At 45.6% G+C, this 72,089-nt stretch overlaps 1 protein-coding gene across 1 annotated transcript; it reads left to right on the forward strand.

Moving 5' to 3' along the window:
• The first annotated feature begins 11,187 nt into the window (after positions 1–11,187).
• TGIF1 (TGFB induced factor homeobox 1) lies at positions 11,188–39,197 on the forward strand. The gene is made up of 3 exons (XM_086965590.1): positions 11,188–11,643; positions 33,027–33,247; positions 38,159–39,197. The coding sequence occupies exons 1-3, from the start codon at positions 11,586–11,588 to the stop codon at positions 38,738–38,740; spliced, it is 861 nt and encodes a 286-aa protein (XP_086821716.1). The 5' UTR covers positions 11,188–11,585; the 3' UTR covers positions 38,741–39,197.
• Positions 39,198–72,089: the final 32,892 nt, after the last annotated feature.

The raw sequence follows: 72,089 nt of genomic DNA on the forward strand, positions 1-72,089 counted from the left end.
GCCAGGACCCCTGGCCCACGAGGACCCCGGCCGACCCGCCTGACGTACACAGCCGCCACCCTCATCGCACTCAACACCGGCCGATCCCCAGGATGCTACCAAGCCACACCACGACGCACCCACGGACCCCTCAGCTGCCACGCCTGCAAGTTCACCTGCATCCGGACCTGCCTCGCACCAGCACCCGCCAAGTCGAACACCAGCAGCACCCACCTCAAGTGCATCCTGCTCAACACCCGCTCCATCCACAGACACGCCATCGAACTCTGGAACCTCCTCGACACCACAGCCCCTGACGTTGCCTTCCTCACGGAGACCTGGATGAACGCCTCTTCAGCTCCCGACATCGCCATCGCCATCGCCATCCCAGAGGGCTACAAGATCACCCGGAGGGATCGCACCGCCAACCAGATGGGAGGAGGCATCGCCATCATCCACAGGAACACCATCCGTATCACGACCAGCACCGACAACACCCTGACCACCGCCGAACACCTGCATTTCCAGATCCACTCCAACCCGAAGACCACCCTCAGAGGCACCCTGATCTACCGACCTCCGGGACCACGCACCCAATTCAGCGAGGACATCGCCGACTTCGTCAGCCCGCATGCCCTCCCCTCCGCTGACTACATCCTCCTGGGGGACCTCAACTTCCACCTGGAGAACAACAACGACTGAAACACCAGCACCCTGCTCGACAACCTCGCCAATCTCAGACTCAAGCAGCTGGTGTCCACCCCCACCCACCTCGCCGGACACACACTCGACGCAATCTTCTCATCCAGCACAGACATCGCCTTCAGCCACGCCACAGAGCTTCAATGGACGGACCACAGCTGCGTCCACTTCACCTTCAAAAGAACGACGACCCACCACCACCAGCAACAGGCTGCCCGCAGAAGCTGGAACAAGATCACAGCCGACCAGCTCGCCACCTCCCTGAGCCAGCACCCTCCTGCCAGCTCAGCGAACCCCAGCCAGGCCGCCGACAACCTCACGAAGTGGATCAGCAACTGCGCGGACGAGCTCGCCCCGCTGAGGACCCCGCCCAGCAGACCCGGCAGCAAGAAAGCCCCATGGTTCACCGACGAACTCAAGAGCTCCAAGAAGAACTGCCGAGCCCTCGAGAAAGTCTGGAGAAGGGAACCAACACCGGACAACATGACCACCTTCAAGCTTGCCACCCGGAAGCACCACCAGCTGATCCGCGCCGCCAAGAAAACTGCATTCAAGGACCGGCTGGACAACAACGCACACAACTGCAAGGAACTCTTCAACATCGTGAAAGAGCTATCCAACCCCAGCGCAGGAAACAACGACATCACCCCATCGCAAGACCTCTGCAACTCCCTCGCCTCATACTTCCACAACAAATTCGCGGACATACACAACAGCTTCAACAACCAACCAACGCACACCACGACCGAACCACCACCCCCCACCACCACCCTCCGCGCCTGGACTCCGATCAGCACCGAAGACACTGTCCGCAAGATGAACTCCATCCACTCCGGATCTCCAACCGACCCCTGCCCCCACCATGTCTTCAACAAGGCCGACGCTGTCATCGCACCCCACCTACGAGACATCATCAACACATCCTTCGACACCGCCACCTTCCCTGAGAGCTGGAAACACGCCGAACTCAGCGCTCTACTCAAGAAACCCACAGCGGACCCCACCGAACTCAAGAATTACCGCCCCATCTCGCTCCTCCCGTTTCCAGCCACAGTCATCGAGAAGACCGTCAACAAGCAGCTGGCCGCCTTCCTTGAGACGAATGGATCCCTCGACCCCTCACAGTCTGGCTTCCGAGCCAACCACAGCACCGAGACCGCCCTCATCGCCGCCACCGATGACATCCGAGCCCTGATGGACAACGGAGAAACAGCGGCCCTCATCCTCCTAGACCTCTCCGCGGCATTCGACACTGTCTGCCACCGCACCCTAGTACAGCGCCTCAGCAACGTCGGAATCCAGGAGAAGGCTCTGGAATGGATCATCTCCTTCCTCAACGGAAGAACACAGAGAGTCCGCCTACCACCGTTCAAGTCAGAGGCCACCGAAGTCATCTGCGGCGTCCCTCAAGGATCCTCACTGAGCCCCACCCTCTTCAACGTCTACATGAGCCCCCTCGCGGCCATCGCACGCCAACACAACCTCAGCATAATCTCCTACGCCGACGACACCCAGCTGATCCTCTCCCTGACCAACGACCCCGCCGCCGCCAGAGCCAACCTGCACGAAGGGATGAAAGAGGTAGCCGATTGGATGACGACCAGCCGCCTGAAACTGAACTCAGACAAGACGGAGGTCCTCATCCTGGGCTCTTCGCCCTCCGCCTGGGACGACTCCTGGTGGCCTCCCGCCCTGGGCACCGCACCCAAACCGGCAGACCACGCACGCAACCTGGGCTTCATCCTGGACTCCTCCCTCTCCATGACCAGGCAAGTCAACAACGTCTCCTCGGCGTGCTTCAACATCCTACGCATGCTACGAAAGATCTTCTGGTGGATCCCCACCGAGACCAGGAAGACCGTCACCCAGGCCCTCGTCACCAGTCGACTGGACTACGGCAACGCCCTCTACGCCGGTACCACCGCCAAGCTCCAGAAGAGACTCCAGCGGATCCAGAACGCCTCAGCCAGACTCATCCTCGACATCCCACGAACCAGCCACATCTCCGGACATCTGAGAGACCTGCATTGGGTCCCCGTCAACAAAAGAATCACCTTCCGCCTCCTCACCCACGCACACAAAGCCCTACACGACCAAGGCCCGAGCTACCTCAACAACCGAATCAACTTCTACGCTCCCCAACGCCACCTCCGATCAGCCAACCACGCCCTCGCCGCCGTCCCCCGCATCCGAAGAGCGACTACAGGAGGAAGGTCCTTCTCCTACCTGGCCGCCAAGACCTGGAACTCCCTCCCGACCGACCTGCGCCTGACCCAAGACCACCTCTCCTTCAGGAAGAAGCTGAAGACCTGGCTGTTCGAGCAGTAGCGGCACCCCCCAGCGCCTTGAGACCCTACGGGTAAGTAGTGCGCTCTATAAATGTCTTTGATTGATTGATTGATTGATTGACTGGTATCCGAGTTGAAGTTGTGGGCCACTTTTTGGGCAGCGTGAAGGCCGATTTGGATTGTGACTGTGCTGTTACAGATGCCACCAGCAGCACAGTGGGGGCCTGAGCTGACTTTTCCAGAAGCAGATGGGTCTCTATTATCTCTGTTTTATCAACGGGGTGGAGGTGTTATTCCCAATCTCTTGCTGGCCAGCCCATTAAAGTATGCAGATTGAGCAGGGGTAGGGGGCATGAGCAGAGGTGGCCTCACTTATATTCAGGGGTGGTTCACCACTGTGAGCTAATCCATGCACAAAGAGTCCTGGCAACATATGCATATTTTTTTTATATCAGTGAACTTAAGAAAATATGCCTTTTTTAGAGAATGCCCCCTCCTCCTTTTCATAATACTTAAAACACTGAAGCAGTGGTTTGGAAAAGGAGCAATCCGCAAATGTAGGCAACTTTTTTAGGTCTCGACCTACAGCATTGCTTCAGCAATGCTTGTTTGTCGAGATTACAGTAAGGCTCTCAAAAGTCTACCCAAACTGCTGCGGATCGGGTACAGTTCATGTGAGCCAGGCGCGTGCACATCGCACACCCAAAGCCTCGGCATCAGACTTCAAAGGAAGCCGCTCCCCTGCCCTCGCCGCCCAATACCCGAGAGATTATTTTTTTTATTAGCTAGCACTCCGTGTTTTCCTAAGCCATCTGAAACCAAGACATGAAGTACAGTGGACTGTACCACAATATTCAGAAAAGCAAGGGATGTTCCTTTTATCAAGTGAAGATAGCTTTTACTCTGTAACAGAGGCTGCTACTTCCATTCCCCCCAAAAATCATGACGGACAATTGTCGTTTAGTACACATCCGCAGCGCTGCTCATCCCACTTCCCTGGTTTCTACTGGTTATTGTTGTGTGTCCATAACACAAGCAAGCCTCTGTTCCCACTCCTCAGGCTGCATCTGATGCTGCCTCCTCCTGCGTGTTGGGCTTTTTTCTCCCCTCTAGTCCAGCCCTTGTGGCGCTGCTGATCCCCTCCCTTTGTTTACACTTATTTTGTGACTCTAACACAAGAGACCGACCTCTGAGAAAAGCTGCTTGAATGCATGTTTTAATTTCTGTTTCTTTGGCTTGCTGGTAGAAATGCCCTATGCAACTGATGCGGTCAGTTCAGTATGCTTCTGCTCCCTCAAAACTTACCCTGCTACTGCCAACCATGCCCACTCCATCGCTCATGCTCGCCACAGCCTTGAATAAACGTGTTTTGGTGTTGCGGATTCATGTTCCCATCAAGGGCGGAGTCTGAGCGCACGTTTCTGTCCTTTATTGAACAAAAACAGCTGTAGTTATTTTTCTTCTCTTTCGCATGTATCTGCACTCTGCTGATTGCCAGTACCAGCGGGTGGGTTAACACAATGTTCAAAGTATAGATAAAGGGGAATCGGTGGGCATCTCAAAGCTCTACTGATCACAATACATGCATTTTTCGTTTACTAGGCTGACTCATGGTTATAGCATTAGTTAAATAAAAAATTGTATTTGAATAAAAATCCCATCTGAAGCTTTAGTAAGATTCCTCATCTACGCGTCTCTAAATTCATCAGTCCCACAGTGGATCAAAGGTCGAGTACGGATAGGAGATTCGGACGCTATACTGTGTCGCTCCTTCGCTCTCTGCAAACATCACTTTAAACCAGCGAGCACTCTCCCGTTTCATCTTGACTCAAAGGACATGCGAGTTCCCACAACTTAATTCTGTATAAAACAATTGTTATTCAAAGAAACACATTAATTTACATGATTTAATCTTTTTGAAGTGATCTCTGTGATAAAAACACCATTGGTGGGTCTCTTGGCACTTATTCAATTGGCGCAGTTATCAAGTATGTTTATTTTATTGCTCTACAATGGATACAAAGCTGGTTCAATTGCACACAAAGTAAAACCTAATTGAGAAAGCAGAGATGAAAGGGGAGGATGCTCGCTGGTTTCTCTTGCCCCACCCATTCTTCAGTTCCATTCCACCATTGGACCTCCTTTCCCTTTGTTTTTTTCTTCTTTTCTGCCCCCCTGCCACCGCACAAGCTGGGACCTTCCAGGCTCTTAATACTATTGTGTTTTGCATGCTACGCACTGGGTAATAGTGAACTTTGGTGCAGTGTGCATGTTCAAATAGCCTGTGGCCATACACCTCGGTAAAAAGCACTGAACAACAAACTTTCTGGCCCTTCTCTAATAACTCTGGTACAAGTTATCCGCGCCAAATTGCTGCCAACAATTACCTACGGGAGCGAGGTGCAGCGAGGCAGAGACGCAACAACACTTGATAGCACGATCACCGTCAACGTCACCTCCTGGCAAGACAGGGGGCCTACATTTGCGCCTGGGATAAAGTGAGGTAATCCGCACAAGGAACACTGAACGACTATCTATGGAAGGAGTTAGAGCAGCATCCAACCTCACCTGCAGCCAAGTATTTGGCAAACAGTCTTGCAAACACTGGGTTGGAACAGCTCTGGGCCACCTCCACAAATCACACAACGCTTAAAAATTTGGTCAAGAAGTCAATCAAACAACTGTCATGGGTTCAAGACAAAGTTGACTTCTCATAAAGAACGCACGCCTGGATGATTCTAAACTCGTATTCGGCAAAAGCTCCTCAGAACTATCTTGGCCTGGGCTATGCCAAAACTACCAAAATGTGCTTCCTAAGGTACCGGTTAGGTCTGCTAACCTGCATTCAGCATTTTCCACACTGGTTAAAAGAGAAAGCAGGCTCGCTATGCCAGCTATGTGGCGTCATGCAAGAGGACATGCTACACTTGCTATGCTCCTGCGAGAAACTGCTAGATGAGCGGAAACTCCTGCTGAATCGCCATTTCATTCGATACGGGACACACACACGGAGTGCAGTTCTCACCTGTTTTTCATCTCAGGATCCCCAGCTGAGCTGCAGCCTGGTAAAATTTTAAAAGGCAGTGGAAAAAATGCCCAGAACCGATTTTTAACCGGTTTTAAAACAAAAACTAATTCCACTGCCAAAGTACTTTTTGCGTGAAAAATGAAAGGACAATACACCTTATTACCAGCACGAATAGAACAGCAATGTCTATGTTATGTCGGTTTTAAAATACATGTCATTTCATATTCTTGTTTTTATATATTCTACTTTTGTATTCCATTGGTTTTAATTAACTGTGCTAATAAAATACTTACTTACTTACTTACACACACCTCCGTAATTTTCTTTCATGCCCCCTGATTAGTTAATTAAATACTAATAGTTTTGTGTTTTCCCTCATTACAGCAAATTATAATAAACACCTGGCTACAGTATGAATGCAGCTCATTATAAAGAGAGCCTGGGTGCTTAATTTTGTGACACCGCGTTTATCATGATTATATTGTACACTACTCCGGTGTGGTGGGACTGGCTGACTCACTCCATTGTGGTCTATGAAGATGAGCAACCAGACGCCCTGTGCATAGGAACAGCTAAAAAGAAGGAGAGAACTCTGGGTAGCTCTCAAGTTTAGGTGGAAAGCAGCTCCTGTTAGAGCACTCTCAACACCAGCGACACTCTAGATCTGCTCACCTCAAATGTCTGTTTTTCTATCAAAGTTTTTAAGCATAGGATTAGCACAGTACTATCCACGCAGAGTTACAAAAATGACAAAGTCTTTTGCCATTAATACAGCAAAGTCTTTAAGCATAGGACTAGTACAGTGCTGTATTTGCCATGCTGCAAAATGACAAAAGCCATTGATCACTCCAAGCACAATATTACAGCTTTGAATTGGTAAAATACCAACTCAAGCCAACCTGAAATGAGTAAAAGCAACCCCTGACACAGTGTTTCGCTCTAATTAGAGCTCTTAGAGAGGTATAGCTTTGTCCAGACACAAGGGAGCACCCAGTATTAAGTCAAAACAAAACCCTTTCAGGCATAGAGTGATGCATAAATTATGCAAAAAAGAAGGAGAGAACTCTGGGTAGCTTTCACTACACCCTGGCACTGGCTAACTCTCTCTCTACCCCCTCCCACCTCCCTCTTTTCCCCTTTCATCGTTATTGTATCCCTTCAACTCCGATCTTAGCACCTACACATTCCAAAAAGTAGAGGAGAGTGCTTACATACACATAAAAGGCATATAATATTTATAGTTTAATATCTACAAAGTTGCTAACAGGACAGTAAGCATACAATATTCAGGTAAGTGCTCTCCCGTGTGTGCTCTTCCTATTGGCTCGTGCAGTGGTGTAATTGCGGCGCTGGGGGGCACTTTACATGTGCACAAATTTCATCTTTCCTCTTTCTTTTAAAAGCACTACTCCTACCACCCCTGTTTTCCACTGTTTTCTCTCCATCCCCTTTCCTTCCTTTCTATCTATAGCCCTCACGCTATCTATAGCCCTCACTATATCTATCGCCCTCACTCTAGCCCCTCACTCTATCTATCGCACTCACTCCATCTATTGCCATCAATCTATCTATCAATCGCCCTCACTATCTGTCTATCTATCGCCCTCACTCTATCTATCTATCTATCGTCTTCACTCTATCTATTGCCCCCTCTATCTATCTATCTATCTATCTATCTATCTATCTATCGCCCTTCCTCTATCTATCTATCGCCCTCACTCTATCTATCTATTGCATCACCACAGCATCCCTCAGCACCACCACATCACTCAGGGGCACCACAACATCACTATGCGCTAACACAGCATCACTGAACGCCACAGCATCACTCGTCGCCACCGCAACATCACTCAGCGCCACCACAGAATCAATCTGTGCAACCATTCAACAACAACTGGTTCAAATATGTTCTCTCGATGTTTCAACCTTTAATACAAATGTCACAAAAAGATGTTAATATTTCACTTCTGTTCTTGGATTTTCGTCAAAATAAAATACACTGAACATAATCTTCACAAAAGTTATTTACAAAAGTTAAAGCTATTGCCATTATAAATTACAATATCTTTTATTTAAGTATTAATTATTTAAAAAATTAAAAGCCATTGTTATTTGTAATATCAATACATCTAAGTTACGTAAATACAACACATATTGCATTACAAACGCTATAGGTGTCACATTTGCGAAAGTTAAAACTATTGGCATTGTAAATGACAAAGCTATTAATTTTGCTATTTTCAAAACCAACACATAAATAAAATATTTGTCATTTACAATACCGATAGCTCAAACTTTCCTAACGCGAGACCTATTGCATTGCAAATGCTTGTTTTTAGGGTGCCCCGACCTATTCTGCATCCTAGTCCAACCTAAACTACAAAAACTCCTAATCAGGCCCATATATAGATCTGGGGACGTGTTTCACGTGAATTTGTAGATATAACATGGTTTGCTTAAAAATGCCTGGAAGCAATCTTAACCATTTAATCGTAAAAACTATAAAACCCTAGCAGGCAGGAAACTACAAATCCTGGCATTCACTGCTTAGCAGTTGGAATGTTTCCATGGTTTTGTTTGTAAAAGCCATGCTGGCCGCAACTGTGTAATAATAATAAAATACACGCTTGCTCTAAATGTCTGGGTATAACTTTAAGGAGGGCGGCTTGGTGAGAGCTGGATGCTTGTCTCCCTGGCAGTGGCGTTGCTGTCCTCTGTGTGTGGGGGAATGATTTGCCATACAGTTCAACAAGAAGCTTTTACAGCCCGACATGAAAGGGCACCGACGTGACGACGAACAAAAGCCTCCACCCCCCTCCTCCTTGCTGGGGGCAGGCCGAGCCAAGCAAACTTCACAGAAAGCTGCTGCAGCTGAAGTGAGTCACCGAGACACGATGCAAATGCAGAGTAAAACGGTCTTAGGTTTTTTGACACTCATCCATTGACAATACAACTGATTTCCTGTAAAGGGTGATTCACATGAGGGACAGATGCGCGTGAGTCTCAGCGTTTAAAATGTGGTTTGATTGAGGGGCGCAGAGACACGACAATGTTAAATAGAAAACAGAAAAAACGTATCAAACAACAAGTTTGTAAAGCTGGGCTATATTTGGGTGGAAGATATATACTAAAATCACCATTGTGCGTTCAGTACTTTATCTAAACCCCCCCCAAACCCTCTTGAATGAACTTTAAAAAAAATGACGATTATAAAGTTGCAAATAGGAAATACTACGAGGACTTTTTTTTACCGTTTTAATTAGAGCAAACTCAACCCGAAGATATTAGAGGGCTTTTATATAAGCACCAGTTGCGTTATAGACGAAAACATAAATTTTTAGTCACGGAGTGATTTGCCCAGATTCACAAAATGCATAAGCCTCCCTCCAGGCTCGAACCCGGATCACTCTGCTTCAACGTCGGGGGTGCGTGGAAATCCCACCCAACATATTATATAAACGCGTCAGCGCGCCCTGCTCCACTTCGTCCAGAAATTACACTAAGTAGTATCGCGCTGTTGGGCTGTGTTATTGTTTCCCCGATAGTTTGATTTATTTTAGGCAACGGTGCGGTTTTCAAGAGTGCGCTTCCCGCCATGTGCTCGTGCAGGGCGCTCTAGGCGGGCTGTGCCTGTGTGCGCGAGAGAAACATGCCATTCTTCGGGCGGCGGGAGGGGGGTGGGAGCCCGCGAGCCCTCCCTGTCTCCCTTCAGACGGTTGGCTTGTTGTGTGCTCAGCGACAGCCAGCCAGTGACTCAGAGGGGTTTAAGTGCACCGGATATGAGCCACCCAAGCTACCCCCGGGCTACAGGAAGCGTGAGGGGGAAACCAGCAGCAGCTGAGCCACGTTACCGAGCCGTGAGTGCAGCGCGCAGCTGCAGCCATGTGGAGGGGCGTGCAACGGACGCCGATGTTGATTTTTAAAGTTTAAATGGCCCACCCCTCCCCCCCTCAGCCTACTTTGCATAACGTGGCAGCTCCCAGCTGAATGTCAGATTTTTGGGGGGGAAATAGGAAGAGCTGCCTGGGTTTCTGTCAACAGCAGTTTGAGATTTTGACAGTGCCCCCCTTCTCAAACAACTGTGCAGGTTCCGTCCGGAGATTTCTTAACCTTTTACTGCCAGGAGAACTACAAGTCCCAGAACGCAAATTCATGTTGGCTAAAAAAAAGAAAAGGTGGTTTAAAAGAGTACTAGTTAGTGACGCTCAGTCACCTGGGGACGGGGGTTACACACCCAAGAGGTGCAGATAAATATTGCCTAATCTTAAAGTGGTCGATATGTCAGAAGGAATAGAGTAAAAAATAAGGAACAGTAATATTTTGGAGGAAAAAAAGCGGGATTAGCTCCGAAATGCTAATGCTCTGGTATGTCCTATTAAATGTAAATAAACGCCCCTAAACACACGCACTGTCAAAATCATCTCTTGATGCCAAAATACAGTGCTTATACATGTATATGTTAAACGTAATAAAGATTTGTGAGTTGCATTCGAGAGTGTGGCAGCTAATCGATTTCTATTTTCGAGGACCATGAACGGCTTTTTTTCTAAGCATGTGCTTGAGCAATGGTAGTAAACAGTCTTATTTACGTTGGGCTCTGTTTTTTACAACTTTTGCTAATATAGCCTCGGGGTCTGCCCTCTAGCGACATGTGGCGATCCATAACAACAAAACTCGAGGCAAAGCACGTGTAAGTGCGGACTGTAGCATAAAAAATAAATGGTGCCTGAAACCCAAAAATAAGATGTTAAATTGTGGTGATCTATTTGGTAAATATGACTCCACCGATTTGAGCATAAAACAGGATGAAAACTAGCACCCTTAACTTCTGTAAATTGTGACCAGTCACTCTGCGAGTTTAAGGGAAGCATGCGGGGAAAAAGTGACAGCCGAGCTTTCTCTGTCACTGCGATTTCGCAAACAAGTCATAAACTACCCAACCACTCCCCGTGACAAAGAATGAATCAAAATAATAAGAAGGGACGCGGAGGGGGGCGCCAGCGCCTCCTTTGTGACCTGGCTTTTTAATGGCATGGTAATCTCCGAAGAGTTTTTTTCTTCTCCTTTGCATTTCTGGCCGAAACATCCTCCGCTTTCTTGTCTGCGCTCTCCCCTCCTCCCGGGGGTGGGCGCACTCATCCGGTTTCACCGCGCCAGGGAAAGGAGGCGAAGTAGAGGGCAGCTGTCAAACAAGAGGGAAACAAAAAAAAAGCAGCCCAGGAGTCTGGAGCTGCCCCTCCTCGCCGCAGTTTAATGATCAAACGGTTGTCTGGGAAGGAAGAAAGGAAACACAGGAAGCGGCCCAGGCAGCGAGGCTCTGTGGCGAGCAGTCGTCTGCGGCATCTCTCCGTGGCTGGTGTGTGCGCTGCGTGTCCCTGTGCCTCCCTCTGACAGCCGGGGGGACAGTGGCACGGATTCTGGCTGAGACCGAGGGGTGCTGCTGGCAACACGTGCCTGCCTTGAGAGTGGAGGAACCGACAGGAGGGCACCCCAGACCCCTGGCAGAGGGCACCTGCCACACGCCTGCACCGAAACCCCTCCAAAGCCAGGCGGATTCCAGCGCCTCAAACTTTGTCCCTGCTGCTTCTATGTTCTTCCCGACCGGGGAAAGTTTTGAAGTGCGGAGCAGGATGAAAGCGAAGAGAGGTAAGTTGTGTTTGAGTGCCAGTGAGTGGGTTCGAGGCTTGTTGCTATGCCACGGTGCGCTAAGAAAACATATGGGGGGTCGGTGACAAGTTTCGTGAACTTTTAAGGTGCGCAAGCTGAGGTAATACAAAAAAGTGTACTGAACCGTGGCAAGAGGCTTTTGGTTTCAGCCGGTGGAAAAAGCTACACAAAGAGCTGCTGTGTGCGAGTTTCGGGCTCAGACAAAACATCCACAGTCGTCCTGTTGTGTGCCCCTGCACGTTTCCATGTTGCTTGGCGCGCTGTCAAAAACAACGTGTTCAACTGCCTACCTCCAAACTGTCTTTTCGTTTTCTTACTTCATGCACCTTACCCCTGTTCGTCTACTGAATCCCACCTTTTAGTATCGCGACTTGGCGCTCCTTTTACCTTATTTCAACTTGTTGAATGCTCTCTTTTGTTTAAAGTCCTGTACTAACTCAACAGCCCGGTGCAGGGTTCTTTGTCTGCAGCGCTGGCATTCCTGGCTGGGAAGGCGTCATGTGTTTTCCAACTGCTGTCTGGGGCTCGGCCTCGCCTTCAACTTTTTTTTATTTTTTATAACTGAACGTAGTATTCTTTTTATGCATAGTTTCGCGTGCTGAGAGTTGACACGTGGGTGGGAGCGAGAAACGGAACATTTGCTCCATTCTCGGAATGAAAGTTAAAGAAAGTAAGGTAACTGTCTGTTTCATTTACTGCCTCTGTGGTTCGCGCACCAGTCATTGACGCACAGTTTCCCCCTACAAACAAAACGGAGATTTGCTAAGAATAAGTGAATTTTGGCGGATGTGTTAGAACCCACGCGCAGTCATGTTTATTTTGCGGTTTTTATTTAGTGCCGAGTCGCCCCTAAGGCATCAGTAAGTTTACAAGAGAGCAAGAAGTACTTTAACAAACCATAAAACAACCTATTAGCAACCGGGAAAAAATGAACAAATACTGAACACCAGCAAGGACGTTTGCAGCAAGTAAACAATATGCCCAACCAGCACCAACTCGACATTTCTTTGCGGATTTAAGTGGCAGCTACTGTCGAGAAAGTGGCCACGTGTCAAATTTGCCCTCGAAAGTGAATACCAACCGACCCTATTTATTAAAAAGTAGTATGCCTGGTCTCTGTTTTTTTTTAATATAACTTTTTCCGCTGTCTCTTAAAAACAGCGCGGTGGCTGAGTAAATTATAAGCCCCATCCGTTTACGAACAGACGCACATGTGCTCGGGCATTGTGCCTCGTCGTGGTGTTCCAGAGGTTGGCATGTGTGCACGCGGCTCATTGTGTGCTGCCAGCCATGTGCTCTGTTGTTCCTGCGCTCGGCTCTGACAGGAGGGGGCAGTGCTGCTGCAGCTGCTGCTGCTGCAGCCGCCGACCGAACACACGAGGCGAGAAAACACGCAGATGCCAAAAACTTTTCCTCCCCTCCTCCAGCTCGCTGGGACAAAGGCTTGCGTTTCTCCCCTTGGCTCCGGGCGTGAGACCGGATCTTTTTGTTCTGGTTTGTCAGCCACTGGTGCTTGACAAAGGTGGTGGGAGTCACCCACCCACAAGGTGGTGGAAGGTAGATAAAGAGGCTCTTTTCAAAATCAGTCCTGTTTTGTGTAATCTGAAACCCCTTTGATTCTTTTTCCAAGGCAGCGGCAAATGTCTGTTTTTCTGCGGGAACTTAAGATGCTGAGTTCACGCAGGGGAAGAGACAAGAAAGGAAACTGGTTCAGCTGCTTTTTTTGAAGCTCGAGGTGAGAAAAGGCGAAAAGTCCCTGGCACCCCCAGGCGTTCTCATACCAATCCCTCACCAGCCTGCAAGGGGCACAAGTAACTCCCGCGTAACTGGCCATTCTGAGGCGTTTCGGCTGCAGTTTGACAGGCAAAGTCCTTCATTTGGAGGGCTCCACCCACATTCTCGAGCAGCAGGATCAAGCGTCCAGCTGTGCCCCCAGCTTGGAGCCGCATTTACAAGTGAATGTCCAAGTTCGACCAGCCATTTCATGTCGGAATCCCCCACCCCATTTCAACATTAAACGTTTTGGATATACAGTTCCGAGCACTCAAATTATATGTACAATAGTATCTTATAGGTAGTCCATTTTAATACAAGTTCTTCAGTTCAGGCCCAAATAGTTGTCCAAATCTTAACATTAAGTTTGTAGTGATTATCATTTCCACTTGTGTTCAGAAAGCAGACAATCCAGTACAGTTGTTCAGAGCGACGAGCAGTTGGGTACACAGCTTAGAGACAAAAAGCCAACACGTGCTTCGTCGTTGGGTCATTAAGACCTCGACCTTCATGGCTGATCAAAACGGTGTCTGTAGATGCATCCACAATTTTGGACTACCAATAAGATACTATTGTACATATAAATATTTGAGTGCTCGGATTTGTATATCTAAGATTTCTGCTCTTCTTTGGGAGGGCATGTAGGATTGTGTATAGTAACCAATCCTTTCCTTGGAGCACCATTTATACACTTATTTTGCTATATTCTTTCCCCAAATAAGAGTGCAGTGCGCCCACGTTTTGCTTTATACTTGGTTACCATATCTCTTCACATAATTAAACGTTTTGGCCTATGTGCCTGGTCTACAAGGAGACCCCACCCCTGCTTTTGAAATCAACTTACCTCATACTTAAAACGCTTCGATCAAAATCTTTAAGTTTACCTGAATTTAATATTGTTGCCAAAACGGCTGGCTATGTTTGCTAGCGTCTGCATGTCTCCTGACCTCCTAAAGGTATAACAGGCTTGCACTGACATTATTAAAACGCTGGTCCAAATGTACCTTTGGTTACAATTCCATGGCTAGAGAAATTATTTGGAGGGAAAGGTACTCATTTTTTTTGGGGGGGGGGGGGTGAGATGAGAATGAAACGTTGGGTGGACAGTTCAAACCCGCCTCATCGGGAGTTGCGCATGGAGGGGAAGTAGCCTGGTTGCAACCACTGCTGATTAATCTTAATATTGATATGGTATCAGCAGGGCATAGGAGACGTTGCAGTCATTCACCTGGACAAGCTTTTGTGGTGCAGAGAAGTACAGCTGAGGCCTACTAACCAAGAACCATGAAGGGTGGCGAATTCTATCAACTAGCGTCATTGTTTGCTCGCCAGCTCAGGAGGGATGTCACTCTAATTTGCATGCTTCTTCACAAGTTCTTACAGGACATTAAAAATACGGAATTCGCCTGGGAGGATGGCAAAATCTGTCTTTCAGCAAGCATTGGCAATGCTAAAAGGTCAGAACTGGCTGCCACTTTGTCAGTGCCTTGGTTCCTCATGGTGTTTGTAAAACATTTTAGTTGAGTGAACTGCTGGGCCTTTATAGCCTCAAAAGAAAAATCACCATAGTACTCCTTGGCATTGGAGGGACTTTTTGTGCAGCTGTTCTTCAGAATGCTGTCTGTCACTGAGAAGGAAGCCAGTGGCGGAGTCGGCACTGAATGCTATAGTGGGCAGAAGAAAAATGTGAATGACACAACAGACCAAAGGATGAAGAAGGCTTCTGTAAATAACTATTTTGTACATTGTTACTAAAATCAAAAGGTCTTGGCTAGCACCAGACCTATAAAGCCCCCTCTCCACTGTTAGGTAGAACCGTGACCACTATCAGCAGAGTCTTAGCTGACAACCCTAACAGGGAAGCACTTTCAGCACAGCCCTGCTGGCCCCCAGCAGGAGAGAAGAGGGGTCTTCAGAAGCCTGGTGAGTGCATCCAAGCACTAGGAATCCAGATCAAAATACATCATCATTCGGACCCAGATTATCTCAGTCATGTTGCTGATTGTCATTGCATACCTGATCTGGCAAGGTGTTGCGTAATTATACCACTTCCAACAACCAAAGAAGGTGACCAGGCCACTTCCGCTCGATGAGAGCGCGGGGTACCGACGGACAGAGCGGGGCCTCAGATTCCCCGAGCGGTAGCCGGGCGAGGAGAGGCCGTCACCCACACAATGCTGGGGAGAAGAACTCATACTGTCTCCAGCGGACATTAGAGCTCCAAGTTCCTGGTAGATATAACAGTATCCAGAAAGCAACTTCATGTTTATTTGCAGTAGCGTATTGTTTAATGAGGTCCTGACGAAAGCCGGAGCAATGCTCCTCTGGGCTGAAACATGTTGACCATTTCACATCGCCATAATGTTGTCCCATGTACTGATGACTAGGCGGGTTCTTACTCTTGACACCTAGACATTTCTCACTAAACATTTTCTTTGATCTAGGTAGCCAATTTTATCTACACATTATTATTTGAGCACTGCACTTTATCAGCAATAGTTTTTTGAGCACTATTATGGCTAATGTATCGACAATTACCTCTGCACCGTTACCTGCTGGAATGGACGGTGCGTAAGTCGATTCATAATTCCCACATGATGAAATTCCGCCACGAGGGTGGTCAGATGGGAATTTTAATAGCCATTGGCGACTCATTCTATGTTTCCACGCATACTACCCTGTGATTCTCAGTCATCATCATGATAACACACCTCCCCTGACCTGGTCACCTTCTTTGGTTGTTGGAAGCTTGCTACTAGGGGCACAAGGTGACAGGTCAATAAATAACACCCCTTGACCCTCCACACACCAGTTTTGATTAGTAATTATACCACTAACAGGAAAAGGGGGCAATTTCCAAGGATATGTTAGATAAGCTCCCGTTGAGGTGTACCAGTCAGGTTCTAAGCAGTAAAACTAAGACAAATCTGGACATTTTAAAGCCTTTTGTTCGTGATGTCAATACCATACGAGTCGGTTATCTATTTTGGAGTCAATAACGGTTCTTGCCAAAGGTGCACAATGGTCTTCTAAAAGAAGGCGTCAAATGCAGCAATTGATTTTTAAGTATTACTGGAGAAGTAACTTGATTCATTTGAAGGGTGCATTCAAACAGGTTTCCCAACGTTTGGGGATTATTGTAAATCACCATATTGGCATCAAGTGATATACAGTGACTAAGTTTCCTTTTTATTTTAATGGCCTGATTGTGGAAAGTATGGGGAAAAACCTGTCTCTGCTTAAGTGAAGCTCAGCCGATAAGTCTCACAGCAGGGATATTTCTGGAAAGTGAAATGTACTTGGAGTTTGTCATACGAAAGCCCCATTGACGACTCTGGTGGCTTACTGTACTCATTAATATGTTCACTGTAGGGGGTCTGTGTTTGATCTCATGGTCACGGGTTCTAATCCCAGTGTGTCCACTCAGCCTTTCATCCTTCCAAGGGCAATGATTGATTACTATTGAGATGGGTAACAAAAAACATCTGTTATTCAGCGCCAAGATACCCTTCTGGGTGAACGTGCGCTTTACCAGTACACGTTATGTTATATGATCTAAGAAAACTAGTGATGAATTCCATCATTTGTTGGATTATAAAGGCAAATTCCTGATTCTGAGTATCTGTTAAAGATACTGGGCAATAAATAGCGATGGGCAAAGGCCGAGCCCTGAGGGACTCCATACGTGAACCAAGGGCCAGATTTACAAAACTCTTGCTTTGTCATTGCGTCACACAAGGTAAAGCAGGGCAACCCAAGGGCTTAAGTCAGATTTACTCTGCCACGCAGAGCCACCTTGTGTGGCATAGTAAATCTGGAGTAATGTGAGGCAGCACACGTTGCTGCATTGTGATACTCTGCCTTGGGAAGGCATTCCCTGGGTGGAGTGGGGGCGTCCCACAGATCCACCCATGGTTTTTGTCACATTCCTATATTTACTAACGACAGTAATCCTGTGCATGAGTCAAAATGCTATGCCTTCCCAGGTGAGGCGTAACAAGGAGAAATAGCTTTATTTCTCCAGTTGTTTTTCTTCTTTTTACATGTACACACATAGGAGTGTTTATATGCAAGAAGGTGTCCCTTCCTGCAAAAAAACAATCCTGGCTGTAACACAGGCGCACTCGCACCATGGATCAAGGGTGCCTGCGTTGGCGCTAGGATGCACTCAGTGTGCCAGCGCAGGGAGAGAGCAGAAATGCAGCGTATCTTAGTAGATATGGAGCATTCCTGCAATCTCCCTGTCACTCAAAGCAGCACTGTAGGTGGTCATGCTGTGTGGTAAATCTGCCCCCATAATGCCTTAGATTTTATTTCTAAATTACATATTTTTGTAAGAAAGCCAGAAAGAAACCTGTTGCTTGCTGCCCAGTTTTGCAGTTTATGTGCCCATACTGAGGCTTTAAGGAGGGAAGAGATCCACCCAACACATCTTTGGGCCATTGAATGACCGTCAATACAAATCATAATCCTCCAGTCATTCTTTTTTTCAGTGTCATTTCTGTAACAGTTTCCCAACTTTAACACTTGAAAGATAACAGTTGACAGCTGCTCTCTTTCACTCTTGTATTTCTATGTCAAATTTCAAGTAGAATTCAGATGCTACTTTGAGAAAAAGTATGTACTTGAAATGTGTGAGTGCAGAACATGGAGGGAGAACAATTATGGCTGTCAAGTGTTACTTTTCAGCTGTTAAATTTAAAATGACAAGATACATTGGGGAACTAAAATGACTGGATGGTTCTGAGCTTTTTGTAGTGCAGGGCTTTTGATGCTCCAAAACATGTGGATAGACCTTCCCCTTCAAGCCATACGTTGCCACATTTTCAAGGACGTAAGTAGGAGGGGGAGAGTAGAGTCAGGTAAGTAGTTACAGCAGAGCGCCGGGCCCGTGAGCACCGCCCTGAATGCCAGCAGCGTCATGGCGAGATGTCACTGTCAGCAGGGGGTGATACTACGGAATCCGCTGCGGCGCCTTCCTCTTCCTGTTGTCAGAATTTAACCAGAGACTTCATGTTTCAACATTGGTACAGCTGGCCAGCATGCAGAGGGCCAAATGTCATGCACGAAAAATATATATGTATATGCATGACATGCCAGTGAAAATAAACGTGGGTCAATTAAACATGTCATTTCGTTCAGGTGTACTGATAAATCGCTTGCATACATTTGTAACTACGGTGCAAAGGCCAAATCTCATTATGATCCCCCTGGAAATAGAATCTAACTTGATAAAAAGATAGACAAGCTCTGTTTTCTACGTCAAATTCCGCGCTACAAGCCCTTTATAGAGCGAAGATAACTCGCCCCATAACAGCAATACCTGTTTATTTAAATAAGATCCCACTGCACGGTATGACCTCGTGTGCTGGTCATTTTAAATACTTTTGTTTAACAATATGAAAAGACAGCATGAGATCGATGTACCACTATGCAGATGCGTCAAGATGGCATACATATTTTAGCTGAAAACTATCTGCAGTAAATAGGGACCTAAGTCTAACAATATTCACGTAAGGTAGAGGTGGTTAATGTAAAAATGCTGTTTTTATATTTAAAATATCTAACGTTACTTTAATGACTTTTTAACTTAAAGCTGACTTTTTTTGCTCATTAAGTTACTGCCATTCCCCTCCAACATACACAAACCACGACATCCGCGTTGCAAATAAAGCATGATTCATGAGATACAACCCGTTTACCTTTCCCTTTGATCACGTGGCTTCTGCTAGATTACCTCATGGTTGGCAGAATGTGTGCGTTTTCATGGCAAAATGTTCCCCTTTGGAATTCCCCAGGCTGTGCATCAGCAGACCTGAGCTCGCCCGGCCACGAATGGGAGGTGTGTGCTGAGGGGGGCCGAAACTGCAGTGATTACAGAACGACCGCGGGTCTGTATTAGACACCCAGACTGGTGCTCTCGCCCGGCTCTGTCACTTGGAGACACAGAAAGTAGCCTCCACGGCAGCTTACCGGTTGCTTTTGGCCTTTGTTCCCAATTTGTTGTTTAGTACATAAAACTCAGCACGCGTGCAAAGCAAGTGCCCCGCTGAGGTGTGCAGGCGCCGAGAGACGTCACGCGCAGCGTCGGCGCCTGAAGAAGCACATGTTTTTCTTTTGTCATGTTAAGTTAACAGTATTTGTATAGCGTACTTCTACCATTTCCATGGTCACGTGGTGGCTACAGTTTCGGGAGCGGTCTGGAGGATTCTGAGATCATAACTGACCCCAGACAGTGTTTTTAGTGTCTCAGATATCAACCCTCCCTAAAGTTGAACTCCTTTCTCCACATTCAGGAACACTACGTGAGCGTGTATCCCGCCGTATGTAGGTATCTCTTCAGAGGCCATGTTATCTTCTTTATTTTGTTTTATCCTTCGCTTACTAGTCAGTCGCCCCCATTTTGAGAATGTAAACATGCTGCTCGCTCGTAATCCAAGGGGGATCGGCATCCATCTCTGCTTCGTGTGGTGGAGGCAACCTTCTGTGGCCATATGTGAAAGGTTTGAATCTGCTACACGTCGACCGCCATCCCTTGTTAAGGAAGTCCGGCACCCTACCCCTGCTGCCACACTGGTTATACCCACTCTCAATATATCATTTTAATGTGGAGTGTTTCCCAGTGAACTTGATGTAATTGACTCCTACATGTGTAAGCGCAGACCAGTGCCCTCATGGCTGGGGGATTTGAAAGAGGGGCTGTTTCAGTTTTACGGCGTTCATCGAGCTCGATCACCCTTTTAACCTATTTCCCAGATGTGACTTGTTAGAACAGCCCCTCTAAGATGACAAGACAAAAATGGAGCAGGCACATATATCCTGCTGGACGTGTCCACAGCCATTTACAGCATAAGTTATTTCGCCCTCCATCCAGCTTTCCTGCTACCAAACCATCTCCATTACCTTTTTAAATTCTCCCCGGTTCTTTCTGTAGTCCACCGTAGCACTTCAGCAGCCCTGGTACTGTTCAACTTTTATGCCAGTCCTCTTAGCAACCATGTCTAGTGCTGTTGGACATCCTTGTTCAAATAGAGACGATTAGGGTGAAGTCCTGAACCAGAGTGACAGGCCTGAGCCACAGGCGAAGGCCCATAATGAGGGAGAGGACCTTTAACATGTATATCCCGAGACTGAAGGGCTATAAAACTATTGTATGTGCCACCCACGAAGGGCAGAATGTTTTAAGTTAAAAAGGGAGAAACAGAAAGACAAACATTGGACTGTTCTGGTAGAAGGTCTATACTAGCCATTATTAGCCCATAGCAACTCCACTGTCTTCAGCGGAGCGCTCAACATTTCATTGCTTTAATTTTACAAACAACACCAATATCACTTTGGGAGAAAGTTTGTAAGGCATCTAGTAACTGTTTCCATCACTGACAAGGCAACTTCAACCATCTAAAACTAAATGCCAACAAGATTAAAGTTGTGGCATGCAATTAGCCCTCCATTGGCCAACATAGCTATACCTGCCGCACATCCCTTCCACCTACGGGGCACCTCAAAGTCATTTTTAGACTCCTATCTCTCTTGGCACCCCAGATCAACTGAGTCGTCAAGTCTTCCTTGCACTTCAGGCATCTTAGGTGACTGTTTCCTTTGATTCATGTTCAGAGAGTAAGCCACTACAACGTTTGTACTCTCTTCTGCAGTAAACATTGCAATTGAATATCTTCTAAACAGGCTCGAAGGCTTCAGAGCTCAGGTGCAAGTTTATTCTATACCCCTGACAGTGGGACCACACTTTCTGCAGTGTTAGCAATCCACTGGCTGACTACCATCCAGAAAACTGCTTTCAAGGCCCTGTGCTTTACATGCCGAACTTTTCGATGAGTCAGTCCATTGTTCCTACAAGGGAAGCTGCATTGACATTGGTCTAGATGTAGTCTCGCGCAAATCTAACCATTATGATTTCCGATTATGTGTACACAACTTAAGGAGCCTACCTTGTTCTCGATCCAGACCTCCAAACTGTGGAATTCTTTACTATTTCACTTCAAACCGTGGCAGACTGTCTCTATTCTGGAGAGCTGTAAAAGTTTGACCGCCCTGAAATTTTTGATTTAACACCACCCACCTTCACCCTTCCAGTAGTATCTCCATGCCCACTCTATGACGCGCCTTCTGGTTTTGCTGTTAATTACTTGGACCTAAAATTGACCTTGCATATAGTTGATTGAGGTACGTGTGAAACATGACTTACCTAGAATACCTGATACATGTTTCTGACACCTGCACACTGAATAGCCATCCAAGGTTACACGATTGGAGCACATCCCTTGTGTTCACCTACTTTCTCAAATTCTTCTACATTGTAAAACATTCACTTGGACAACTCACGCTCGCTCTTGCTTACAATCCACCTGACAAGGTGCAAGCGTCAATTAGCCACGTCATGTGCTATACAAACACCAAGGGTCCTCTTATTCAGAATGCCTCGGGGGTGCAACAGATGTGTGCATGCATTTTTTTGTGCCCCCAGGGCACTTTGGTATCACAGTGCTGGTGTACATGTAGCACTAGCGCTATTATGAGAAGGTGTTACCTCGGTTCCATGCAATTGAGGGAATCCCTTTGCCTCATTGTCCTATTAGGAATGTGGGCGCAGAGGCAAACAGACCCTTCCAGGCGCACTGACAGTGTGCCACAAAAAGGTGGTGCACCAAGGTGCACTGTTGGTGTCCCCCTTATGCGCGACCCTTTGGACTGGGGAAATGAGATACCAGTGACCTTCCATACATCACCCTACAGTCACTCTCTGCGCTCTTCTGCAGGAGGATTTCTGTCTTTAAAGCATGGGCAGCTGCCACCTGTACTGTGAAACACGGAGTGGCTTGCCAGCCGCCACTCCATATTTCACTAAATACGATACCCCCAGGGCAGCATGAGTTTGCAGCTGCCCTGGGTGCAGCTCAGTCATCATAATGGGGTGCACAATCCCTGTCTGAGCCAGGCACACCTTTGGAAAGGTGAGCCATGACACGGACTGGGCACCCCATGTGTAATGTGACCCCTGAGCCCATTATTATAGGCAAGGCGCACCTTTAAACAGGTCCAAGCGTAAACAGGGACAGTGTGCCTTATTACAATTAATGCGCTGCGCTCATGGCTGCCATGAAACCCCCCTTGCCCGGGGGCAGCACATAGAGTAAAAGATGGAGCTGCTGCTTATTAGCCTCTCTGCGTTTCATAGTGCAGGTGGCAGTCCACCCGCACTTTAAAGAGTTTACAGAGATCCCCCTGGAGGCAGGTGCAATGAGTGACTGCACCCGCCTGCAGGAGAATGTCTGTGGGTGTCCATGGGACCCTGTTTGCCACCACCAAGGGGGTGCATTAGGAAAACACACAATCAGTGGCACACAATCCAAGGCAATCAGGCCAGTTTGCCTCTCCCTAAACCGTTGCAGGCGCAGAGGCAAAGTTATTTATTTATTTATTTATTTATTTATTTATTAGAAAGTTTTGTATAGCGCGAACAAGACCCGTGGGTATCAGAGCGCTTAACATATAGGCGTATGCGACATACATTATATATCACTCAGTTAAATGGGCAACGAGACAAATTGCATATGAGGCGTGGACAAAGACATATATATCAAACAGTTCAACAGACAACAAATATGAAGTAGAAGATAGGAGGTAGGTAATAAATATAGAACAGTGTAGGTTATATTTCACTCACGAGAAGATGTGTAAGCAACTATGAGGTAGATGATAGGAGGTAGATGATAGATAAAGTCATAGGTGGATATATATATATCATAAGTAGAGTGTGTAAACAGGTATGATATTTAGTTCAATGTCATTTTGAGACTGATTGGATCTAGATGGTGTATTTTTTCATCAGATAGCTCTTTAGCTCTCGCTTGAATGCTTCTACATTATGGATCTTCCTGATGGTAGGAGGAATAGAGTTCCATATTCTGGGGGCAGCTCCTGAGAACGCTCTGTCATAAGTTTTTTTTTTGTGGAAAAAGGCTGGCCGTAGTAGAAATTCTTCAGTACTCCTCGCTGGCCGATTCCCTCCCGACAGCTGTAGTTTCTTCGCTAGGTATCCCGGGGTGTTGTGGTGTAGTGCTTTATGAGTGATACAAGCTATCTTCATTTGGATTCTGGCTTCATAGGGTAGCCAGCTTAAAGCTTTCAGGTGTGGCGATATGTGGTCGTATTTCCTGGATCCGGTGATAATTCTTGCTGCAGCGTTTAGGCAAGCTTTCAGTGGAGCTGTGGACATTTTTGGTAAGCCCGCTAAGGTGGAGCAGCCATATTCAATCCTAGAGATAACTAAGGATTGGATGGCCAGTTTGAGATCAGCCTCTGAGATGAAAGGTTTCAGTTTTTTTAAGTAGTTCAGGTGGAATCGAGCATTCTTGGCCATTGCGTTGATGTGGGCTTTCATGTCTAAGTTCTCATCCAGAGTGATTCCTAGAGATTTCGCTGACTTGATTAGTGTTGGGGTGCAGTTTAGCGCAGTCATCACTTTCGTCCATTCCTTTATTTTCGTACAGCTCCTTGCTGGTGAGATTAGTAGGAACTCCGTTTTGGTGGCGTTAAGCTTCAGTTGGTTGGTAGTTAACCATTGCATAGCCATTTTTAAAGCCTTGTTTCCTCGTTCCAAGTCTTGTAGGGACGAGATCTTTAGATAAATTTGCGTGTCATCTGCATACATGTGATACGATATCCCTGCTTTTTGGAAAATTTCTGTAAGCGGCTCAACATAAAGGTTGAACAGATCTGGGGATAACGTAGACCCTTGAGGGACTCCGATTGAGATAGGACAGGGAGGTGAGATTGACTGGTTGACCAAGAATCGTTGTGATCTGTTATGTAGAAAAGAGATGAACCACTTCAGCACCATTCCTGATAGACCCATCCTATCCCGTAGCCTGGACAATAATGCTTCATGATTTACGGTGTCGAAGGCCGACGACAAATCGAGGAGAATCAATAGGCACGCTTTGTTTTGGTCGAGTGCCTGTAGCGCATCGTCAACAATATGGAGGATCGCAGTTTCAGTGCTATGGCCTGTTCTGAATCCTGATTGGCATTCATCAAGCAATGAAAACTTGGTGATGTGTCGGCTTAGTTGGATCTGTACGCATTTTTCAATTAGTTTGGCCAATAGTGGGATGTTGGTCACTGGGCGATAATTGTTTGGGTCTGATCTATCTGCTGTAGGTTTTTTGATTAGGGGGGCAACTTGACCTGTTTTTAGGCAGTCAGGGAGGATCCCTTGTGACAGTGAAGCATTTATAATTTCGGTCCATATCGGAATCAGGACGTGATTGTTTTCTTTTACACATTTTGCAGGAAGGGGATCTTGATAGTGATTGTTTGGTTTCATTTTAGAAAGCGTTTTGGCGATACTGTGCTGATCATACAATTCGAACGTGTCCCAGCTTGCCTCATTTTTTGTTCTGGTAATCTCCATTGTTGCGGCGATATCCAACGTAAGCATTGGTTCAGTGGGATTGTTTGCCACAGCGTCTTTGAGCTCAACTTCAAGAGATTTCGCCTTCTCAGTGAAAAATGTAGCAAATTCTCCGCAATTTAGGGGTGTTTTTGAGTTCTCAAGGGCAGATTTGGCTAATTTGTTTGATTGTTGCTTTAGGATTTCAAAGAGTTTTCGTGGTCTGTTTTTAGCCCTCTCCAGTTCTGACCGTATGAATTCCTGTTTTGATTTGATGATCATTTTATAAACCTGTGTTTTCTGAGAAATCCAGTTTCAAAAGTTGGACTGCCCCCTGACAGAATTCTCTGCCTAGCAGCAAGTGCCTCATGTTGACTCAGATTTCCTCACACATGAGCGCATACCACTAAGATTGCTGGTCTGGATTCACTAGGCAGCTGAAACCCTCAACTATTTAATTACTGTTTCTGAAAGTGCTCGCTACAGCTAGAAGGTGCATGCTGGGCCGGCAGAATTGGAATGCTCCTGGAAGATAAATGCTCTTTAATTACATTTTACTTCGTTTCCTAGACTCTCTTTTCTCTCCTGGTTCAAAACTTTCTGGATTTGAGAAAAAAAATGGATGGGAAAATTCTTTTGAAAGGCCCTTTTCTAAAGGGCCGATGAACTGTGGTAATTGAAGCCTCATGGGGCCGGTGGTGGCTATAGAATGCGTGCATGGCTCACAAGATTCCAGGCATTTCTGGAAGGATTAAATGATGGTTAAATGGGAGGTGCTTCTGGGAGGATAACGCCGTGGACAGATGTGCACGGCTCTGTGACAGCATAGCTTCTTTAGAACAGAGGTCTGTGCTTCCTGTTAACTGTAAAGGCGGACATAAAGTTGTGAATTACCAAGTGGCCCCGCTGGGAAGTTTCAGGTTTGTTTTTTCTGTCACAGGTGTGGCCTTGAAGTCGCAGCATGGACAGCGTTGGCCAAAAGGCAAGGACAAGATGAAGGTGTTGCGGCACTAAGGTGCATTATTGGCACATTTCTGCGCTGAATTTGTACACTTTATGTGATAAGTACTTAGAACTGAATGTCCATTTGGGAGCTATGTATGAGGCGTCAGTGCATGGTGATAATTTTCTCTTAAAGTAGGTCCTGGGTCCTACACATACAGACATGGCACCTATGTAACCCAAGGGCTAACTTCAAGACTAATTGTCCTGCCTGCCCTGAAAAGCTTGTGAACGGTTACTTTGGTGGGGAGAGGAGAGTGTTCTGGGGCAGGGCTGTAATTTGGTGGGGAGTAGACAGTACAGAAATCCCGTATTTCGCCCATGCTAGATGTGAAAAGTTTGTCTGCAAATGGTACTTTTCATTTTTACCCATTACAACGTGAAGTTGCATGCATCTAAATGCAAAAAAACAAGAATATGGTAGTTGTACCTGCTCTTAACCATAGGTGCTGGAAGTATAAGTGCTGCCGCACCCTTAAAATAACCGTGCTTTAGTTATGAAGATGAATGAGCAATAACACTTTCTTTAGATTTCAGTTTTTCTCATGTCATATTTGCAGTGCCTTCAAAAGTCATATGTCAAATGTCAGGCTGTGTCTTCTTTTTTTTTTTTGCTTTATAAAAGTAAGAGTACATTTATTAAACGCACACACCACTCAATACTATACACCAATTTACAAATATAAATAAGCTAATGGAATTACCTTGTGACATTGCATAACATCTCCACCCCTCCCGCAGGGGGGATGGGGTCTAGTATCACCACTCCCATGTGTGCACATCCTCTTGCCCCCAATGCAGTGAATTGGTCTTAACCTGGAGCGAGGGCCCTATGCACTGGCACCATCCCAGTGGCGACCCCCCCCCCATTACCTCCACAAATTAAACAGGCTACACCTGCCTTGGTGACGCATGATCCTGACTGAGCATCTCCTGCTGACCATACAGTAGGCACCTCTACATCTTAAGGGCTAATAGTCTGGGGTCTTCACCTAAGCGCAGCAGCAAGAATACATGTTTTGCACACTTTAGAATGATAGTACTCAACACGTGGATATCATTAAAAATGCATTGCAATTACAGACCCTAAAAGCATCACAGATGATCGCAGGATTAAGTAAATACAGTCAGACACCCAAGCAGGATTGTCTAGCCACTTAAATCCACTTTGCTTATAACATCGCCTTAAACATCAGTCCCTTCTAATAAATTGATGCTTTTTCCTTTAACATAGAAATTGAAGCTCACTGGTTGATCTCTGACTGCAGAGTGAGAGCATTTGGTAAAATTAACTGTGTGACAATCTTGCTGGTGAGAAAGGAAAGGATGCAGGGTGTAATTTTTTCTGACACAGCAAACCTTAAATACCTATAAATAAACCGTACACATTTCACAATATGTCGGCAGTTAAAGGAAAACAAAGCACTTTTTGTTTTAACCTGAAGTTTGATGGAAACAAAGGTTTAATAGGATCATAACAAATCAAGACACTTTACTTGGTGATGCGCAAATGACATTGCTCGCTGAAACCTGATTTCCCATATTATTGTGTGGGCTCTACATTAGTTTATCAGTAAAACTGGATGTCTTTTCGAACTTAATGGCCATTTCAGCGGAGAATTTGCTGTCCGTAAATACTGCACCAGGCTTTAGTAACACTTGCGTGACTGTGTGCTCCAAAATGCACCACCAGCTACATTTCACACCCTGACCATGAATGGGCATGGATAATTTACTACACTTGTTCTTTGTGGGACACTTGTATTTTTTACAATCCCTATGAACTTAGTGATGTAATATTTACATCACCCCCCACTCTGAAAATTGTTCCAGCACCACTGCTCAAAACCGAGATAGGACAAGTTGTGATTACTACAACAACATTCAGAAGACGTGGCATACAGATTTGTTGACATATTTAAGCCACCTTATGCTGCACAGCATGTTGTCGTCAAGCTATCCCTTGGCACGCAGCACGATTATGGTGTCTAACCATAAGTTAAGCTCTTTGTTTGAGCTGTGATGGTGATAAAACCTTCTTGGCAATTTGACCTTACTATGCGTGTCCCCTCTCTCCCAGGTTTGGCAATTCTTGTCCGGTTTTACAAGCCGCCATGACACAACAATGCCTTTAGGACATGCTAGGTATTGCCATTAATACAAATGCGCGAAGGTTGGTTGAGAGACATGTTGTGGAGAACCTGGAGAGAGAACGCAGGAGAGCTTCATTTGAGGTGCACTCGTCCAGCGAGGTGCACATTGGGTTAGTTATTCCTGTGAAGCTCTTATCAGTGACTGGAACAGTACTTTGGGATGAGAGTTGGGGGATCCTGTGAGGAGGTCTCTAGGCGCAGTCTGAGTCTCTGGATTGGGCTCCCTTGGGACAAGCTGGCTCCCTAGTGCTCCTCTGGCAGGTACAGAGTGGCCATGGATGCAATGGCAGGGTCCATGAGGAGGGCAGTAGGGGGCCTGCAAGCTGGGCCACCTCCTGGTTAGGTGATGCGTCGGCAACCTGAACATGTAGAAGAAGGAATTGAGGCTTCTTCCTAATCCCACTGCTTGAGCCTCTTACTATGTATATAGATGCCAGTACAGCCGGATTGGAGGTAATGTCTTCAAATGTATTGAGAGTGCATTTTGTGCCCCAGACTAGGCCTGAAAGGTGTCAGTGGCATCATCTCCTTCCTTCATTAACCAATCTTTCAGTGTATTTGCCCTCTTGTGCAAGCGTTGGAACACCTACATATCTTTCACCCTTATAAATAAATCTGCTACAGTCTGTGTATGGCCTTGCTTGGAGGGTTATGAGCGATGTCTTGTAGTTTTGGTTTTTATAAGCACCAAGTTACTGGGGAGGATGGGTGGCAGGACACGTGACATTGCACCACACACACTCAGTGCTGATAAAGCCACTCTGGTTTACTACTCTGGTTATGCCCTCTCAGCTGAGCCTAGAAAATGGGATCCGCAGAGCCACGTGGCCCTCATTCTACAGAGGGTGCGGGAAAACAAGGGGATATGCCCATACTGCCTTTTTGTCATTGTATTCAGAGGCCCGCACCGATCTTTTGCATTGTAGAGTTTTAACAGGTTTGCCCGTTCAGAAATGTTTTCAGGAGAACTGACTACAGCGAGACATAGAGGGCATAGGGTTTATTCTGTTTACCCGATAGCCATCATCAGTTCTCTATGCGCAGCAAATAACCTGGTCAGTCAGTCAAACAGCATTTGTAGAGCGCAACACTGTCACCCCTGGGGGTATCAGGGCGCGGTGTCTCTGTCAAAGAGCCAGGTCTTGAGTCTCTTTCTGCAGTCTGCCAGCGAGGGGATTGCAAGGAGCTAGAGGGGGAGGTAATTCCAGATCTTGACAGAGATGTAGGAGAAGGAGTGGCCACGGCTGCAACAGATGTGGGGGGTTGTGTGTGAGGGCGAGTGAAGAGGAGCGCATGTGTCCACAGGGTTGGTGGAAGTTGAGTTGATGGTTAGTGTAGGCAGGTCCTAGGTCGTGGAGGGCTTTATATCTGTGTGTGAGGACCTTGAATTGGCTTCTCTTCTGGATGGGGAGCAACTGGAGGTCCCTCGGGTGGGGGGCAATGTGGGTTTGGCCGGGGAAGTCCAGGATGAGTCCACTCATAATTTAATTTTAGGCGCACATTTATTCTCGCAGGGTTCCTTCCTCTGAGCTGATATGAAGTGAAATGAATGTCGAACACTTTTACATCAGGTGGCTGTTCTCCCTTTTGTGTGTCAGTTTTTCATAACACATTTATCCTTGTTTTCTACCACAACCCCCTAACTTTAGAAAGATCCACTAGCCAGGCGCTGGCAGAAAATGTAAGTCGTGAGCGCAGTTCGTGAGACAACCAATTGACCCAGGCGATGTAAAATAGAAGACTTTATAAACCAGCATTGGTAAACATGCAATCCCATTTGCAAGAAAGGGTTCCTGTCACCCCCGTAGCACCCATCACTGTATAAACTCTGATACGTGCCTCTTCTCGTTGAAATAGATAAATATCCCGCCCCTGCACCGAGCCGGGAATGTTGCACTGCAGTTTATGGGGAGGCAACAGTTGCTGAAAAGGCTGGCTTCATTTGGAGAGCGACCCATCTCTATGTCTGCGCAGTCCACTGCGTCTGAGGTGGATAACTCGGACATGTCGTTGGCTGGTGCAGGCTGTGCATGAATCGCTTCAGTTTTCTTGAACCGGGGCTTTTAATATTGACTCTTTCAGGCTGCAGTTATTCACATTCTCTGTCTGGCAGAACACCCGCATGGCTGCCCTCCTAAAGTCCTGGCTTGCTACTGAAGTGCCTTCTGTCACTTTGGACATTGGGGTGCATCTGCAACCTTGTGGGTCATCGGGTTTATTGGCACAAGCTTCCCCAGCCGCCTGCTACATTGGTACATGCAGTAACTGCCTGACCCACAGCAGGAATCGTCACATAGATAAGAACCCGTTTCGACTTAAGAAGTGTAAAAACAAAAAAGCTAAAACGCCATATTGAATACGTTTGCCTTCAGTGGTCTTGGAGGACGTATGAGAATTAATTTGCGTTCCAGCATTTATCTGTAAGACTCGGTTCAATGAGAATTTTTCTTTTGTAGGAAGTTGTTTTGCAAGACGGAAGCCTCGGGCCTCTCCCATTCAGTGAAGGTTTGAAAAGCAAACAGACAGCACATCCCAGTGTTGTGTCTGAATGAGCCCATGAAGTATGCGTGTAGTAAAGTTGTAGCGCGCCGGACATGTTGCATCAGGAACCACTCAGCACAACCTACGGCATTTTGTTCTTCCCAGTCATGTTTGTGTCATAATGGCGCCCCTCCCTCTCTGCCTCACCACCTGAAAGCCCTGGGCGCTTCATTGTCCGTTTGAAGGAAGCCTTGCTCCACGTTCGCAACGCACTTTATTTATTGCCATGTGATACATATTTCACTTATGTCCCTACAAACTTGCACCTTTTTTATCTGTCACTTCCGGTCACCACAGGAAAAGGTCAGTCGAGAGTAGCAGAGGGTTAGCCAGACGTGCTGCTTTCCACTGACATGCGTGTGAGGTGATGTCATTTGGGAGTGATCGTGCACGAGAAGGTACCTGCAGGATTGCTCACCAGAGCCATGGCTGAATATGTGAGCTTATGAGCTGAACAGATTTATTGACATCTTTTAGGTTTCCGCAAACGGAAAAGGACCACTGTAGGGGCGCGATTGCTCAACTTTGGTTGATATAGATGTGAACCAGTTGGATGCCGGTTGAGAGTGAGGCCAATTGGTTAAGAGGGTGATCTCATTAAAGTAAATGAAGTAAATATATTTTTGGGGGAGTGATGCAGGTTTGAAAAGAGGGTGACCTAATGGAAGTCACTGGAGACATGTTTCCTTTTAGAAGGGTGAATATTACAGAACAGATGGTGACACCCATCAAATGAGGGTGAGTTCACGGGTATGGTTGCAGTTTCCAGATAGGGTTCAAAGCGGGACAAACACAGATGACCATTATCAGCGTGTTGGGAATCTGGGTGTCTTAGACCTTTAAATCATTGCTACAGGAGATCTAATCGAGTGACCCTGGCCTGAACGCTTTATTATATGGCTCTAGTTTAAAATGCGCGGGCAATTGGTTAGTGACAGATTAAGAAAACTGCCATCATACCCCCCTCTGATCTCAAACCAGCCTCCTGGCTCAGCATTTCTGGAAGGCGCAGAGAGGCTTCTAGTTTCACACACAGTGCCTGGAAAAAGCTCACTATCCTTGACCTCCCGTGCCATAATTAGGACTTGCATTAAAAATATAGACCAGCATGCCCAAATATATCTGATTAGAACCTTTGAGAAGAGATTGAAGAACCACCTCCCCCACAAACACTCTGACAGATGAGTCTTAACTTTAGGTGTCTTGAGGAATGAACAAGCTGTCCTGTCACATATGCAGGGTTCTTCTGTCTGCTTCCACTCTGCCATATGGAATAATGACCCATTCTTCTTTCCCAGACTTAACTTTTCCAATCTTCTCTTGACACTTGTTAGTTTTTGCTCCTGAACATGTTTTAGTAATGCACATTGCACTGTAGGGCTCCTTACTTGAACTCTGAATCCTGGAATCTCTAGGACAATGTGATATCTCTAATATTTACTCCTTTGTAGTTTCCATAGGCAAGCCAATTATTCTACTTGCATTAGCAACTATCCTTTTTAGTGCAAGCCTGGGCAGCGCATGTGCTGCCTGCGAGGCATTCTGGATTCAGGTAGGGACTTGAAGCTCCATCCACTCTCTGCCCATATTTTTCATTGGCTTGTGCATTGTCCACAGTAAACTGTGGCTGTTATTTAGTCAATAGGCTTAGTAGTCCCTCCTTATCTCGTTTTGTAACCTCCCATGGAGACCACCCGTGTTAGGTGTGTTGTTACTTGGTAGGCAGTAATCACAGTCTCCAAGCACTATTTTCCGTATTTGCAATGCAATAGGTCTAGCATTTGCAAGAGTTTAAGCTTTGGCATAGTAAATGACAATGCCTTTTATGTATCTGTTTTAAAAGCAACACTTAAATAAAAGGCATTGTCATTTACAATGCCAATGGCTCAAATTCGTGTAAATGCAAGACCTATTGCATTGCAACGGCTTGTTCAATACCTGGAGGAAGATTGTGCTACTACTAAAACCATCTTGTTTGATATGCATACCTCGATGTCTTTATGGATTTTTACACGCTTTATTGCTTCAGGAACTGTTTAATAATCTACCCGGGCTAAGTAAAGCGCTCTGGTGTTCATCACTATGTTCCCTCTATTGAAAAAGTAAACTAAAGAATACACATCTGTTTATGAAGATTGTAGGACCTATGTTTCCTGTTTCTTGAACCTATCTGTGGGGTTGGAATTTGCTAGGCCCTTGCTCCTTTTCCAGTTTTCATACAGATGCAACAATGAAAGCAACGTGTTAGTTAGTCTAGATAAAACAGTGTGCTGGAGTTCCAATTTAAAATGCTGGTGGAAGAAGTTCATAAGTCCATTCATAAGTAGCACTCTTTGTGAGGTAGAACTTTTAATGTACCTGCTTCAATGGTCTGTCTTTTTAAATCGCTGAAGTAGCTTAAGCTTTGTAAATAAAATGTGGTTTTGGGAAATTTGCTTGAACTAGCCACTGTTTGATGCCTTCCTTTTCTACTTCACATGTAGTGACTTTATCGGGCAGTGATACAGACGATGATGATGGTATGGATATTCCTCTTGATCTGTCCTCCACGGCTTGTTCGGGGAAGCGACGAAGACGGGGCAACCTACCAAAGGAGTCCGTGCAGATCCTAAGAGACTGGCTATATGACCACAGATACAATGCATATCCCTCGGAGCAAGAAAAAGCACTTCTGTCACAGCAAACACAGCTTTCCACACTACAGGTATTTATGTGAATGAGCTTGTAATGTTTACTGTTCAGGCGTGGTCAACATAGGATTGACGGTGAATTGTGATCCAATATGTGTCACTGTCCAAGCCTTGTACTACAAAATATTTTTGAACGTGCCCACGATCCGTTTTAAATACAAATTTACTGATCTCTTCAGCTTTTACCCCAGTTTCATTGTCTGTTTTACATCTCTTATTTTTTCTGTAAAAACATAAACGTATTTCCTCAGTTAATATTGTAAACTTTTTTTCTCTTGCATTTCTGCCATTCTTGTTCATCCTCTTATGCTTTCCGCTTCCTGTCTCTCTCTGTGGTCCCACAGTCACAATTGTGTTTGTATTAAGATTACATTATAGCTTCTGAGGAGTGCCTCCTGGACCTGTATTGTCCTCTTTGACCAATATGGTTTATGGTCTAACTGACACTTGCTTCCAGAGGGCCTCTTTGCTCTAAATGCTTAGGTTGGTAAACTTAACCCTATATATATTGTTAAACTACTATCAATTTCATCAGAGGCTATCTCTGCCAAACATTTTTGTAAGACATGATCAAGGCTGAAGTAAATTTGTCTGCAACTTTGTGCAAATGCCATACACTATTACATGTCACTGACCCGAGGGAACTTGGATTTCTAGGTGCTGTTTATATTGAGTGGCGATTTACCCACAGTCATTGTATTGTGAGTTTATTTTTTGATAGGTTGGGCAAAACAAAAAGCATTAAGATTCCTTCATGGGAGCAAGAGGCTCTTCATAGTGGCAGACAATAAATGTATCTGTAAACTGATGACAAACACAAAGTTAGTGTAAAGTGATACTGAACTCGAACTGGGATAACACATTAAAGGCCTCGGGGAGAAAAAGAAACACTCTATGGGCAGAGCTACATCCGAGTTTCTGATGCCAAAGCTCGGTTACGGCCAAATGATGAGAGAGTGTATTGTTTTGGAGTAAAATCCATTCTTTTACTCATTACTGTTTTGGCTTTGCAAAGCAAAATTCCAAACAACCTTACTAAAAATACAGTAAATATGGAAACTTATCAACTCGTAATAATTTGGTAGCAAAACAACATATGTAATAAATCTCTCTTGAATTGACCGTTAAGGGGCTATATGAAGAAAGATTACTCAAAACAGAAGAAATTCGCTGTACACCATAAAGCAAGTTTTCAGAACAGGGACCCTCAGGCTGCAAAGACCGTGGCACCCCGAAGGACCTGCATATTATTCTTCAGGCTATATTTTCAACTTCCTCCGATTCAAAGCATCCTCCCCAGCAACACAAAACCGTGTGGAAGTTCCACCAAGGTTAGCTCTCAACTTAAAAAAAAAAAAAAAAAGAATTGAGGGCAAGGCCCTGCTCCTAAAGATCACTCATCTGATCGAACAAATAAAAACAGACAAAGTGTATCTTCCAGAATTTCTAGGAGCTTTGCATAGCAACATGCAAAGCTCCTAGAAATTCTGGAAGATGCACGTTGTCCGCAACGATATTCGTTAAGCTCTCAGCTGCAGTAAGGTGTGTACAGAGCGATGCAGTGTCCAGGGAAATCTTCCACTAAGGGGACGTTTTAAATTTTTTCATGCACCAGCCCCTTTTTCAGAATTTTTAACCCCTCCCATGCTCAGCCACTGTGTCCGTGTGCTCATGACAAGCTGTGCTCGTCATAACGCCACAACGCTCGCACATGGGGCTAATTCCCCTGCTGTGCTGAACGTTCCACAGAAACGGGTGTGGCCCGGACGAGCTGAGCTCGTCATGAGCACGGGGCGCTGTGCGTGCCCCTCCTTTCCACAGCACAGCGGGGAATCAGCCCCGCAGGCAAGGGGTTAAACCACCAGGAAGTGATTTGGCTTTCATTCTTCTATTATTAGTGTTTAAAGGTTACTTGTTGAACACACCAATCACTGTCTAGGAATCTTTTGGTGTTGTGGAGGCTCTTTGACAGTGATAAATTAAAGATGAGTCGAGTAAAAATTTTCAGTTGTTGAAAGAACAGGTTTCCTTTTTGTAACAGAAGTTTAGGAGAGTGGAAGCCAAGCCAAATGCCAAGGGGAGGGTGTTCGGAGTGGAGTTACAGCTACCACGAACGATCTTCTACTAATTGGAATTTGAATCTCGGAATTCTTAGCATTTTGGTGGAAGTTGATCAAACGTTTGTTTTTGGGGATTATGTTTCAGATTTGTTTAATTATTTTGGAAGAAAGCTAGGGTCACTACCTTGATGAGCACAAAAACTACAAGCTGCCTTAAACTGCATTGGTTTTCTTACCAGAAGCCACTGCACTTTTCTGAAACATGCTCAAGTTTCTAGAATCTTGAAAGGAGTTGAGAGGGCTATGTTTTGGATATATTGCAGCGTGTTAAATTTGTGTGTGGCTATTCCAAGAAAAACGGATTTCCCATAATCCACTCTAGATTGGATAGATGTATTAATTGTGAGAATCCTTTGTGTTAAGTTCTGGGCTTGCTGCAGAGAAGTCTCAAATGGAAATGGCATGAATTTGGACACATGCACTTCTGATCTTAAACCACAGTCAATTGCCCCAATATTCTGAACTTCACAAACTGGGCTGGGGGCAGGAGCAGGGCCAAGGCCTAAAGCTTTGTACTAATGAGTTGATCAGATTGATCCTAACAAATCCTACAACTGAAATTTCGTTTTTTTCCTGGTTCAAGTTTAAGAAGGTAGATTTCCAAGTAGGAGCCAAAGCCCACTATGTATATTTAAAAGAGTAAAGAATTCGCAATAGTAGGCCTTGCAGACTCCTGTGGTGTAAAACCAAACATAAACAAATGACTTTTAGTAAGCGATCAACAGGCCAGTTTAGATGGCTTTCACCAGCTCTGCCGATTACTTCCTGACCACCATCCATGGTCTAGGTTCTTAGCCCAATTCCGTTTAACCGGCTATTGACGCGCTTGTGTGCGCCCTAATGTACACACTTAAACGATCACAAAATTGGAATTCCATTTCCCTATGAAAAAACTATAACACCGTCTATCTAGAATTTAAAGTATCTCGCTGTTAAGTTTATTAGTTTAATTTCTATAAAACCACGTCTTGGCAGCTCTGTGTTTTTTAGAATCCTATGTTGGCAAGGAGTGCATCCATAGTTGCTGCCAGTTCTCTGTTCTGCACTGGTCTGGGTTTAGGGTTTTGAAAATCTGGTCAACCTAGCACACCCACATGCAGCGGCGGTCACTCAGCCTCCCCAAAAAACCTCAGCCATCATTTGACTATATAAAGGGGTAAACGTTTTAACACTGGATCGTAAAAGTCACCCTCTCGCCAAAAGGTTCCATTGGAAGCTTGGTTGCACATTCGTAAGATTTTGAAATCCTCAACAAACTCGAATTCTTGTGTGACTGACGGCTTAATCGCCTATCCACCTACAAAGTTTTCGCGATTGGGAGGGTATGATCGAATCATGTAGTGGAGTTTGTTAGTCCAGCCTTCAATATAAAGCCTACGTGATAGGGGACGGAAGTCCTGTCCTGCCACTTTATAGCCAAGATTTGGTTTCTAAATCATCTGGTTGGTGTGTATTTATTCCACTCACTTGTGGTATGGCCCCTATCCCTGAACACAAACGGTGAAAGCAAGTACCAAGATTCTACACACTGTAGTGTGACCCCCCATTCCTGTTTGTGTTGAATATATGGCCGTTGTTGGATGGGAGTAAAATTACACCAAGGCAAATGGGAAGGTGCCCCTCGGTTAAGAGGCTGTTTTTGCGTAGAGCCCAATCTAAGATTCAGAGGTTTTAGCGGGAATATTGGTGTAATTAAAGTTAACGGGCTCTTCGGGGGCAAGTTATTATAGGCCCAGCTCCCTTGAAATTGACATTTTAGTGGGGCCTGTCTTCACTTATGCAAACATGCTAAACTATCACAAAATTGATTTTGTATGTGTTTTTTTTTTATTCATGCAATTTTCATCATGTGGCTGCAGAATTCACTGGGTGCCAAGCAGTCTAGCTGCCTGTCACTTTAGTTACCATATGGACTTCTCTGAGATTCCACTCATTGTAATGGTGGCCATTTTAAATTGCATTTATTTTACAGAGTATGGTGGGGCAGCTCCTTACATTTGTTTTTCCAAAAACACAAGGCCGAGTGGCCGTCTGTCTGGCGTGGGCACCCTTTTGCCACTTGCGGGGTGTGCCAGGGCTGAGTTGTGCACTGCCGAAGCAAGCAGGCGCCAGGGCTCGTCTGTCAAATTATTTTGGAAAACAAAGCTTTAAGAAAAGGGGTGGATTCCAGGGTGCACTGGGACGCGTAATCAGGCGGCTCAGTCGAATAACATATAATCAGTGAAAAGGCCGGCTTTAATAACCTCATGTCGCAGTCTGTGGGTGAATTCCTTGGATGTCACTCCTACGTGTTTTTCATCGTCGTGCAGGGATGGTGGGAAAAAAGCATTCTCCGAAACCCAACACCGAGCCCTGACTCCTCCTGCCCCCTTGCCCATGAAATAAGTTAGCTATTTGAACAGGAACACATTTCAGTTAGGTAATTCAAGTTCTGCTTGTTGACACAGGCTGTTGAACATTGAAAATCAGTTAGAGCCGTGTGTGGGCTGGGAGGATCTTTTGCAAGAGGAAACACTTCCCTGCCTTTCACCTGAGAGGCCGAAACAAAGAGTAAATGGGTTAATGCATGCGCAGGCACACAAAGGGGCCCTTCAGCGGATGGCTGGTGGCCCCGGGCTCTTCTTACGAAAGGGAAGGAAGGAGTGGTGTGGCAGCAGAACAGAGCGTTCAGTTTAGGTGTGTCAGAAACGGTGAGCCATCCCTTCTTGGCACAAAACACCGCCGCTTCAAGGGGTTGTCTCTGAATGACTACTGCTGCGAGTAAAACGAGGAAAACTAAAGATTTGTTTCTCTTTGTGTTTCCAGGTCTGCAACTGGTTCATCAACGCCCGCCGCAGGCTGCTGCCGGACATGCTGCGGAAGGATGGCAAAGACCCGCACCAGTTCACCATTTCCCGGAGGGCCAGTAAGGTTTCGGAGTCTGGCCACGCGGAATCCCCCCCAGGCACCAAGAGCTACATGCCGACGTTCGACGACCTCGCATTCCATTCCACTGCTTCCGAGCCCTACTTTATATCCTCCAAACCACTGACCCTCAAGCCTTCCCCGCCCTCTGCCCTGGCCCGACCGTCCGTGATTTGCCACACCACGGTCAGCGGCCTGGCCGACGTCCCCTTCCGCTTCTACCAGCCTGCCCACCGGGACCAAACCTCAGACCTCAAAGAGCACACAGACAGCAGCAGCTGCACGGACGACGAAACCTCCTTCTCGTACCACGAGGAGAGCAGTAAATCTGAACTTGGGGCGCACACGCAAAGCGGACTCTTCAACACTCCTCCCCCAACCCCACCAGACCTCAACCAGGACTTCAGTGGCTTCCAGCTGCTGGTGGACGTTGCACTGAAAAGAGCCGCAGAGATGGAACTACAGGCCAAACTTGTGGCCTGAGACTCCCAGGTTAAGAACTCGCTGATATCCTTTCGTTTATGTTGTCTGGCCAATTTCAAAGACTGATTCCAATATTTGATACAACCTTTTTTTTATTTTGTTATTATTATTTGCACAAAGGATAGCCGAAATGAGGCATCCTGTTAGGCTGTCTTAAACAGGATGTAGTCGTTCCAAGAATAATAAACTTAGAGCTACTTTAGAAACAATTGTTTTGTTCCTTTTGTTTCTTAGTAGATGATGCATAATGTGAGATGGTTCCCAAAACTATGTGATTTTTTTTATATGTTTGTTTGTTCCTTTTATACTGTGCAATATTTAGTGATAAAATCGTTCCTGTTTGTATTGTTTATCCAAGAAAGCAACTGTTTTCATTTTCTTTTTTTTTTTTTTTTACAAAATGAGACTGGATGATTAACATTTCACTATGTAAATAAAATATTTTCTGTAAAGGTGATGTACCATTGAGTGTTTGTTCAAATAGCTTTTAGAAAATTTTCTGTGCGCTATTAAGCTATGTATGTACATGCAGGTCCTGATTTTTTTTGGGGGGGAGCACATTACACTTGAGAGCACAAACAACAAATATATGATGTGGGCTCACATTACGGTTTACTGATTAATACAATCATTCTTTTGGGTTCCAAAAGATCAAGGCAGCAGACCAGGTCAAGCACTACGAATCCTATTGTTCTAAATTCTGGATGGTGCAAACTTCTTCCTACACCTGCTACCAATAGGTGTATAAATCAAAGATACACAAACATGAGATGGAAGGTGCACACAATTAGAGTCCAAAAGAAAGTAGTGTATTTTATATCTTCTTTATTTAACAGTATTCGTCAGATACAGGCACAGCCAACGCGTTTCGTTCCATTTGCCTTGTGGAACTTCGTCAGGGCTGTAAAGAGCGACAAACATATATATATTCATAAATATACATTAAAATTAACACATACGAATTGATCACAATAGACGAAAAAGGACCATGGCCCAAACACACATATTTACAACGTTTGTATTTAAGACAAAAGAACAGACTAAAGACAATATGTATCCACAAACAATCCTGATTATTAAAAAATATATATATACAACCACTGTAGTGACTGCAATAAAGTTCTTTTGCATATGCTAAAAAAGTGTGTAGACACTTGTACAAAAAACACCTATATCACAAAATGTATTTACACATATCACAAAAGGAGGGCTAAAGTGGATTACCACTTAGTAATGATATCATATCCATTCTTGGAAGATGAATTCAGTAAAAACATAGTGAACGCATAACGTTTTTTGCATATGTTGAAAAAGGTGTGTAACCACTAGTACAGAAACACCCATGTTACAGAATTTATTTACATACATTGTCACAAAAAGAGGGCAAAACAAGGGGGTTGCTGTTAGATAATTATATCATATCCATTCTTAGAACATGAGTTCAGCAAGAGCACTATTAGAGTAAGGGAATAATCATGAAAGAGGAAAGACACATTGCCAAGTCTACTTACAAGAGATATATCTGAAAGAATTGACCATGAGCAAGAACTCAATGGCTAGTGCGTATCAAAACAACCAATGGTTTTAGAAGGTCAGAGGTTATTGGTTTATTAAGTTGTCAACTTACCGAATCAATTCAGTTTGAAGTTGTCAACCTATTCGGACAGAACCGTGTGGATCAAACAGCAGATGGCAATTGTTCGTCAGAGGCATATGACCTAAGGTGAAGAGCAGAAGTAGCTTGAATATTTGAAGTGAGGGAAAGAAGGTTGCTGAACTCATGTTCTAAGAATGGATATGATATAATTATCTAACAGCAACCCCCTTGTTTTGCCCTCTTTTTGTGACAATGTATGCAAATAAATTCTGTAATATGGGTGTTTCTGTACTAGTGGTTACACACCTTTTTCAACATATGCAAAAAACGTTATGCGTTCACTATGTTTTTACTGAATTCATCTTCCAAGAATGGATATGATATCATTACTAAGTGGTAATCCACTTTAGCCCTCCTTTTGTGATAATATGTGCAAATAAATTTTGTGATATAGGTGTTTTTTGTACAAGTGTCTACACACTTTTTTAGCATATGCAAAAGAACTTTATTGCAGTCACTACAGTGGTTGTATATATATATTTTTTAATAATCAGGATTGTTTGTGGATACAATCATTCTTTTCCTTCCTACTCCATTTAAGGGCTGCAATGTGTAATACAGAAGTTTATTCAAACAAAAATTAAAGTGTGTAGTGTATACCTGTTTTACTAATCCAAGTAGACCAGCTTGAAATCGTAAACAATGATACACTATGGACAATACCATTTCAAGATGGCGGCCCAGTTTAGAATTAGTAGTGGCCACACAAGATGCAGCACACTGATGATGAAGTCAGTGGCCCGGTAAGGCTGTCTCGGAAGCTGCAGGACGCTCTTAATGGAAGGAAAGAAATGAAAACGGACCGATAAAAGGAAAGATAAAAACTAAAGGACTAGGCACCAGTCCCGACACTGATTCAAGTACATTTTCAGGTTTGATCAAGCAAAATGGTGGTAATCGTAGGCCAATAGAACAATGCCAAAAATAGGCTAACATTTTACATGTGAATGACACGTGAACAGACAAAAAGAGAACAAACACAAAAGCCTCTATATATGCATGTAGGGTGTTTTTTTACAAGGGATTGGCAGCCAACTATACCAGCCAAGCTCTCTTAAGACTGTCTAGGAGGATTATCACAGTGCAGGTCTCCTACCTGCAGGGTTTGTCAAAGGAGGTAAACAACACCCAAATACTTTCTAATTACAGTAATCTGAGATTCCGTTTGACAAAATGCCTGTCGTCAGACATTAACACACTGTACTATCAGTTCGCTTTAAAGGCCTATTGACGTTACCTATGATTTTCATAATATAAGGGATAAAGTACCACTTGCCGTACATTATAAGGATATTGTAAGTCACAGAGGGGCTCCATAACCAAATACAGGAACAAGGCCGAATGCCAAGTTCTTTTAGAAGGTTATGGAACTCCGAGGTGACTTGCAATATCCTTATCATGTGAGCCAGGAGGTAATTTATCATATATAATACATTGCCACACCATCAAAATTCCCACTAACCACTTAAAACCTTAGTGCATAGCTCTTTCATATGAAAAAGTGAGCATGTTTGCAAACATCAACAATACTTATGTATTTATTTATAAAGTTTTATGTAGCGCAAACAAGATCCCAAGGGATATCGGAGGGCGTTACAAAGGAAGGGAGGAAGGACATAAACCCAATATCGACCACAAATAAGAATATACAACAGGAATAATCGCATATATCCCAGACAAATAAATGTATAGTTTCCAGACAAATGACACAAAGAGAATAGTACATTAAACAAGTATGTAACAGTCTAAGAAAGGGGGTATACAATGCATAAAAAGAGCATAGAGCCAGTATCGACAACATATATGAATACATAACAGGAATACTCCATTAAAACCTTTAGTACAAAATTAAACACCTCAAAAACCTGTTAGATGTTCATTGCAAATTGATAATCGAATCTGAAAGAGACACGTTAGTGATAGATTCCTTACCTTAGAATATCCCCAGGCGTCAGACTGGATCCGGAAATTTTTGCGTAGCAATACCCCTGCGCGCTGGTAGGCGTCGTCTGCGGCTCCGCGTCCGTCGTCGGCGTCGTGAGCGCCGGGATGACGTCATCGGAGTATATAGACGGCGCCCATGCGCGCTGACGTCAGTTCTTCTTTTTTCCGCGCCAGCTAGCGCAGATCCGGAAGAAGCTCTACCCCCAGTCACTTTTTGACTGAAAACTTTTTTGATCTTTTTGATCCTCTAGTTAGTCGATTCTCGACTATCGGTGCCAGGGATGCCCGGGTTCAAGCCTTGCTCGAAGTGCGGCCGACTCATGTCGGTCACGGACCCCCATCGCCGGTGCCTGAAGTGCTTAGGCCTCGACCACGACGATCGAACCTGCTCCGACTGCCGGGCCCTGACGTCGAAGGCTAGGCGGGAGCGGTCCCGCAAGCGTCTCGAGCTGAGGCAGTCGGCCCCGCGCCGCTCCAGGTCCCGGTCCCGGTCCCACGGGAGGTCGAGGGACAGGTCGCGAGGTCGGAGTCATCGACGTTCCGGGAGTGGACACCGATCGTCTGGTTCCAAGTCCTCAGGTAAGAGGCATGAGAGGTCGGAGCGACACCATCGGTCCTCCGACCCGCCCCGTCGCTCGCTCGACGCGACCGGGGATTCGGGCGACACCGCCCACGCGGCTCCGCGGGAGTCGCAAGCGTCGCCGCCTGCCCCACACCTTCGGGTCCCTGGGCACGGCGCGTCGCAGGAGGAGGTCGAGAGGTACCTCATGGCCATGAGGGCCCTCCCTCCTCAGTCGGTTCCCGTGGCGCCTTCGGGCCGATCGGCTCCGTCTGGAGGTCCTTCCGGGTCGGGCGCTTCGGCCCCGACGACGTCGGGTGCTTCGGCCCCGGCGCCGCTGGCGACTTCGGTCCCGGCGCCGCGTGACCTCGCTGGATCCGGCTCCGGATCCGGGACCTCGCCGGTCGACCTTACGACCTCGCCGGCGACGTCCCTTCAGGTGTCGTCCCCGGCAGCCGACGTGGTTGCCGACCCCAATGCTTCCTACGGTCCTGCTCAGGTGTCGGAGGGGCGCCGCTGGGCGCCGATTCCGTCGGCCTTCGGAGAGTTCTATCTCCACGAGGAGGCCCTGGCTGTTAATCCTGGTCTCCAGGAGCCGGGTGACGAGGAGCAATGGGAGGGGTCCGAGGACCCTCTGGCACGTGATTGCCAGTCTCATCAGGACTGGACATATGAGCTTGGGGAGGCCAGTGGTATTGACACCTCGCCAGACACTGGATTTACGTCGCCCCCGACTGTGGCTTCGGAGGCGGGTTCTGCTTACAGTGTAGTGTTGACGAAGGCAGCTAAGGCCCTAAACCTTTTGCTCCCCGTCGCGGCCGTGAGGACTAATCTCCTCACTGAGGTACTCAAACAGCAGTCCGGCTCCGCGGAGCCCCTTCTGCCGTTCAATGAGGCCTTGTGTGACGTTCTGCTGGGCACTTGGTCCAAGCCCGCCACAGGTCCCCCTGTGGATAGGAACGTGGCCAGACGCTACCGCCCGGCACCGGGCGACCCTTGCTTTTTGTCCACCCACCCCACCCCCGAGAGCCTGGTCATCCAGGCCTCCAACTCCCAGACCGCATTCCCGTCGGCCCCGCCCGACAGGGAATCCAAGAGATATGAGCAGTTCGGGAAGAAGGTCTTCTCGTCTGTGAGCCTAGGGCTCCGGTCAGTGAACACCAACTGTCTCTTGGGCCGCTACACCCACACTCTGTGGGACACGGTTGCGGAGGTGCTGCCACAATGCCCTGAGGAGGTCAGGGCTAAACTCAGCCAAACCCTTGCGGACGGCTGAGATGCGGCACGCTTTTCCATCCGGTGTGGGCTGGATACCACGGACTCACTGGGCAGGGCGATGGCAACGACGGTGGCGGTTCGACGCCACGCCTGGTTGAGGTCCGCCAATTTCTCGGCCGATGTCCAGGCCACTCTCCTGGACATGCCGTTTGATGGCCGTCGCCTCTTCGGCGACAAGGCAGACCATGCGCTGGAACGTTTTAAGGACTCCAGGGCCACGGCCAAGTCCTTGGGCCTTGCGGCCCCACGCCAGCAATCGGGTGCCTTTCGCTCCTTTCGTGGCCACGGAAGGGGCGCCCCACCACGGACCGTCAGCCACGCGCCGCAGAATGTTCAGCAACGCGGTGGCGGCCGTGGGAACCGCCGTGGCGGTGGTCGGGGCCAGCGGCGAGGCCAGTCCACACCTCCCTCAGCAGCCCCCGCCTCAAAACCTTCCTAGTCCGAGTTTTCAGGCCCATGTGACGCCTGTGGGAGGCAGGGTTCGCCATCACCTCTCCCACTGGCATACAGTCACTTCGGACAGGTGGGTGCTGCAAATTGTCCGAAGGGGTTTCTCCCTCCCCTTCGAGTCTTCCCCTCCATCCATGCCACCTCAATACCACCGTGTGTCGGGGGATCACTTGCAACTTCTGCAAGAGGAGGTTTCGGCCCTCTTGGCCAAGAGGGCCATCGAGCGCGTTCCTGAGCCAGAAGTAGGACGTGGCTGTTATTCCCACTACTTTCTGGTACCCAAGAAGGGCAAAGGGGGCCTACGCCCTATCTTGGATCTGCGGAACGTCAACGGCTTCCTCCGGACGGAGAAGTTCAAGATGCTCACTTTGGCTCAGGTCCTGGCTGCCCTGGACCCAGGAGACTGGATGGTAGCGTTGGACTTGCAGGACGCCTATTTCCACATCCCCGTCCTGCCGGCCCACCGGCGTTACCTGCGGTTCACGGTAGGCCAAGAGCACTTTCAGTTTACCGTGCTCCCCTTCGGCCTTACCAGCGCCCCACGGGTGTTCACGAAGGTGATGGCGGTGGTCGCAGCCCATCTGCGCAGGCAAGGGGTATCAGTCTTCCCCTACCTCGACGACTGGTTGTTGAAGGCGGGCTCGCCCCAGACAGTCGTCAGCCACCTCCAGACTACGGCCGACCTCCTGCACTTGCTGGGGTTCTCCATCAATGTGCCGAAGTCACACCTGTGTCCCTCTCAGAAGCTCCTCTTCATCGGAGCGGTTCTCGACTCGGCGCAGTTTCGGGTTTACCCACCCGAGCAGCGGGTTCGGGATATTCAGGCTCTGATTCCTATCTTCGGGCCGTTATCCCGGGTCTCGGTCAGGTTGACGCTGCGGCTTCTGGGACTGATGGCCTCCTGCATCCTTCTGGTGCGTCACGCCAGGTGGCGGATGCGGGCTCTGCAGTGGGACCTGAAGTTTCAGTGGGCCCAGCATCAGGGCAACCTGTCCGATCATGTCCTGATCTCGGAGGGCACTGCGAAGCAACTGCAGTGGTGGCTCACGGACCGCGACTGGGTCAGTGGCAGACCCCTCTCTCTACCCCAGCCGGAGCACGTAGTTGTGACGGACGCGTCCCTCCAGGGCTGGGGAGGCCACATGGGAGAGGCGGAGATCAGAGGCCTCTGGTCTCCGGCGGAGTCCCGGCTCCACATCAACCTTCTGGAGCTGCGGGCGATTCGTCTTGCACTGAAGGCATTCCTCCCCTCTGTCAGGGGGAGCGTGGTGCAAGTGTTCACCGACAACACCACCGCCATGTGGTACTGCAACAAACAGGGCGGTGTGGGGTCGTGGACCCTTTGCCAGGAGGCTCTGCGCCTCTGGCAGTGGCTGGAACATCAGGGCGTGACTCTGGTGGTTCAACACCTGGCAGGTTCTCTGAATGCCAGGGCGGACGAACTCAGCCGCCGGTGCATGATGGATCACGAATGGCGTCTGAACTCGGACGTGGCGCAAGGTCTCTTTCGACAGTGGGGAGAGCCTTGGTTAGATCTATTCGCCACAGAAGAGAACGCGCAATGTCAGCAGTTCTGCGCGTTGGAGTTTCCAAGGCGGCACTCGCTCGGAGACGCTTTTCGTCGCGAGTGGAGCTGCGGCCTGTTGTACGCCTTTCCGCCTATACCACTTCTGCCCAGAGTGCTGAAGAAGATCAGGCGCGACCGGGCCCAAGTTATCCTTGTGGCTCCGGACTGGGCTCGAAGATACTGGTATCCCGAGCTACTCAGCATGTCAGTCGATCCCCCGATTCGTCTGCCTCTTCGGGAGGACCTTCTGTCGCAGCAGCGGGGGACGGTCCTGCACCCGAACCTGTCCAGTCTCCACCTACAAGCTTGGAGATTGAGCGGCGGCAGTTGAGGCCATTTGACTTGCCTCCCGAAGTCTGTGACATCATTCTGGCAGCCAGGCGTCCCTCCACGAAGTCGGTATACGCCTGCCGGTGGAATAGATTTGTGGCATGGTGCGCAGCAAAGGCTGTGGATCCCCTCTCTGCACCCCTTTCGGAAGTGCTGCTCTTTCTTCTTTCCCTTGCCCAGCAGGGCTCTGCTCTGGGCACTCTTAAAGGGTACCTTTCTGCTCTTTCAGCCTTCTTGAGGCTACCAGATCAGCCTTCTTTGTTCAAGTCCCCTATCGTGAGTAGATTTCTGAAGGGCATCACGCACATGTTCCCTCCTGTTCCCTTCGTGATGCCCCAGTGGGACTTGAATCTTGTTCTCACCTATCTGATGTGTGCTCCCTTTGAGCCACTTCATAACTGTCCTCTTCGTCTCCTTACGCTGAAGACGGCCTTCCTGGTTGCCATCACCTCTGCCAGGAGGGTGAGTGAGCTCCAGGCTCTTTCTTCTTCTCCGCCTTTCCTGTCTGTTCATCCTGATAAGGTGGTGTTGCGTACACGACCTTCCTTTCTGCCCAAGGTTGTCACGGCCTTCCACATCGGGCAGTCCATCACCTTGCCCACCTTCTTTCCGCCTCCGCATCCCTCGAAAGAGGAGGAGAGGCTCCACCGTCTGGATCCAAAACGTGCGCTCTCCTACTACCTGGACCGCACTCGCCAATTCCGGGTGGATGACCAACTCTTCGTTGGTTACGTGGGCGCGAAGAAGGGAAAGGCTGTACACAAGAGGACCATCTCCAGGTGGATCATCTTGTGCATCCAAGCATGCTACTCCATGGCGAGGAAGGAGCCCCCGGCTGGATTGCGGGCTCACTCCACTCGGGCCACGGCAACGACAACTGCCCTGGGCCGCGGTGTCCCCCTGCAGGACATCTGTCAGGCAGCCACGTGGGCCTCGCTGCACACGTTCGCAAGACACTACTGCCTGGACAGTCAAGTCCGGAGGGATGGCTTCTTTGGCCGTTCCGTCCTCCAGGACTTTCTGGTGTGATATTGGTTCGCAGACCCACCACCGGGGTTGGTATTGCTGGGGTATCTATTCTAAGGTAAGGAATCTATCACTAACGTGTCTCTTTCAGATGCACAAGTTACTACTTGTGTAACGATATATCTGTAAGAGACATTAGTTAGTGATAGATTCCTTACCGCCCTCCCATCCTCCCCGTTCTGCGAACCGATATTTAGGGTTAAGGTCATCCCCTTTCAGGGCCCTAGTTTCAATGGCACCAGTGTTAGTTCTATCATGGCTCTGCGTATCTGGCGCGGAAAAGCTGTGTTATCAGAACTGACGTCAGCGCGCATGGGCGCCGTCTATATACTCCGATGACGTCATCCCGGCGCTCACGACGCCGACGACGGACGCGGAGCCGCAGACGACGCCTACCAGCGCGCAGGGGTATTGCTACGCAAAAATTTCCGGATCCAGTCTGACGCCTGGGGATATTCTAAGGTAAGGAATCTATCACTAACTAATGTCTCTTACAGATATATCGTTACACAAGTAGTAACTTGTGCAACAGTGCAATACAAGTCAGTTTAAAAAATAAATCTGCAGCAGCTCGAAACACGCAGAGTTTCTAGCTTTTGTCTTCTCTAAGGAGTACAAAAAATAAACGTATTCTTTCTGCTTGTCATTGTAAGCTATTGAAATAGAGCAGAAGAAAGAAAAGCAACCTTCACTTATTGTTGCTTTTAACAGCTGCTTTAATTATGCTCCGTGACCTGACCTGCCTTTTGCTTGGGTTGCTGGCTCTGGTAGCAGGCATCGTGATGTCAGAACTCATTTATAATAACCTCACAATAGTTGAGTTCTGACGTCTTTTCTTAATAATCGGCGAATTGGTGTGTCACAAGTCTCTGGACTGCTGTTTATACAGGGGTTACAGAATCCCATGTATTATACATAAATCAGGTGTTTTTCCTTTGCAGTTTTTCATAACTGAACAGATTATATATGGCATGTGACCAATCAGGCCTATACACTTTATCGTGACTCATCGCTATAACCAATTAAGGGGTACCATATTGTGCAAATGTTTTCTTACAAGGCAGTGCTTAATTTATCAAATAATAAGTGCCCGGGCTCTGACCAGGAGGCCACTGCAGCATGCACCATACATTACCACTGTCATTGCTGCGAAAACAACTACACACCATCTATTTCGCCAGCAAGTGCGACCGTTCCGAATATTCCAAGTCCTCAGAGCTAAAAGGAATAGCTGGGAAGGCAGGTTATAGTAATTTTTAACATGTATATTTGTTATGCTCCTCGAAATTAGATTAGTAGCGCCACCATGCGGCAGACTGTCATAAGTACAGTGTTGACAATTAAGTGCCGGTGCCAAGATCTGGAAACCAATTAACTGGGGGTGCTGAGCAACAGAAACCACTGGCTCAAATTAAGCATGGTTACAAGGTAACCATTACGTATAAAGTCATGAAATTAGAACCCATTACGTATAAAACAAAAAACTACGGATCGATCCTTTGCCGGAAGCGCTCCTAAAATGTGGAACTCTATCCTCCCTCACATCTGTACCATTCCCTCCTTTGTAAAATTCAAAAGCCAACTCAAAATCCTGTTCCCCAACCGCTCCCTATGGAGTGGATAGGATCACTTGGAGCAGCTAGCTGACACTGCACTCTGCTCCAACTCTAAGACTTCGAAGGACTCCAAAGACTAAGACTGTCCTGCACTGTAATGCATCGCTCTTCTATTTTGTGTTTTTCTGTTAATGTATCGCTCTTCTATTTTGTGTAAGGTGATTCTCTGCTATGTATCTGCTGTAAAGCGCTCCGATACCCTAGGGTCAGACCAGCGCTATAGAAAACTTCTTAAATACATAAAATAAGTAAGTATAAAGTCATGAAATTAGAACTATGTATAAAATTAGAGTTGGCAAAAAAAAATATACAACCCCTCTAGAAGGGCTTCATGATTCTCTCAGTGCAGCTGTTCTATTTCCAGGGTTTGCCAGAAAGGCAACAAACACCAGATCCCTTTCTATTACAGTAATCCATGAGATTCCATGTAACACAATACCTGTCTGCAGACTGTTTAACCACAAACCGCCCTTAAAGGCTTATTGGCTGCAACACATGGTTTTTACAATACATAACTCATGCCTATTGTGTTTGTCATCGCTTTTCATAATAATCATATCAGACCTATGGCATCTGAGAATTTTCCCCAGTTAACCAATCCGTCTATAGCCTCTATCATTGGCTTGACACCATAAAGACCTCGGGCATATTTCTCACAAGGCAACCCTCTGGCATACAGTCAAACAATTATAAATAGACAAAATTACTGGGGGGCAAAAAATATTCAACCTCTCCTAAGATCGTATACAAGAATGATCAAATTGCTCATCTGCCTGCAGGTTTTCTCAGAATGAGAAACGAGAAGGGGACAACAACATCAAAGTCCTTACCTAGTTCACTACTTCACAGGCTTTAAAGCAGCATAGTCCTATTAATAATCCACCCCTAAAGGCCTATTGGCTTTAACACGATTTTCACGAAAATACATACTTACTGCTTTTGTTGTAAATTTTCCCTAATTAAAATTTTACAAATATGGCCTCTGATATACCTTTTTGCAATGGAACAATAATTCCAATAGCTTTTAATCACTGGCGTCTCATCATAACCAAATCAGACATACTGTATTCCACTTAAGCTTCCAGGCAAACATCTGTATAGTCATAAAATATAAATATGCACAAAATTATAGTGGCCAAAACAATATACAGCCATTCTTAAAATGGGACAACAAGGATTCTCGAAGTGCAATTCTTCTACCAAGAGGGTTTGTCACGGAGGATAGCCAACACCAAAAACAATTGCCTTTCATGGTAATGCGTGAGACTGATTCCCTGTAACATGCTACCTGTGTGAAATTGTTAACAATGTAATCATAAGATGCCCTTGAAAACCTATTGGCTTTAACATCTGCTTTTCACAATAACAAAGTCAAATAAAAGAAGAAACAGTAGAAGGCATTGTGCTTCTCAATCACCATAAATGACTAGGCCACCAAAGTTATTGGAGTGGAGTGGCACTGCAAAGAATGAGCAATAAGTGAAACCGAAAAAAGAGGAAGCTTTCATTATAATAACCATAGGGAGGGCTAATCTTTGCCCTATATCTTTAATAAAAATTAATACTTTGCTGACAAAACCAGTTAGGGAAATCTGTATGTTATGGCAAGTCCGAAGGCTCCTATTATGCTTGTTTAAAGCAAATCTATCTCTGAGGGGGACGCGTGAGTCACCAGTTTGCAAACACATTTGTGGAAATTAGACACATTAGACCAGTCTGCTTCCTTAAGAACATCTTTCAGTTTTGCACTCAAAGTAAAGGTTTTATAAGCCCTAAAACCTCTGTGAGGTGCTGGGGGAGTGGGAGGCCTGAATGACGAAGTGTTGATTCCAGCATAATTTTCTTTATTGAAGAACACGGGATGCTTAAGTATTTAAGGAACTCAGAGGGTGTCCTAGGAAATGGGAAAAGATATGGGGGGCGTGGCGGAGGTATAGAGGGGATGTGTGGGATAACCGGGCATCCTCATCAGTTCTGAGGCTTCTGTGGGACTTCCGAACTGTTTCTGTAGAATCATGATGTTCATATTGCATGGTATGTATTTGTCTGTTATATGCAGGTACACCTGCCATAAGGGTTTATCTGACTGTTCTCTACCCGGTAGTTATACCGAGTTCAGACAATACGAATTACTTATATGAATACCCCGCATCGATATCTGTATGGTGGGTATATCTTTCACCACTAGATATGAGAATATCATGTTTCACTGGTCATACAATATTAAATGGATACTTACTGATAACGTAATTGAGGAGAATATTAATTATTTCTCCATATATTATAGATATATTATATACGATCTAAATTTTCATGTTCATACGATAGGTATGTTTCAGATCCTGTTGTGCGTCGTATATATATCCAATAGCCTTTCTAACTTACGGGAAATTATATTTTCAATAGCAAAGAGATCAAAGTGATGCGTAGTGTATTATGTGGGGAAGATACTTATAGATATGTTAAACTGAGTCAAACCTAGGGGAAAACATTCTTAGAATTGCCGAAATAGATCAGGAAATTTTGATAACTGGGAGATGTCTAAGATAGGAAAAATGGGTTGTGGTCTTATTGACTATGAAGGGTTGGGCATATTTAGGAGAACAACATGTGTATTGCTCGAGTTTTCAGATAAAGCAAGAAAATATAAGACAACATTTAATTTTTGTACACAGTTTCATTATTGGCTATACCCAGTTTAGTCATGGTTACAAATAAGTGGGTAAGGTTGTGGCTACTCATCCCAGATTAAATTATGGCCTGCTCCCATGGAATTTCCATGTTCAGTCCCTGTACCGCAGTGCCTAGCAAAAAAATCCAATATACTTCCCTCAATTTTCTTATTTTGTCTGGATCAGTGCCTGACTTGGGGTGTATCCTTTCCAGGATATACCAAGACATTTCTTCAGGTAAATGACCCTTTTCAACAAAATGGATCACCAGTTTCCTGTTTGAGCCTGTTAAGGGCAGAGAGGACAAGGGCAGTTTCCTGTTTGAGCCTGTTCGAGACTGGTCGGGACTAGGGCCAGAAATACTGCCCAATATACATACCTCCTTTATGTATCTATATACTTTCAATATACTCCTGGATCAATATATTTATCACTTTCTTCTAAATTTAGCATTTCCAATGCACTTCCCTAATTCTCAGCCTATACTTCGCTCAATATATCTTCTAGCCCAACCTTCGGACTCATCTCAAACTTCTTTCTAGTACTCTTTCCAGTGCACTACCCTATCTCTCATCCTTTACATCTATCAATGTATCCTCTACATGCACACTCTCATTTATCCCAAACCCCATACCACTACTATGATCCCCAAAATAACCCTTTCTAGACTCTCCCCTACACCACCCCTCATTGCATCATCTGACACCTCTTTTACTAAACCGATCCCCCAAAACAAACCTTTCTAAACTCTTCCCTCTTTTCTACCCCTTCCGAACCCTTCTCAATCCAAGTAACTGACTAACATATCCACCACTAAAATTACTTTGATGTTTCATCATACTAATTCAACACTAATCCTACTGGGTTCCAGAGTAGCGTGCTACTTGCGCTACAAAACCCCATCAGGGGTAGCAAGCGCTATATAAATGCAAACCTCTTTCCCTTCACTATCCCGCCACCTACCCTTCTCTACCCAAATAACTGAATAACATATCCACTACTCAAATTACTTCATATTTTACTATGCTAATTTTCAACACAAATCCTTTATGGGTTCCGGAGTGGCGTGCTACTCGACAGAAAAGCGCTTCAACATCCATCAGGGGTAACTAGTGCTATATGAATGCAAACCTTTCTTCCCTTTTATCCCTCCGCTATCCTTCCCACTCCAAATAACTGACTAATATCCACCACTGAAATTACTTTCATATTTCACCATACTAATTCACCACTAATCCTTTATGGGCTTTCGGAGTAGCGTGCTTCAACACCCCATTGGGGGTAACAAGCGCTATATAAATACAAACATTTTTTCCTCCTCTATCCTTCTGCTATCATTCCAAATCTCAATAACTGACTAACCTATACACCACTTAAAATGTACTTGCATGTTTCACTATACTAATTCAACACTAATCCTCTATGGGTCCCGGAGTAGCGTGCTACTTGTCGAAAAAGTGCTTAGACGCCTCGTCAGGGGTAGTAAGTGCTATATAAATGCAATTACAATACAATACAATTCCTGGGATCCTTTTCCAATTTTGATAGAAAAGATTCTTAGTTAGGGTCAATTTTTGGGGTCACTACCACCCCGTCTGAAGGGTATGAGACCGAATTCTGCCTATAGCTTGTCATAAGCTGGTTAGTCTAGAGATAGCTAGTATGCACACACCCAGCTGTGTGACACATTGGAAGCCAGTCAGAAGGATGTGGGTGTTGATTCTGTGCCGACCAAAACATTAAATCCCTGAGAGGACCTTGTATTGTTTGGTTTCTCCTTCAGAAATATTGATGTGTCGTTTTTCTTTTGTCCGGATGCCCAAAGCATTGGGAATCGGGGTCATATGAATTAAGAGTACATTGCACTGGTTGTAGTATCTGTAACTGTGCCTGTAACTAGGTTGATCAAGATGACCTTTAGTTTAATATATTACTTTAGTCTACCTCTTATTGAGAGGGTCTATTAAATGGAACTGTATCACTGATCAGCTGCTGGATTACACCACCTGTCAGCTACTCCGAGGTCTGAAAATAGTTCCTATGTGCTGTTTGTTTAGACAAATTTAAATGCTCCACTTTTGTTTTATTTTTGCCAAAAGTAGTCGAAGCAGAAAGAAGATCATTATCATGTTTAGCCATGAGTGAAGCCCATATTACACTAGCAGGTGTCTGGTGCCACCACCGACTTTCCCCACTGAATGATTGGTACCATTCATGATCAAAATGTTCATATATGAATTGGAGATTTTTTAAATGTAAAGCTTAGTATGAATTGAAAATAAGTTACACAACATTTTAATTGAAAGAGAATTCTCTTTAAGAAAAGTATTGGGCACAGGCGACCATGTTGCAACAAAATATCTCATTTGCACTCCGAAAATGATGAGAAAGCGCGAGCATAAAGTGGCATGGAAAGAGGACTGAGGCAGTATGGTAGCTCTTGAGTGCCAAAACAGAGAGACAAGATCATGGAGAGAGAGGCAGTCAGGATTGTTTCTGTACAGGGAGGGACACTTTCCTGCATAAAAACAATCCTCAAAGGCATTTTCCTCTTTCTATGTGTGCTGCAGCACACTTAGAAAGAGGAAAAAAATGAGAAATAAAAAAATCTTCGGTACATCTACCCTGGGGAGGTCTGGCATTTTGACACATTCCCAGGTCCACCACTAATGGTAAATCTGGGAATGCTCCAAAAACCATGGGTGGATGCTTGGGAACACCCACACTCCACCCATGTAAAGCCTCCCTGGGGCAGAGTAATGCAAGGCAGCGACTCGCATTACTCCACATTTGCTAAGCCACGATGGGCCACACAAGGTGGCCTTGCATTGCTTGGTAAATGTCATTCTAGGTTTTGCATCAAGCTTGCACCCCCTTGCGTGTCACAAGGCCAATGCAAACCCATGATAAATAAGGGCCTCAGTGTTTCGTGTTGCACTGGCATCCAAGCAAATCCTTCTTAATAACCCCCTTTTCATTTGCAGTCTGTTCTAACATCGTATTTAAGAATATTACTACAGTCATCACTCCCAAATCCTCAGGTTTCAGATTTACTCCAGTCTTATTACCTTCCCTGACTATTGCTAGAAATTTACTGCTATCAATGTCCTGAAATTCTTTGTCATCTATGGAAAAAAAAAACGTGTCCATATACAGATGCATACTAAAGGCAAAATCTATAGAGAATTCTAAATAAGATAGATATACCATATTAAAATGTTGCTTTTCCATTCGTTTCTAGTCAGTCAATGTCTATCTGGATGAATAGTAACAGTAACAAGCCTCACTACAGTCACAAACTATCACTAAATCTTCTTTCCATAACACCTGACTCTGAATATCACCGGGTATCAACAAAGAAGCAGGTTTAACATAGGAGTTCTTGAGTTCCTCCAGGATTGTTTTAACACCAAAGAATGGTTGATGGTAGCTGTGGTGGGGAGGGCTGCTCGTGAATATATGTGTAGAGCATGGGTCTGTTGGAGACCTGGCTGAGCCCCAATACCTTAATGAGGTTAGTTAAAGCAATGGGAGACGGGGGGTTAAAGACCGGGCCAGCTTTAGCGCTTGTGGCGTCCAGTGCGACAACTTTTTGGGGCGGTCCCTTAATCTCCTTCTCCACGGGTTCTCTCACTGCCACCCTCCAACAGTGCCCTTCATCTCTCCATAGCCTCTCTCTCATATGCAATTTATTTGTTTTATAGCGTTACTCATACCAGCATTGGGGGGTGAGAGCACTTTACATCACACACATTATACGGAGCCAAAAAATCAGACGTGTGTAAATCAGTTTATAGGAAATATTTCAAAAGACAATGAGGATTACAAGGTGTAGGAATCACGTTATCCATATTAATAGACAATATATTTTGATAGTGTTTGGTCTGGAGAAGCACAACTTCAGGGTTGAAAACACTACAGTGATTGAGTTTGGCTTTACTAATGTGAATGTATTTCTACACAAAGAACCCTTTTTAGGAACATTAGAACGATGCAAGACTAGTGAAAAAACATAGCATTCTAACCTATATCATGCAGCATGGAGCTCTATGATGGCAATACATAGGTCCCTGTGCTTTATTAGGATTGTAAATTGCAAGTAAAACAAGCATTGGCATAGCCAATAGGTCTCGCCTTTGGGACCTTATAAGTGTTTAGTTATCCAGCACAATATCCTTGGTGCAACAACATCAACTGTTGCATGGCTAAACACGTACAAGGTCCCAAAGGGGAGACCGATTGGCTATGCCAATGCTTGTTTTAACGTGGAACTATAGTCTGTAGGGGTTGGTAACAATGTGCTACCAAAATATGCTTATTGATGGAGGTCATGACCCTGGCATGCTGCGGTTTGCGCCTCTTACGTGCCACTCACTGTGTTGCACGGCTGTCATGGCGCTCGCTTGCAGAGGAAATTAGACAGAGCAGCACGTGCAGTGTTCAGAGGCGCAGGGGGGGGGTGTAGTGCAGTGCAGGGGAGGGGCCCAAGCAATCCTTCAGGGTGAACAGCCCTTCAGGGGGGCCATATTGAGCTGGAGTATTGGCATATTTGAGAGATATTGGTGGCTTGGGCCCCTTGCTACATTCCGCAGGCGGGCCACATCATTTTGTGTTACGTCCATTGTCTTAGTCATGTGCCTGTGTAGTGGTTGAAGTGCCTAGAAAAAGTGTGGGAGCTGTGATGCGGAGCACAACGGAGGTAGGGTCCCTGAGCGTGTGTACGTGGTCAGCGGCATAATTAAAAGAACAAAATATTTTTTAAATGTAATGCTGTGCTTTCAGCTTGAGGTATAACTGTAATACGCACTCCTCAAATAAAACCAAATCCAAGTTCAACCAATCTTCTTAGTGCAGGTGACCCCCTTCCTTCTCTTCACCCTGAAGCAACTCATGCTCAATGTTGCCAGCCAGTCTCTTTGTGATGGATTATCTGACTTCTTCCAGGAAAAGATTGAGAAAATCTCATCCACCTTCCATCCTGTTGTGGCGTCTGAGTACCCCCGTCCCCCTACATCAATCAGGCACGACACCGCTCCTGCCCTACTGGCATTCAAGGACCTCACTCCTGATCTTGCAGTTAAACTTCTTATACAATGCAAATCTGGCTCCCCTTTGGACCCGGTTCCCCCTAAGATCTTGACCGACTTAGCTACCCTATTATTAGGGCCACTAACCTCCTTATGGAATGCCTCCTTACAGTTAGGCCAATTCCCCTCTGCTTGGAAAGAAGCCTTGCTTGTGCCTATCCTGAAGAAATCAGATGTGGACCCCACTCAATTCTGTAATTATCGGCCTATCTCCCTCCTCCCAAAACCAGCGAAGGTCTTGGAAAAGGCCGTCCAACTTCAACTTGCAGAATATCTCCAGACTAATTCCCTACTCCATGACTCCCAGTCTGGTTTCCGTGTGGGTTTTAGCACGGAAACAGCATTACTAGAAGTATCAGAGACTGTTCGAGAGTGTGTGGATAAGGGCGAGGAGGCCATGTTGGTTCTCCTCGACCTGTCCGCCGCTTTCGATACGGTGTCTCATCAAATACTTTTAGACCAACTGGAGCAGATTGGACTGGGTGGTTCTGCATTGTCATGGATCACTTCTTTTCTCCAGGGCCGATCACAGAGGGTCCTCCTCAGACCTTTTAAATCAGGGTCCAAACCTCTTGCCTGTGGAGTCCCGCAGGGCTCGGCACTGAGTCCTCTGTTCTTTAATGTCTACCTGGCCCCGTTGGCCAAGGTTGTGGAGGCATGCGGAGTCAGAGTGGTTTCCTATGCTGATGATACACAGCTGATATTCTCCTTTAGAGATCACTCTGACTCCAGCCTCTCTAGCTTCCGCAACTGTTTGGGAGAAATCTGCTCTTGGATGGCCTCGAACCACCTTCGTCTTAACGCTGATAAGACGGAGGTTCTGTTTTTTAATCAAAAAATGACAATACCCCCCTCACTGTGGTGGCCTATGGTACTCAACCCCCCCCCCCCAATCCCGGTGCACACCGCCCGTAATTTGGGATTCCAGTTTGACGACACGCTCTCCTGCAGCCCTCAAATTAATAAAGTCACGGCTGCCTGCTTTGGAAAGCTAAAAATGATGAGAAAAATCTTTCCATTCCTGCCAATGGACGCACGTAGAACAGTTACCCAGGCTTTAATAACCTCCCATTTGGATTATGCCAACAGTCTTTATGCGGGGGCTCCTTTGTACCAAATTGAACGCCTGCAAGTAGTTCAAAACGCAGCAGCAAGACTGATTGGCAATATCCCTTTCCGACATTCGATTTCCATGTTTCGCAAAAAGCTTCATTGGCTTCCTATAGCCTGTCGGATTAAGTTTAAAATACTCACTCTTGCTTTCCGTGCTCTGAACGGTACCAGTCCAGAATACTTGAGAAAGAGACTGACATTATCTCACTCAGTGAGAGACCTACGTTCCAACAGCCTACGTCTTATGGTTGTGCCACGCTTCCGCCGCACACGAATGGGTGGCAGAGCTTTCGCTGTTCTTGCTGCGAAACATTGGAACAGCCTCCCTTTGGACCTCAGATTTGCCCCATCTGAAGCACTGTTTCGCAGCCGCCTGAAAACATGGCTATTTTCCTCATCTTAGATAGGTCCCCCTTATCTCTGCTGACAGTCTTTAGCGCCGGGACACCTCCGACGGAGGTAGCTGCGCGCTCTACAAGATTCATAAATAAATAAATAAATGTGTAGGAACGGTCATTCTTTAGCAAAAACTTTGGGGGGACGCTGTTCCCCACAGATTCCACGCACTTCGACCTGTTTGCTCAAGTCAGTCAGTCAGTCAATCACTTTTATTCGATTCTTGAAAATCATAAAAAGACACAGGGTACAGATCATAAAAAGGACGATAAAATACAACAATAAATATATCTACATAATATATCATACATCCGACCAACAAATTTCATCAGTTGTTAAGAGATGTATATACACAAGGTATGCATCGTGCTAAATTGGCCTGAATAAAAAGTCAATTCATATAAAAGATTTAAAACATTACAGTATATTAAAATATTTTAGAAAATTTTGTTTAGGATATGTCCTTGTCTTCCTCTGTTACGTCTTTTGTTTATACGGGCTCCTGCTACTAGAAAGTTTGCAACATGAAAAGTTATTTGTGCATTGTGCAAAAGTTGCAAAAATAGGAGTGCTGGCCTAACCTGTGAAAAGCCAACCTCTCGAAGGATTGGTAAAAGGTATTTTTTCCTGCTTTGTGCGTAGTGATCACAGAACATAATAAAGTGTAAAGTGTCCTGAGGTGAGAAATGATCACAATCACAAGGGTTTGCATTATCAGGTGTATCCCATCTAGTGTAGGTGCCTAACAAAAAGTGTATCAGGTTTAAACGGAACCTAGTTAAAAGAAAACTGTGGTATGGTTTAATAACAAAGACCAGGTAGGGTTCTGGGCCTGGGACAGTGATAAGGGCGTAATTTCTTCTCACAGTTGATTTTTTTAAGTTAACACAACATTTATCCTGAGCTAGTACGAAAATTCACTTTGCAGCCAATGGACAAATCACAAATCACTGTTTGTTTTCTTCTCTTCTTTCTTTTATTTCATGCGTTGATTGTTCATAAAACCTCCTAGCCGACACGTGTTTCGTCTGATATGGCGTTAATCCACAGACTTCTTCAAGGCTTAAATTGAGTAAATTCGGCCTCTAATCTCTTATTCAACACCCCTGCCACAACGTCATTGGGGTTCAGTTGTCCTCTTAGTCTATTTTCGTTGTTTTAGCCCGTGGGTAGTGGTTAAAATCAGTCTCTCTCCATACGATATTAATCGGGTATTTTCCTCCTGTGACGATATCTCGTCTTCTCTAAAACCGGGTTCCTGAACGCCAGGAACCCGGTTTTAGAGAAGACGAGATATCGTCACAGGAGGAAAATACCCGATTAATATCGTATGGAGAGAGACTGATTTTAACCACTACCCACGGGCTAAAACAACGAAAATAGACTAAGAGGACAACTGAACCCCAATGACGTTGTGGCAGGGGTGTTGAATAAGAGATTAGAGGCCGAATTTACTCAATTTAAGCCTTGAAGAAGTCTGTGGATTAACGCCATATCAGACGAAACACGTGTCGGCTAGGAGGTTTTATGAACAATCAACGCATGAAATAAAAGAAAGAAGAGAAGAAAACAAACAGTGATTTGTGATTTGTCCATTGGCTGCAAAGTGAATTTTCGTACTAGCTCAGGATAAATGTTGTGTTGTGTATCAGGGCATTGACTGGTTCATGCCTGTTGTGTTTAGATTGGTGGTCTAAACCTTGTCCTTGGAGCTTTTATATATTTTCTCATCCTTACTATTATCACTGTTACCCAGCGCAATTATAACCCAACCACCAATTTCCTTATTTGATTTTTTAAGTTCTATTTCCTCCCGCTCTGCTGTAAAAGTACTTATCAATGATGTTTTTATCATCTTGACGTCTTCCTTTTGAATGCGGGGGAATCAAAATGATCAATGCGTCCCACCTGAGATAACATAGTTTTTACGTAGGTCAGCCATGGGATCTTTAGGGCTCCATCCATGGCCAAGCAGTCATTGAGGATTTGATGGTTTAAAGAAATCTCCTCATTTAGCCAAGTTTTTAACCAAGAGATAACAGGAGCAGATTTTATGAGGTCTGAGACAAACCCAGTGCCCAACTCTGAGTGGATGGTAAAAGTGGGAGTAGACTGGGGGACGGAAAGTAGTGATCTAAAAAATCTATTTTCCGCCCTCTGGATGTTAACTGGGTTGGTATATCCCCATATTGAGGCTCCATAGGTGGCGATTGCTAAGCATTTAGCATTATATACCTTGAGAATAGCTTCTATTGGACGTGACCCCATTCTTTTGGCGAAATTCAAAAGGGCTGCGGCGGATCTGGTGACTGCATTTGATTTGGACTTGTGTTAAGCGCCCCAGTTTCCTTTATCATCAAAGATCACGCCCAGGTAGGTAAAGGAAGAAACCCTTTGTACTTCCTTTCCTGTACAACTGAAAGTTATAGGTTTCTTTTTCCTACCCTTAAGCCCTGTGATCATGACATGAGATTTCTGTATATTTATTTTCAAATCTAACGAGGTCATAAAATCCCCAAAGGAAGCCAATAACTTATTAAGGGCCACACCCGTTCGGGCAAATAGGACTGCATCGTCCGCGTACAAGTGGACGGGGATGTTAGTCTCTCCTGCACGCGGGACGTCAGTCCCCAAGGTGGAGAGCACTGGCTCAAGTGCATTTATATATAAGGTGAAAAGGAGAGGGGCAAGGATACATCCCTGCCTCACCCCTCTCTGTGATTTGAAAAGTCCAGTGCATCTTCCATCTTGGGTTACTCTAACAGAGGCCTCTAGCCCCTGGTGGAGGTCTGCTAAAAATCCCACCAGTGGTCTCTCCATACCCATTTCCAGGAGTACTCCCCACAGCCTTGACCTGTTAACCAGGTCAAAGGCTGAGGAGAGCTCCATTAATGCCATGTACAGGGCCCCTTCTTTCACTGTTGTATATTTACTAATTATCAAGTGCAGATTTAAGCACTGATCCAGTGTACTTCTTTTGGGCCTAAATCCGTATTGTGCATTTGATAGAATTCCCCTGCCTTCTAACCACGATGTTATCCTACCCAAAATGACTCTGCCCAAGATCTTAACGGCAGAGTCAGTTATGGAGATAGGTCTATAGCAGGCCGGATCACCCTTTAGGCCCTTCTTGAAGATTGGTATGATTATTGATTTTGACCAAGATTGGGGAAATGTATTTTCTCTCGCACAGTTAAACACATTTGTCAAGATCTTAGCCCAAAATTTGGGTGCTGCTTTATATAGATCCGCGGGGACCCCATCAGGGCCCGGTGCCTTATTCTTAAGTGTATCATTTATCGCTTTTTCTACGTCCTCAGGTTCGAACATTTTAATTAGTTCCATATGAGAATGCGTAAGACAATCCTGCGTGTGACCAGATGTAGGCTGACTATAGATATTGCCAAAATGGGATAGCCACTGCTCATCGGGTATAACACATTCCGCGGCCTGATTCTCCACCCCTGAAAAATAGGGGTGATTAATCACCTCCCAGAATTTAGAGCTATCCCGAAGGACCTCTCCAGATTGAAGTTCATTCCATGCATGTCCTTTAATGTACTTTTTCCGGGCATGAATGGCCTGTTTGTATGTCTTCCTAAGTTGGGCTACATTTATTTTATTTCTAGGTATCTCTTTTAATCCCTTTAGGAGGACGGAGTGAGCCCTAGAGCAGTTAGTATCAAACCAGCGTTTACCTCTCTGTCCCCCGGGTTTGGTTTTAAGTGTTAGGTCTTTATTTACTTGCTGGCATATTGAGTTAAAAGCCTGTACCATACTACTATTAGTGGCAAGGGGATCTAAACAAATGCCAACCTCGTCTTCGACCTTTGCTAATACCTCTTTTAGAAAGGTGATCGGGGTCACATTAGACCATTTCAATCTTCGGCCCTGGTCCTTAATTATCAGATCAGTCGCACACCGCGTAACAGAATCTTTAGGATCTTTAAAATCAAATAACCCCCCCTGTGTAACCTCTAATACCACGGGGTTATGGTCACTAAAAATAGAGTCTACTACCCTATAACTTAAGATAGAAGCCAAAATAAAGGATGATATAAAAATATAATCTATGACCGAGCCTGTGTCTTTCCCTTTGAATGTTGAAGGTCTAAAACCTATTGGACAACAACTCGATTCATAGAGATCAAATGAGGCCAAAAAATTCTCCAATACTTCCCCATATTTAGTATGCTCAAAGTGCGTGATGAGCGAAAAAGGTGGGCCCCCTTTATCTTCCGAAATGCAATTCAAGCAGCAAGGGTGAATATTGAAGTCGCCCATGAGAATAATCTCAAAACTACTTTTAATTAATTTATAACTTTCCAAAAATTCCTCAAGTGATGCTTTGAGTTGGTTTGTACTGACAAATTCAGGGGAATTATAAAAATTGATAAGTAGAATGGTGAGTGAATTTGACACTGACAGTTCTACAACTAAAAAATGGGGAGAAGAGGTCTCTATCTGTTTAACTTTCCCTTTCAGGTTGTAGCAGGGTTTCCGTTCTCCCACAGAACTGTGCATAGAGATCTAGAACCTTAGTGAGTTAGGATGATCCAAAAACTCATCTCAGTGTCAGAAATCTCGTTACCTAGCTAGCTACAGTGTCTCATGGATCATTATGGAATGATACATGTATTAGACAAACCAGAACATGATCTTTAGAATACCTCAGGAGTCGTGGAACACATGAACACTCTTTCGTTATATAATCATTTCAAACCAAAACTGAGAGTCAAAGAACACACGTGCAAGTTTGAAATATTTATTATTCAATGCAAAGTTCTCAAACGCAGTATCTTGTATAATACCAAAATGCAGATTATAAAAATCATAGTCAGCAACATAGTCACTAATCCATAGTAAGCAAAAGGTGCTAGCATGTTATAATGCAATTTCTATAGAAATCTATATCACCTATATTTCGCGCACCCTATCTAGCATATTATATTATATCTAAGAAGGTCTCGTTCGGGCTTTAGCAGGGCGACCCCATACCTCTCAATGTCAGTAGGAGCAGTTCACATCAGCAGCTACCAGCTCTCTTCATGCGCAGCACCAAGTGTCTACGTTCATTCCGTGTAACTCTATCTTAAACCCGCGTAGAGCCCAAAATGTTGGCATCAACATTATTTGTGTTATGTCTAATGTCTAATGTGGTGCGAGGATCAGACCTCCTAGCAACCTTGTGTTAGGTTAATCTTAGAGTGTGCAGCTCTCAGTGTGCAGACAGTTGTACCAAGTGTACCAGGCAAAGCTGATAGCATAGGAATAACATATTATTCTCAAATAAAGCAACTCGCCGCTTCTAGGGTGAAAGCTACAACAACAAGTACGTGTCGTGTGCAAAACTGAAGCCGAAGGCAAAACGGCTGTTTAAACATGTAATACACTCATGCTAACTTAACGCAATATATGTAATGAAGTATCCATATGACACCCCCCCATTGGTCCGAGCACCGCCAATCATAAGGGAAAAGGCAATACTAAATCAGATACAAAAATTGAAAGCAAAATTCAATAATTTTGAGCAAAAATAAGCTAAAAATATGTATGAATGAATATGTATGAATGAATATGTATAAATGCCTACAGTGGCCTCAATTCTAAATAAAAAATCACAAAAACCCTTGAATCAAAAGTCATCCGCCAGGTCTCAAAATTACGAAATGTAGAACCAGGTCTCATCCTTTCAAATGTTTGTAAGAGAAAAACCAAGGCACTTATCCGATATCCAAAGTCATGTGCCACCTAGACGTAATCTCCAGCGACATCACGTGAGTGAACTCTCCATCAGCTGAACATAGTTCATCTCTCCAATTCAGCGAGGGGAAAGTCATATTTCACCACAAAGCATTCCTCCCAGGCATCTCACGATTGGAAAGTATATGCAAAGAAAGTTGCAACAGCCTCCAGTATGAAATCACTGCCATCATCCGAAAATAGTTCAGCCATCCAATTTAGCAATGGGAAAGAACATACGTGCTCCTCCAGCATCGGATCCTCCTGCAACGTCAGAGGACAACTCGGTGGGTTCACCAGATCGCTGTGTGTCAGAAAGGCATTTGCCGCTGCAGAGATCTCCCATTGGCCTAGAACTCCATTTATCGCTGCCAAGGCCATAACTCTCTCGCCAGAACAGATCAACTCATGAGCCACCACGGGACGCATTAGCTGATCAAAATCGACGTCAGGAGCAGTCCTCAAGCATAGGCACAAATCAATGGCCCAATCGAACTCGCAGTTTAGGCAGTGAAACACAGGTTGGACACACGTGAAGTCGGTGAACCGAAATGACAATCTATAGGCCGTGCTTAATGCTGCAAGCGGCAATGTTCCATAGTAATTGAGCATCCGATTACGGCACAGTGTCAGGAGGCGTTGAACGGCGTCTTGCGCAGGATGGGCATCCATGTTTTATGAAGAAAAACACCAACAGAAAGCCTGCGGCTACAGCCAGCAATACAGGTATTCCACCAAACAAACTCGAAAAAATAGTGTGGAAAAACGTGGGAATGAGACCAAAAACTTTTTCAAACGTAGTCACGAGGCCACTGCTTACTAATTTAAAAAAATGTGCCAGCCCAGTCGTTAAAGAAGCATTAAAAATCTGGTGTACCAGCTCGCAGAAATGAAATGGCAAATCAGTGTTTAAAAGCGCCTGCACCTCTGTGCGGGTGTTAGCTATGTGAAGGACATAAGTTTCCCGAGCCGAACTCAGGGTCACTTGTTTTTGAGACAAAAGAGCCCTTATTCTGCTTAAACCATTGAATTTCGCTTCCAAGGTTGGGATCCGTGGCCAGATGGAGACATCTGAAGAGCCATGCGTGGGTGGGTATAGGACGTTCTTGCAGCACACTACACGCTCTGATACAGTAACTATATAAGCCACACCAATTAATAAACCACAACATAATTCGTTGTTTAAAAGCAAATAACTACCATTAGCTAATAAAGTAAATGTGGGAACTACTGCTGGAACTGGCGTGCCTTTTAAAACACATGCTAAATTTGGGCGGTCCTGATTACAAGAACCGTGTAACTGAATGTGTCTGCATATTAATGAATGGTCAGGTGACTGTGTGCATTCCTCACCATTAAGATTCACTTCTTTTCCATCTTTCAGACATCTGTATGTGTATGGTAATGACCATGCCTCATGTAGGAATGCATTGCCTAGTGGCTCATATCGTCCTATAGCAATATACCGCATACAGTTAGTAAATTTATATAAAGGAAATGGTAATGTAATTAAACCATGAATAAGCCACGTGGCAGTGGTGGTTTCAGCAACAGAGAAAGGTAAGGATTCTAGCTTCTCAATATGTAACATAGAAAACGATGCATCACGCATTGAAAGCATGCGCTGTTTATCAGTAAGATTAAAAGGGGCAAAAAGTGATGAAACGTTCAATGAGGTCCAGGGAACTCGACCAGCCTTAATTGTCTGTAGAGTCCAGGCAAACTGCATTACAGAACGTAATTGATTTTGACCATGGTATAACGTGGACACTTCATCATGTACAATATCAACAACAGAAGAAACAATATTATCCAATGTGTAAATTCTGGAAGAAAGCGTGTTAATACTATTATCGACCACTGCAAGCACTTTTTCCAAATTGGCTTGATCAATAGCCCTCAGGCGTTTAGCTGCTTCGACTCTTGAAAATTTCCAAATTTCATTATAAATAGCATAAATAAAGCGTTTAGACCTACCCATAGTCGGGCCTTTTATAAAATCATTTAACTCGATGTTCTCATTCAACTGGGACAGATGCAGTTTAACTGCAGCTAAAGTGGAATGTTGTAACCAGTTCTGACACAATTTGCCTACTGAATAAGTTGTAACAGTGTGATCTGAGTCAAACCTGGGATCTGGCCTGATGCGTGTAAAACCCTCAGACAAACCCAAAAAACGACTTTGGCAAGAATCAGAGCTCCTTTGCCATAAAAGCCACCCATCCGGATCAAAACTGGAAATATTAAAGGAGGAATTCTGCAAAAGTGCTTGTACCTCACTTATGGGCAATGTAGTGAAATTACTCCAACCTGAATATTCTTCCAAATCAGGGATAGTAGGGGTATTTAATTTTTTAGATGTAGCCAATCCAAAACATGTTGTTTGGGAAATAGTCGAATTTAAAAACAACATGTGATTCGGGATGAGACATGCACGATGCAAAGCCTCAGTGCCTTGTACCTGCCAATCTTTGGTACCCCAAACCGATTTAAGGTCAATAGCATCCTTCCATAACTCATAGCCATCCACAGATAACCTTTCTAGAAAGGACTTTGAATACAACAATTTTGTGTCAGTCAGTCTAACTTTTGGCATGGATTTCTGTTTCACCTTGAAGTAAAAAGACTCAGGATTTGATTGATTAAAATCTGTAAAGTAAGAGTATTTTCCCAGAAAAGTGCTTGAGCTCCCCTGTAAAGGAGCAGGGCAATGTTCCCACTGAGTGTAATTCACAGGAACCCGCCTGGAACTTGTCTTGTGCAAGAAATGATTTCCATAATGTTGGTAACAAAATAAATCACCATAATTGACAGAATCTAAATACAAATCCTCATCATCAAAGGCCGCATAATATTTCAAATCAGAGAACAATGCTTCTACTGCCTGAAGATCCCAATCATCAGAACGAATATTTTGCTTAATCACATCTCCCATGTTTACTCTAAGCACATTAGGAACATTAATAACTTCTGTGGGGCCATGTATCTGAAACCTAACCGCATCCCACACAATCCCATCAAGGACAGGCCAAGCAGTAATTTGTACTGAATGTAAGTCTCTCTTTAGTCTGTGTGCTGAATGCGAGGAGGAGTGAGGGGCCAATGTTCCATTAAGGTACCGAATTCCTGTTCTTTCTTTCACATAATGGCCATCAATCAGGCGGAAAAAATAAAACACAAAACCAATTGACATAAAAAGATAAAACGAAAATAGTATAAGCCAAACGTATGTCCAAGGCGGAATTAAAAAATGTTTTTTAAACAACGTGGCATATTTTGCAATAGTTGATGGTTTCTTTGAAAGTTCCGAACCAGAGTCAAAAGAGAATCTGGACTGGTTAGCCAAACGTGCATGTAAATCGGACATGGATAAATCAGCAGGATCTGCATAGGTCACCTCATCAATGTTAGTAACAGGAATAGTATTTAATAAAGGACTTGATATGGCAGGCATCTCGAGGGACACCTCCTGATCTGCACCAGATGTAATAGCCAGTACAGAGTGCCTCACCATGGAAGGACAGGATACAGCCGGTGTCATGCTATGAAGAATCGGCCACCCTGTGTGTCTTGACATTGTCAATAGAAATAAATCTGTTTTCTTTACGACCTGGAAGTGGTGGTAAAATGACTGTTCTTGTGCCCTTCACTCCAAGGACCCGAACTGGCGCTCGATATGAGGGACCAAACTCCTTTTTGTTATCGATCTTCTCTCGAACCAGTTCTCCAACTTGGGGTAGCCAGCCAACTACCGGGATCTGCAACGCATCATCCGACGTGGAGGGCAAGTGTTCCTTGGCAAGACTGTCTCTGGTCTTTTGTAGATCCTGTAAAACATTGCAATGTTCATCTACGTCAAAGGCCGCGGCCTGGGCCTGGCAGTCTGCACCATCAAGGTCAGGGACGTACATCTTGATACCAAAGAGCATTTCGTATGGGGTCCGCCCACCCAGAGACCTTCTAGGGAGATTATTAAGCGCACGCTGCACGCCATAGAGGTGGGTCAGCCAGTTACTACCAGTGCCTATAACTCGGGCTGTCAAAGATTGCTTTAAGTCGCGGTTCATTCTTTCTACCACAGAATTGCCCTCAGGCCTGTAGGGGCTTGAAAACTTCACCTGTACTCCCAACGAAAGCATAGCATCCTTATACGCCTTAGAGGCGAAAGCCGGACCCTGGTCCGAATGGAAAGCACCACAAGCAAAGATTCCCACAAAGACACGCAAATCCTTAATGACAGTCCGTGAATCAGCGCTGCGATGCGGCCATAACCACACAAAGCGTGTGCATGAGTCAACTGCTACTAAGATGTACTTATACGCAGTATCAGAAGAGAAAGGACCGCAGTGATCCAAATAAACACAACCAAGCGGTTTATTAGAAATGTACAACTTTGTCTGAGGCGGACGCGCAGCAGTAGAAGGCTTAATCTGCTGACAAATGTCACACATAAGGACATAATCGCGCGTCTGTTTGTACAGTCCCCGCCACCAGAACCTCTGTTGTAGCTGTGATACAGTGGCTGAGACGCCCGCATGCGCAGACGCCACACCTTCATGAGCCGCTGTAATCAGAGAAGCTCTGCGATCCGAGTTGGGAATCAGACGCTCTCCAACTTCAGGAATTTTCACATAAGGAACCTTATCGGGACTTAAGTGGTATGTGTATTTCGAAGGGAACCCCGCAGGATATTTACCTCCCTTCGCCGTGGCAGCAATAGCCGCCAAGATGTCGTCATCTATTTTGCTCTTGGACCTCGTGACCGCTGCAACTAAGTATTTTGATACCGCAGACTTCGCTGCCTCATCAGCAAGCGAATTGCCAACAGCGTGGACTCCCACGCGCTGGTGGCCGAGAGTATGAATCACACGTTGGGCGCCATGTAGCAGGGTTTCCGTTCTCCCACAGAACTGTGCATAGAGATCTAGAACCTTAGTGAGTTAGGATGATCCAAAAACTCATCTCAGTGTCAGAAATCTCGTTACCTAGCTAGCTACAGTGTCTCATGGATCATTATGGAATGATACATGTATTAGACAAACCAGAACATGATCTTTAGAATACCTCAGGAGTCGTGGAACACATGAACACTCTTTCGTTATATAATCATTTCAAACCAAAACTGAGAGTCAAAGAACACACGTGCAAGTTTGAAATATTTATTATTCAATGCAAAGTTCTCAAACGCAGTATCTTGTATAATACCAAAATGCAGATTATAAAAATCATAGTCAGCAACATAGTCACTAATCCATAGTAAGCAAAAGGTGCTAGCATGTTATAATGCAATTTCTATAGAAATCTATATCACCTATATTTCGCGCACCCTATCTAGCATATTATATTATATCTAAGAAGGTCTCGTTCGGGCTTTAGCAGGGCGACCCCATACCTCTCAATGTCAGTAGGAGCAGTTCACATCAGCAGCTACCAGCTCTCTTCATGCGCAGCACCAAGTGTCTACGTTCATTCCGTGTAACTCTATCTTAAACCCGCGTAGAGCCCAAAATGTTGGCATCAACATTATTTGTGTTATGTCTAATGTCTAATGTGGTGCGAGGATCAGACCTCCTAGCAACCTTGTGTTAGGTTAATCTTAGAGTGTGCAGCTCTCAGTGTGCAGACAGTTGTACCAAGTGTACCAGGCAAAGCTGATAGCATAGGAATAACATATTATTCTCAAATAAAGCAACTCGCCGCTTCTAGGGTGAAAGCTACAACAACAAGTACGTGTCGTGTGCAAAACTGAAGCCGAAGGCAAAACGGCTGTTTAAACATGTAATACACTCATGCTAACTTAACGCAATATATGTAATGAAGTATCCATATGACAAGGTTAAGTGAAAGTAATATAGCTAGGCCACCCTTTGCTCTGCCCGACACACTTGGTATAGCAGGAATATTAAAATGGACAAACCCATCTAAATCAAATCTTTTAGCTATATCCCACGTTTACAGGAAGGATATAATATCGAAAGATGAGATGAAACTCAGCCAATTCTCATCTTCGCTCTTCGATCTTAAGCCTGCGATGTTCCAACTAAGAATCCTACACATCTTCTTACATGTCAAAGGGGAAATCTGGTTGGTATCTTTTGTCTTGTGTAGTCAATCCGAGTTGTCTTTGAATAACAATGGTGCAAAACGGTTAGATAGGGAGACACCCTCAGGTTGTTTACTATTCAGGGTCAGTGTCGATATCGTGAATGATGGTGAGTGCCAAAGAGCAGGAGCTGAAGCCCCGCTCTTATGTTGCATAGCAAAGTGGCATGGCCCTAGAGTAGGTGTAGTTCTATTCCCAGCTACCTTCTGCAAATGTGAATAGGCCTTCATATTCCCCCGCGGGGGATAGAAATACCCCAGTGGGAGCGGTCTAATTCCATTATTTGTAATGGGAGACCCATCCCAGAAAAGTTTATCTGCCACTTCTTTCTCTGAGAAATTGATGATGATGCAGTCTCCCACAATGTTCTTCTCCCCATGTCCCACCCACCCCACCCTTCTGGCCATGATGATTGAACGGGTTATATCATGTTCACCACTAGAATATTGTTTACACCATTCCCTAGATTTGTCTAGTAAGTCCCTGGTGGACGCTTTCTCCTTTTAGTGTAGAGACGGAACCCCAGTTATTACTGCCACAAAGGGGGCCGCCTCAGGTGGTAGATGCAACCTAGCGGTGCTGGGAAAACTAAGGGTAGGTGGAACGTGGGAAGTATTAGGACGTGCTGCGGTGGTCACATTTGTGGCTGGGATGGGATTGTGTTGTAACGATGACTTACTAATACCAGATTTAGCCACCTTATGAGGTAGAGTTAATGGTTGGGTTGGTGGGGCATGTGTAAGTAGCAGGGGTGCGTTTGCAAGAGAGGGTTGTGTCGCAATGCATTCCATGGACTCCAATTGTGAGTCTCATTAGTCTTACTATTGTTTGCAGAAAATTGATCTCTTGAGCGAAAATCATTAATAAATAAATCAATTTTCTCACATCTCTTTAGTAACCCGGCCAAACAAGTATTCAAACAGTCAACAATGTCTTTTCCAATTTCTTCCAGTATTGGTTCTAGTCGGTCATTAATCATTTCTTCCAGTTTATCCCCCATAAGTGAGCAGATGTCACAAACAAATTCCTGGTGAAGGGAAGCTGGAATGCCTTTTCCCCCATTCCCCCCATTTTTCTTGGGTTTCTTTTTGGTTTTATTTGGTGACACATTTTGACCCAAGCCCTGGCTCTCTAGACACAGTTCTGGGGGATCATTAGTCTCGGAGTCAATAACAGGAGATGCCTCAACCAAAAGACATTCAGGGGTTGCCTCAATGGGATGTGAGGGGTCAATGTTAGATGAGTCAGTGGCCTTTCCCAGTTCCAATTCCTTTTCGGCGTTGGCTATTTTCTGGTTAATAGCGCCAACCGCCGATGTAAGATATGAAATAATGGTATCTGCCTTACGGGGTACTTTAGCGTCTTTAGTCCCCTGTCCCTCAGGCCCCAAATGTTTGCGCTTACCCATTACTTCGATCAATGGGGGTGGTCCAGCCCGGCCTCCTTTGGCCCCTGACGGCCACAGACGGCCCGCCCTCTGCCCGGGCTCCGCCCGACTCCGCCCGCGCGCATCCCGTGACGCGGGAGGTGCTGCTGGTGTTTATGCACCTCCGGCCGGAAGCTGCAGGTCTCAGGAGGCGGCGTCCCGGTCCCGGTCTAGCAGGGATGCTGGGAGGTGTAGTTTTGCGAGGCTCCTCCCCACTCGGCGGCCGGTAGCACTCGGCGGCGGGGGAGAGCGGTGGAAAGCGATGGCCCCAGCGAAAGTCCCCGTGCAGCAGGAAGCTCCAGGTAAGCTGCAAATAATGCCCCCAGACAGACAGCAGCAATGTCCCCCGCTCCACCGGAGGTGCTGCTGGTGTGTATGCACCT

The sequence above is a fragment of the Lissotriton vulgaris genome, chromosome 4_1 (assembly GCF_964263255.1).
Source record: "Lissotriton vulgaris chromosome 4_1, aLisVul1.2, whole genome shotgun sequence".
NCBI lineage: Eukaryota > Metazoa > Chordata > Amphibia > Caudata > Salamandridae > Lissotriton > Lissotriton vulgaris.

Coding starts and splice junctions, on each gene's coding strand:
- TGIF1 (XM_086965590.1), top strand. CDS start 11,586: ATGTTCTTCCCGACCGGGGAAAGTTTTGAAGTGCGGAGCAGGATGAAA. Junction 11,644..33,026: donor CAGGATGAAAGCGAAGAGAG/GTAAGTTGTGTT, acceptor CTTCACATGTAG/TGACTTTATCGGGCAGTGAT. Junction 33,248..38,158: donor CACAGCTTTCCACACTACAG/GTATTTATGTGA, acceptor TTGTGTTTCCAG/GTCTGCAACTGGTTCATCAA.